At 48.0% G+C, this 60,825-nt stretch overlaps 4 protein-coding genes and 4 non-coding genes across 8 annotated transcripts; 5 read left to right on the forward strand and 3 right to left on the reverse strand.

Annotated features, from left to right (window-relative positions):
- Positions 1-4,342: 4,342 nt before the first annotated feature.
- Positions 4,343-16,123, forward strand: CDR2L (cerebellar degeneration related protein 2 like). The gene is made up of 5 exons (XM_037810243.1): positions 4,343-4,666; positions 11,416-11,528; positions 11,854-12,002; positions 12,503-12,667; positions 13,520-16,123. The coding sequence occupies exons 1-5, from the start codon at positions 4,435-4,437 to the stop codon at positions 14,409-14,411; spliced, it is 1,551 nt and encodes a 516-aa protein (XP_037666171.1). The 5' UTR covers positions 4,343-4,434; the 3' UTR covers positions 14,412-16,123.
- Positions 16,124-21,782: 5,659 nt separating this feature from the next.
- MRPL58 (mitochondrial ribosomal protein L58) lies at positions 21,783-27,935 on the forward strand. The gene is made up of 6 exons (XM_037810110.1): positions 21,783-22,003; positions 24,680-24,716; positions 26,536-26,595; positions 27,145-27,227; positions 27,317-27,486; positions 27,709-27,935. The coding sequence occupies exons 1-6, from the start codon at positions 21,818-21,820 to the stop codon at positions 27,791-27,793; spliced, it is 621 nt and encodes a 206-aa protein (XP_037666038.1). The 5' UTR covers positions 21,783-21,817; the 3' UTR covers positions 27,794-27,935.
- Positions 27,936-28,326: 391 nt separating this feature from the next.
- On the forward strand, positions 28,327-28,399 carry TRNAR-CCU. The gene has a single exon. It is a non-coding gene; the product is annotated as a tRNA-Arg (tRNA).
- Positions 28,400-28,853: 454 nt separating this feature from the next.
- TRNAR-CCU lies at positions 28,854-28,926 on the reverse strand. Its single transcript has one exon. It is a non-coding gene; the product is annotated as a tRNA-Arg (tRNA).
- Positions 28,927-29,289: 363 nt separating this feature from the next.
- TRNAR-UCG lies at positions 29,290-29,362 on the reverse strand. The gene has a single exon. It is a non-coding gene; the product is annotated as a tRNA-Arg (tRNA).
- A 315-nt stretch (positions 29,363-29,677) lies between these two features.
- On the forward strand, positions 29,678-29,750 carry TRNAR-CCU. Its single transcript has one exon. It is a non-coding gene; the product is annotated as a tRNA-Arg (tRNA).
- Positions 29,751-35,750: 6,000 nt separating this feature from the next.
- Positions 35,751-40,853, reverse strand: ATP5PD (ATP synthase peripheral stalk subunit d). The gene is made up of 6 exons (XM_037809308.1): positions 40,751-40,853; positions 39,116-39,246; positions 38,740-38,836; positions 37,651-37,722; positions 36,776-36,838; positions 35,751-35,952 (listed from the first exon to the last, which is right to left on the reverse strand). The coding sequence occupies exons 2-6, from the start codon at positions 39,235-39,237 to the stop codon at positions 35,821-35,823; spliced, it is 486 nt and encodes a 161-aa protein (XP_037665236.1). The 5' UTR covers positions 39,238-39,246; positions 40,751-40,853; the 3' UTR covers positions 35,751-35,820.
- Positions 40,854-40,946: 93 nt separating this feature from the next.
- KCTD2 (potassium channel tetramerization domain containing 2) lies at positions 40,947-55,442 on the forward strand. Its single transcript, XM_037809307.1, has 6 exons — positions 40,947-41,407; positions 43,023-43,131; positions 44,929-45,020; positions 48,424-48,519; positions 51,576-51,701; positions 52,436-55,442. The coding sequence occupies exons 1-6, from the start codon at positions 41,069-41,071 to the stop codon at positions 52,463-52,465; spliced, it is 792 nt and encodes a 263-aa protein (XP_037665235.1). The 5' UTR covers positions 40,947-41,068; the 3' UTR covers positions 52,466-55,442.
- Positions 55,443-60,825: the final 5,383 nt, after the last annotated feature.

The following is a 60,825-nucleotide window of genomic DNA, read 5'->3' on the forward strand; positions in this document are numbered from 1 at the left end:
AAAACCTAATGGATACAGAGGGGTAACCCTCATCATATATATACCTGGTTATTTTACCATTTATATGGCTTTACAAAAATCAGATGGATGCTACAGGGTGACAGTGGACTACTGAAAGTGTTACCAAGAAATAGTAGCTCCAATTGGAGCAGACTAACACGGTCTCAGGTATGTGATATGTGCTGTTGATCCAGTAAATACATTCTTTTCCATCCTTTTCAGAATTAGTCCATATTAACCTGGTGTGTTAGTTTCCTAGGCCTGACATAGCAAATTACCACAAACTAGGTGGCTTAAAACAACAGAAATTTATTCTCTTACGGTTCTGGGGGCTAGAAGTCTGAAATCACGGCATTGGCGGGGTTGGTTCCTTCTGAAGGCTCTGAGGGAGAATCTGTTTCAAGCTCGTCTCCTAGCTTTTGGTGGTTGCTACCAACCCTTGGTGTTCCTTGGCTTGTAGCTGTATCACTCCAATCTCTGCTTCCGTCATCACATGGCCTTCTTGCCTGGGTGTGTGTCTCTCTCTGTGTTGTCTCTGCTTCTTATAAGAACACTTCCCATTGGATTCAGAGCCCACTCTAATCCAATATGACCTTATCTTGATTACAATCACAAAGACCCTTTTTCCAAATAAGATCACATTCACAGGTATTGCAAGCTAGGACTTGAACATATCTTTTTCAGGGATACAATTCAACCCAATGTGCTTTGTTGGGATGGACAACATTATGCAATTACAGTTTTAACCCTACAATATATAAAGAATTCCTACAGCTTAACAACAAAAAGACAAACAACCTGGTTAACAAATGGGCCGAGGATTTGAATAGACATTTCCCCAAAGATGATATTCAAATGAAGAGATGCTCAGCATCATTAATCATTAGAGAAATGCAAATTAAAATTACAATGAGTTACCACTTCACACCCACTAGGATGGCTATTATTTAAAAAACTGAAAATAACAAATGTTGGCAAGGATGCAGAGAAATAGGAACCTTCTGATATTTGTACACCAATATACACTGCAGCATTATTCACAATAGCCAAAAGGTGGAAGCAACTCAAGTGTCCACCAATAGATGAGAGGATACACAAAACATGGTATAACTATACAATTGAATATTATTCAGCCATAAAAAGAAGTGAAGTGCTGGTAAATGCTACAACATGGGTGAACCCTGAAAATATCATGTTGAAAGAAATAAGCCAGACACAAAAAGACAAAGATTGTATGATTTCTCATATATGAAATACTTAGAATAAGCAAATTCATAGAGACAGAAAGCAGAATAGTTGTTACCAGGGGTGGGGGGAGGGGGGGAATGGGGAGTTATTGGTTTGGGTTGATAAGAATAATCTGGAAATAGTGGTGAGAGTTACACAGTATTGTCAATGTACTTAATGTCAAGAAATTGCCCACTTAAAACAGTTAAAATGATTTATATGTTGTGTGTATTTTACTACCATTAAAAATGAATTAATTAATACAAAGATTAAAAGTCTGTAATTGCTTCTTTGTCCACTTAGGAAAATAATCCAAACTCCTTTACCACAGCCCCAGCTCCAATCTCATCCTTCCCCTGCTCACTGCACTCCAGGCACACTGACTTTTCTTCTGATCCCAATATACGTCACACGCTTTCCTGCCTCGGGGCCTTTGATTTGCTGTCTCCTCTGCCTGAAACACTCTCCCCCCAGAGCTTGGCGTGGCTGGCACCGTCTCATCCTTTGGGTATCAGCTGAAATGTCACCTTCTGAGGGAGGGATCTCCTGGACGCAGAATCTAAAGCATCCACACACTACCTCAGTGCCCTGTTAACTTCCTTCTGTAGCACATATTGCAGGTTGTAATCATTTATTTATTGTCTCTCTCCCCATTAGAATGAAAGATACACAGGGCAGAGACTGCCTGTGTCTCAGACATAGGGTGTTATTGAAGTATAATTCATATTCAGAAAATGCACATATCATAAGTGCACGGGTCAATGAATTCATGCAAAGCTAACATGCCTGTGTAGCCACAACCCAGATCAAGAAATAAAACAACCAAGCACCATTATGATTAGATTAGTTCTGCCAGTTTAAAACTTAATGGAATCAATACAGTATTGTGATAAACAGAATAACGATCCCCCAAAGATGTCCACCTTCTAGTCTCCAAAATCTCTGAATATGTTACTTTGAGTGGCAAAGGGACTTTGCAGATGTGATTAAGTTAAGGACCTCGAGATGGGGAGCTTACCCTGGATTAGCCTAGTGGGTCCCATGTAATCACAACGGTCCTTAAAGGTGGAAGAGGAAGTCAGAGTGATGTGAGAAAAAAGTCTACCTGCCATGTGCTGACTTTGAAGATGGAGGAAAGGGCCGTAAGCCATGGAATATAAGCGGCCTCTAGAATCTGGAAAAGGCAAGGAAACACACTCTCCCATGGAGCCTCAGTCCTGCTGACATCTTGATTTTAGCTGATGAAACTCATCTTGGACTCCTCATTTACAGAACTGTAAGGTAATTAATTTGCATTGTTTCAAGCTGCTAAATTTGGGGTATTGTTCCAGCAGCTGTAGGAAACTAATACAAGTATGTAATCTTTGTGTTTACCTTCTTTCATTCAACACTTTAACTGTGCAATATAATATCCCATTGCTTGACTAGACCACATTTTATTCATCTTCTGTCAATGGACATTTGAGTTGTTTCCAGTTTGGGCTTTTATGGATGGTGCTGCATTGAGCATTCTTGCATGAGCATGATTTTTGGTGAACATGTGTACATATCACTGTTGCATACATATGGGAATGGGATAGCAGGGTTCTAAGGTTTGCATATATGGTGATGGGGTGATGCAGCCCCAGACTTCCCTTCAGGACTGAAGGACCTCTTCCCCCAGCTGCTGGCTACAGTATTTAGCTGACAGCACTTTCTGAGAACTGTCCTGAAAGAACTCCCTCACCCAATGTCATGCTTTTTTCCCACGGGCAGCCTACATCCATCCAATGACTGACTGATGGGAGTAGGTGGGCAGGCAGGGGATACAAAGTCCCCCCCCCCCCCACTACCACTTGGGATAGCTATGATCGGTCATCCCAGATTCAGAGCTCCCCAGCAGCTCCCTGCCCAATCCTGCTTCTTTTTCTTTGCCCTGAGCCCTAATCAACTACCTGCAAGCTTATCTCCATCCTACAGTCGACTGTCTTCAGCCTTCGTGGATCCTGGCAAGCAGTTTTCTAAGGTGTTGCCCCCAGGTATATTCCCACCAGCAGTGGGTGAGTGTGAGTGTGTGAGTTGCTCAACATTCTTGTCTACACTAGCTATTTTCTGTCTTTTTTCTTCTTCTTCTTTTTGCCATTATGGTGGGTGGGTGGTGGGACCTCGTTGTGGTTTTAATTTGCATTTCCCTGAGGACTAAAGGAGTTGAGCAACTTGAGGCATGTCTTTTGGGTCATTTGGGCATTCTTTTTATGAGAGGTCAGGTTTTTTACCCACTTTTCTCCTGGGTTGTCTGCCTCTTTCTTACCAATTTGCAGGTATTGTTTCTATATTCTGGATAGAAGTCCTTAGTTGGATCCTACTGCAACACATGTACAGAGCTGGATGTACCCAGAGTGCCTCCACGAGGTACCGGCCCACAGTGTCTCAATAAAAGTGAGTGACATGGATGTGGAGTCTGAAAATTCCTTTAAGCAAAGAATGCTTGGGTGGATGCGGGTATAACTGGGTATAGAACATAGGTCCCCGGGAGACGGACACAGGACCTGAAAGGAAAAATCCGGAAGGCAGACAACACACTTCAAACTTCGCCCCTCCGGGCCCGCGGTTTCCAGCCACAGGCATCTGAACATTGTTTCTTAAAGGAAATCAACATTCATTCCTTCAGGTCTCAATGGGCCCAGGCTGTTCTAGGCGCTGAGGAACTAGCCGTGAACAAGAGAAATAAGATCCAGAGGGACGAAGAGACAACAGATAAAATAATTCCAGGCATGAATTGGAGACGTGCACTGGAGTCCGGCGTGGAGCAGAGAACGATGGGCGGGACCCGGGCACCAGGAGATCCCGCCCTCGGCCCCGCCCCTAACTTTACATACGCCTCCCGATTGGCCACCGGCGGGAGGCCCCGCCCCGCGGAGCGGGCGGCTGGTGGAGCGGCGGGCGGCCCTGGTCAGGATGCAGCGGCGGCTCGAGACGGCGCGGGGCGGGCGCGGGGCAGCGCGGGGCCGGAGCCGGGCAGGGGGAGCCCGCTGCGGCGCCCGCGAGCTCCTAACGCCCCGGACCCCGCCGGCGCGCCCGGCCCTGTCTGCCGCCGTCCCGCCCGCCGATTCCCCCCTCCAGCCTTTGTGCCGCCGCCGCCCGGCGGCCCCCGGCTCCGCGGGACCCCGGCCCGGCCCGACCGCCGCTGCGCTCCCCGGCCCCGCGTGGGCGCCCGGCCCGCGGCCGATGGCGAGGGGGCGCGGCGCGGGCGGGGACGCTGCGAGCCCGAGACGGCGACGCGGGAGGCCCGGCCCGCCTCTGCCGCATTGTCCCGGGCCCCGCGCCCGGGCCCTGAGCCGCGCCGCCGCAGCGCCCCTCCCGCCCGCCGCGCGCGGGGCCATGAGGAGAGCCGCCGGGATGGAGGAGTTCGCGGCGGAGGACGAGGAGCCCTGGTACGACCAGCAGGACCTGGAGCAGGGTGAGCGCCGCGCGGAGGGCAAGCGGGCTGCGCCCCGCCGCCCCTGCCCGCTTCTCCATTGTTGGGCCGTCTCACCCCGGGCAGGGCTGGGCTGGACGGGACGCGCGGGATCCAAGGGGTGACGCGTCCGGAGAGTGGGGACGTGGACAGAGCGAGCTCCGCCCGGAAGACCCGGACCGGACGGGCGGGGACCTGCAGAAGTGTGTGTGTGTGTCTAGGGGCGAGGCGGGGGCATCCATCACCGCCACCACCCCCATCTCAGAGGCAGTAACTGCCCCGGTGCTCCCCAGTATTGTCAGGGAGCTGGATACCGGCTGGGGGTCTTAGGAAGCTGGGAATTGGCTTTTCCTTACCCTCTGCCAGGAGGGTGGAATGTGTGTGGGTGGGGGGGTATCCTTTCTCAATTCCAGCAGCACCTTTCCCTGCCAGGGTAAGACTCTCGGAAAGTTTCCTAACTCCCTCTCCCTCCATCCAAGGTGGGGTGTGGGGGGGATGCCGGAGGAGAAGCAGAATTGGAGTCTCCTGTCTGCCTCCTTCAGGGTGGAGTTGCCCGGCCCTTCTCCTCCTGGGGCCCCTCCCCATCTCACCCATGTTTGGAAAGGGTCAGGGGCTTAGGGATGCCAGCAGTGTGCCACATCAGAGCCTGGGAGAAGAGAGGGTGACTGGAAGGGGGTTAGAAGCTGGCGATGAGGTGGCTAAAGTGACATCACTCCAAGCTGGGGGCGGGGCGGTTGGGACAGAAAGGAGGATTGAGAGGGGTCAGAGCTAAGGCCTGCTGGGGTGAAGTCACATAAACTCTCTTCCCCCAGAGAGCCTTGTTCTTGGATGGTCAGGGCTGGAGGGGGCAAGGAAACTGATGTCCAGGGAGAAGTGACTTTCCCACAGCCACCTAGAAAGCTGGGAGGGTGTGGGTACAGGTCATGCACGGTTTGTGCCACCACGCCAAGCCCAGGGTCTCCATGGGACCCCAATGCCTGGCTTTGCCCCTGACAGGAGGCCTCTACCCAGATCCTGGATCCTTTGTTTCCTGGCCCTGACCCACTTCCCCACGCAGCCGGATTCGCTGGCAAATGAGGCTCTGCCCTTGTGCTCATTCGGTGGGTTAAGCCTCCAGGAGACCAGGGTGGGATTAGGGGTGCTAGGCTGGACCCCGTCATGCTCTGTGCCCTGGACACCACTGCCCGGCACTGAGGTGCCCAACACAGGCTGTGACGGCCCCTCCCCCATCTGGACACTACCCCCCAAACTTTTCATTTCACACACACCTATCAAGACCCACATAAGTGCCAGGCACTATCCTAGGAGCCAGTAGTAGTCACAGCCGTGGCACCTGTAGGTGCATCTGGGCTGGTGGAGAAGGTGGGCTTGTAATTTACTGTGGGTGGTGCTGCATTATGGGTATAGGATGCAGTGGGGAGGGCTTCATGGAAGAGGCGGCCTGGAAAGAAAGATTGGAAGCTGAGCTCCGGGGAAGATGGTCTCCTAGGGAGAAGCAGATGCTTTCCTTGCTGCTGTCTCATTTAGTTCCTGTCCCGCTAAGGAGGCCTCTGGCTCCAGGCCTGGCCCAGATGTGGGAGGGAGGAGCCAGGGAGTAGGGGCTGGAGATGTGCTGAGCACCGTGGCTCTCCTGGCTGGATGGCCGTGCTCGGGGGGTGGGGGGTGGGCCCAACAGACCCTTGGCTCCCGGGCCCTGCTGGCCTGCAGCAGCCTGGCCTGGCCGTCCCAGGAGCAGCATTGCCCAGGAACCAGGAGGGAAACAAGAAATGAGATCATCTCAGAAGAAACTGGAGCTTTCAACCACCAAACACATGGCTGCCTGCCATGGGCCAGGTGCGGGGCAGAGCCTGGGGACATAGTCCCTGCCCTGGTGGACTCCACATTCCAGCAGGGGAAACAGAAATGGGAACAAACCAACAGCTGTGACCGATCGTGGGGGCTCCCGCAGCAGCCCTGGGCCCAGCAGACAGTACGAGCCAAGATGGGGAGGGTTTTATGTGAATTCCCCTTTGAGCTGAAGGGTGACTAGGGGTTCCCCAGGAAGAGGAGGAAGGAAGGGCATTCTAAGTGGAAGCGACTCTTGTACCAAGGACTGTGGCAACATGAAGATAATATATACGCAGATCTGGAAAGTAGGGGTCCTCCAGAGGGCCTGGGGTGGGGGTCACAGGAAGTCCCAGGCACAGCCACCGAGGTGTAGCCCCCACGGGCCCCTGGGACCCGACATGGATGGCTGAATGATGGGGCGAGGGGCCAAAGGTCAAGCACATTGGGGGTACGATGCCAGTTGTGTTCCCTTCCTTATACGCAGTCCCCAAATTCTCTGCTGCCCCAAGGGCAGGCCCTGACTTCACTGTCCCCAAGCTGGGCCACAGGGATCCCATTTGACTTTGAGGCCGTTCTGTCCCAGGGCAGGTGGCTGGCTGGGACAAGCGTGGTCCTAGGTTCTCACTGTCCCCTCTGCCCACTGCCACCAACACCTGTAAAAATAGAAAAAGCCTTGAATTATTAAGCAGGGAACTCTCTCTACCGGCTCCCTCCCCCGCCAGGGACTGGGGGTGGAGGGCCCTGTGGGTGCCTCTTTCCAGGCTGAGAGATGGCTGCTGAGTCACAGACTTGACATCCTGGGTCCCATCCTCTCCCCTGCCTGACCTTGAGCCCTCCCTGCTTTCCCCAAAGGTGATGTGATCCTGAGTCTGTGGTCCCAGAGGGCCTGACCTTCGTTCCCTGGGGGTTGGGGGCAGGATCTCTAGTGGCCCTGCTGGGGTAGCTCACCTCTGCCTCAGCCTCCCCCCTGAGCCTCTGGCTCTACCTCCTATCTCTTCCCTGTGCCTTCCCCACCTTCCTGCTCTGGAGTCTGTGGTGCCCCATCCTGACCCCAAGGAGGGGCAGTGGGATTTTGGGGTCTCTCTTCAAAGATGTCCCCTTGGCTTCCCAGCCATTCCCTCACAGGCCTCTGGGGCTTTGCTCGTGGGGCGATGCTGCAGCAGACATTCAGAGGGCAGAACAGCTGAAAGGGGACCCCAGGAATCCCCCAGGTCCAGGCAGGGGGGGCTGCCAACCCAAACTCAGCCCCTTCCCCAGCATTACCATGACGGGCTGGTTTTCCATTACTCTGGCTTTTACTTCCTGTTTAGCCAGCTCCTCCATTCTCCCCCCCTGCCAGGTCTCCCTCCCACTCAGGGCCAGGAGAAAACTGTCCCTGCACCCTCCAGGGAGCCTGGAGCCATCCCCAGCCCCAGCGAGCTGGTGTCCTCTCCCCTGCAGTCATCTGCTCTGCAGCTTCTGGACTTCTCTTGCAACCTCTCCTGGCAGCTTTGACCAGCTCAGCTTGCACTGAGATCCAGTTTCTCTGAAACCAGCTCCAAGATTCTCTCCTGCCCCAAAGGGCTCTGTTGTGCTTGTCTTCCTCCCCATCCCTGTAGCACCTGCAGGCCCAGGTCACATTCCCTGCGTTTGCTTTAGAGCATGACTGCAGCTGCCCCAGCCGGGATTCCAGGTACTCACCTGCAGGAAAAAGCACAGCGGTGCAGCTTTCCTTGGCCTTTCCTCACGCCGCCACTGACCCTGTGGCCTGGGACTCTGGGTTGAGCTGAAGGGCTCATGCAAGACACCCATGTGGAGTCTGTCCCCTGTTGCCACCACAGAAGACCACATCAGTGGCAACGGCCTCTGGGGCAGACCACCTAACAGTTTCCAGTGGGGGAAACCTTGATGAGTGTGGCCGTCTGTTCTTTTTTCGTGTATTATTTGATCCTCTCTGGGGGTGAGCCGAATGCTTGCCATCCCAATTCAGAGAACAGGAAGATGGCATGGCTCTGTCGTCACAGACTTGGGGTGGTCTTGCCGGGTTCCTGAGTGACCACCAACCACACAACATAACACAGAGCTGGAGCTTGGTGATTTTAAAATCAAAGTTCTCACTTTGCAGACATGACTAGGCTTTTGCCCAATTTACAGTTAATAAATTCACGTAGCAAGTGTCCACATTCTCTTACTAGGTTTAGGTTAGGTAACTGGTTCCTTGGCATCTTTTACCAGCTGGTTACGTTTTTTAGTGGCTGGAGGAGGTGTTTGGGAAAGCTGCTTAAGTTTCTCCAGGCCAAGTTACGGCAGCCGTGTTCTGGGATAGCAGCTTTGCCCTCTTTCTCAGCCAGGAACCTCCTTCTCAGGGTAATGTCTGGGCTCAGGGCCCACACCCGGCTTGGGTCTCAGCCCTGCAGGCTCCATTTCGGCTGTTTCAAAACACGCCTCTGCGCAGGGAGCAGAGGGCAGGTTTGTTCCTGAGGGCGTCCCCTGGCCCTTTGTCCAGGTCCCCTGGCTGGCCAGGCCCCTCTGGCTTTCACGAGGCAATATTAGTCCGAGCTCTAGCTCAGCTGGAAGAAAACCGAAGGCTCTGCCCTCAGCTCTGCTCTGCGGGGCTCATCTAGGGCATCAACCTTCACCCCAGGCCCGCTTGAGGCCTGGCAAAGGCTCAGCCCAAACAGCCCTATTCATGCAACCGGCTGAAGGGAGTACAGAGACCAGCTCTCCTCCAGGACCCTAAGACCGCTGTGCCTGGAAGGGAGAAAGCATCAAAGAGCAGAATCTCTGGACCACGTTGCCTGAGCCTCAACGCATCTCAATCTGGATTGACACCATCCGCCCGGATGGAGGCCCCTGTCAGAAATGGCCTCATGCTATGAAAAAGACCAGAGCCTTCTCGGATGGCATTTTGACAAAATGAATCAAATAGGCCTCCCCATTGTCCCAGTAATTCTGTTTCTAGGAGAGTGTGTCGTAAGGAAATAGGCAGTGATTTGCACAAAGATTTCTGTACAACCAAGTTAATGGCAGTTTCATTAAGAGAAAAATGGTAAACACCCTACCAATCCAACAATAAGAACTATTTAGGAACAGCTATTTAGGGACCTGTATACAATAGAAAGCTATCCGAGCCATATTGATGAATGAAAACAGAAAAGCAGAATTCTGTTCACACAGACGTGCATCTATGACTGTTTTAAGCACAGAGTGTTGTTTGGAAGTGTAATCACAGATGTTAGCAGCACCTTTCTCTAGGGGGTGTGGCTTCTTTTCTTTCTTCCTCCTCCATACCCCTTGCCCCCCGGCACACACACACGTGCTCGCACACACACACACACAGTGTAACTTATAAATGGCATTATCCTTTCACAACCATTTCAGGCCAAGTTCATCTGTTTACAGAATTCCCAGTGGTAGATCTAAGATTATTATATGGGGTATATTTTCAAGTAATTGTTAATCACCTTTTTACACCCTTCTGTACTGTTTGATTTTTTTACATAAAGTGAACCTATTTTAACCAAAACATTAAATTTATTTTTAAAAAAAGACCTTGCTTCAAGGACCTCACTGAGGATCTTTCTTCCTACAGTCCGACTCTATCTCTGGATTAATCCGCCTAAACCTTTTTTTTTTTTTAATAAAAACAACTTTATTGGAATATAATTCACTTGCTCGACAATTCACCCATTAAAGTATACAATTTGGTGGTTTTTAGTGTATTCACAATCAATTTTAGAACACTTTCCTCACCCTGTCTAAATCTTTTTAGAAATAAAGGAAGTAATAACTACACTAAATATATGTGTTTGGAGGGGGGGAGAAGCAGCCACCCGAAATGTACCCTCACACAACTCCAGAACCACTAGAGAGAAATTTTAGGGATTCCACCATCTGCTCCTTCCCTCTAAACCCTTCCCCCTGCCCACCATACAGGGCAGGTCCCCTCCCAGCCCTCTGGTGGGGGGTGGGCAGAAGGGCCCAATCCTACTGGGTACAGTAACCAGGGCTGCTGCGGGAAGAGGGTGGTTTGGGGGATACAGAAAGCCCTGCAGAAGCTAGGCCAGGAAAGCTAAAGGTTTGGGAAGGGACTTTAGCACTAGACCAAATGGCACCAAAACAGGTGGGGAGATGGAAATTCTACTCCCAGTGCAGTCATAAACAGCTGGTGGCCTTGAGCACTCTTACCTCCCCCTCTCTGCCCTACCCCCATCAAATGGGGAAGCTGGTTCAAAGAGCCCTGAAGCCTCATCCACTTTGAAGTTTCAACAAGCCCTTCTCTCTGCCCAGCTTCTCAGAGAACTCCTACTCACCCTTCTAAGCCCAATTCAAAGGCTGCCCACCACTCGCAGGAGGAAGAGTTAAGCTCTCCCTTCTGTGTTCTCCCAGAACACTGCCCGAATGTCTGCAGATGCTCTTATCACATTCCATCTGTCCAGTCTTTCAAAAAAGGATTTATTAGTGTCTACACTGTGCCAGGTGATGTGCTGGCCTTTGGGATATCAGCGAAGAACACAAACAAAAGATCCTTGCCCCATAAGCTGGCAATTAGTTGACAAACCAAATAAACGAGTAACTTGTTTTGTAAGTTAGACAGTGATGAGTGCTAAGAACAACAAATCAGTGCTGGGAGTGCAGGGAGGGGGAAGGTGCAATTTTAAATCACCTGGTTGGGGAAGGCCTCCCTGAGGTGGCCTGTAAGCCCAGACTTGGAGAAGGAGAGGGAGCGAGCCATGGGAGCGTCCGGGGAAAGAGCATTCCAGGCAGAGGCCGACAGCCAGCTCAGGCCCTAGGTCTGGCTTATCTGCCCCCGGGCCTGGGGGGCCCCTGACAGCAGCACCTGTGTCCTGGCTGTGTTGGGGTCCCCGGGGTCCAGCTCAGTCGGAACACTGACTTTTGTTCTCATGCTGCTCCTGTTTCTCCTGCCACCTGCCCCCTCCCCCCAGACTTGCACCTGGCTGCAGAGCTGGGGAAGACGCTGCTGGAGAGGAACAAGGAGCTGGAGGAGTCTCTGCAGCAGATGTATTCCACCAACGAGGAGCAAGTGCAGGAGATCGAGGTCAGGCTGCCTCCCCGGACCCTTCACGTGCCCCTCTTTCCCCACCACGGCCCCCTTGGCCTGTGCAGGTCTTTGTGTGACTTAGGAAAAGGCGCCCTCTGAGCAGACACAGCCTCGGCCCAACAGCCTTGTGCAGTTCACAACCTGCACAACTATGCCAGGCAGCCCTATTGTACCATTGCCTTTACCCCCCACTCAGCCGTAGACGAGTACTCCAAAGCAAACCTGTCCCTAGAAGTGGGAGGCGGGTGGTTCAGGCGGAGACATTTGCCCCCATCCTGTTCTAAAAGGCTACTCTACCCCCACCCCACCCCTGTCTCCCTAGTACCTGACCAAGCAGCTGGACACGCTGCGGCATGTGAACGAGCAGCACGCCAAAGTGTACGAGCAGCTGGACCTGACGGCCCGAGACCTGGAGCTGACCAACCAGAAGCTGGTGCTGGAGAGCAAGGCTGCCCAGCAGAAGATCCACGGGTGAGGGCCGGGCCGAGGGCTGGGCGGGTGGGCAGGGAGGAGGCCCAGGGCTGGGCACGTCTGTGCGTGTGTGGACTGGTGGACTGACTCACGCTTCTTCTCCCAGAAGCCCAGGCTAGGAGCCCAGGAGGGTTGGGAGTTTGCCCTTGAGGTTGCAGGTGTTACATTCAGGCCACCCCCCTTCTTTAAGCACCGACCACGTCCCAGGCTGTGTTTGAGGCACAGGGGATACAGTGCCGAACCAGACACTGTCCTGTCCTCTGGGAACCCCAGTGTGGGAGAGAAGGCAGGTGGGCAAATACCTGCTTGCACTGCAGGGTGCTGAGATGGGAGCATGCACAGAGGCCTGTGGTGGCATGTGGAGAGAGGTGGCAGCACAGCTGAAGGTGCCTGTCCCCAGGGCTGAGGACACTAGAGGGAGGAGACTGGGGACACACGGTGCAGAGGGCCAGCCCCATCCCCTGAAAGCCTCACCTATGAGTGACCCCCCCTCTCCCCAGGCTGACGGAGACCATTGAGCGCCTGCAGGCCCAGGTGGAGCAGCTGCAGGCCCAGGTGGAGCAGCTGCGGGGCCTGGAGCAGCTGCGGGTGCACAGGGAGAAGCGGGAGCGCAGGCGCACCATCCACACCTTTCCCTGCCTCAAGGAGCTGTGCACCAGCCCCCGGTAGGCGAGGGGCCGCGGGGCTGCGGGAATCATGGGCCATTTGTGGGTGGAGCCGCTGGGACTATGGTGTCTCGAAGACCCCTGGGCTGCAGTAGGTGGGCCCCCAGGCAGCAGGGGGGAACGAGCCTGGGTGCATCATCCAGGCCACTGGAGAGACTCTGATCCAGCTGCAGCTGGCGTTGGCTGAGCACGGCCGATGTGCTGCCACCGTGTAAGCGGTTTAATTCTCAGGGCTGTGCTGCAAGGTATGTTGTATTACCCCAGTACTCAGATGAGAAAATAGAGGCTCAGAGGTCAGGTGTCTTTTCCAAGGTCACCTGCTTAGCAAGATGCATGGTCAGGATTCTAACACAGGAGGTTCCCATGAAGTCTAAGACCACAGATGATTTACTGTAAACACTCATATTGTGGATTTAGTGAGTGTTGCAATAAGGGTCCTGGCAAGAAAGAGCACCCCAAGCAGACTAATTAAGAGGTCAATAAAGAGGTATGGGTGGGCAGTAGGGAACCAGGGGTACGCCCGCGTTAGCAACAGCGAGATTACCAGAACCCGGGAGATATGGAGAGGGCTGCCTGACCCGGCGCTACCCAGGGAAAGAGCCTGGGGGACCCACACCCACGACCTCTCCCTGCTCCCACCTCCCAAGGCGCCTCCATTGTCTGAGCTCAGCAGGGAGCAAGGGTGCCTGGTTGAAGCAGAGCATAGAAGTCAGCTCCCCTGGGGCAGAGAGCAGGGGGAAGGGGTAGGATGGCGGGAGAGTGGGTGTACAGGGGGATATAAGTGTCCCAGGCTGGGCTTGGGGCTCTTGGCCATGGCTGCCGCCCTGTACCCACCTGCCCCCGCTCCCCCAGGTGCGAGGATGCCTTCCGCCTGCACAGCTCCTCCCTGGAGCTGGGCCCGCGGCCCCTGGAGCAGGAGAACGAGCGGCTGCAGACCTTAGTGGGTGCGCTGCGCTCCCAGGTGGGCCGGGAGCGGCAGCGCAAGGAGCGGGCGGAGCGCGAGTACACGGCGGTACTGCAGGAGTTCTCGGAGCTGGAGCAGCGGCTGGGCGAGATGGAGGGCTGCCGCCTGCGCGTGCAGGAGCTGGAGGCCGAGCTGCTGGAGCTGCAGCAGATGAAGCAGGCCAAGACCTACCTGCTGGGCCGCGAGGACCACCTGGCCGAGGCCCTGCTCGAGCCCCTAACCCATGCCCCCGAGGCCGACGACCCCCAGCCGGGCAGCGGGGGCGACTTGGACGCCCAGGACGGTGCCTCCTCGCCGGCCACCTCCCCGGGCCACGCAGTACGCAAGAGCTGCAGCGACACGGCGCTCAACGCCATCGTGGCCAAAGACCCGGCCAGCCGGCACGCGGGCAACCTCACGCTGCACGCCAACAGCGTGCGCAAGCGCGGCATGTCCATCCTGCGGGAGGTGGACGAGCAGTACCACGCTCTGCTCGAGAAGTACGAGGAGCTGCTGAGCAAGTGCCGGCAGCACGGGGCCGGGGTGCGCCACGCCGGCGTGCAGACCTCGCGGCCCATCTCCAGGGACAGCTCGTGGAGGGACCTGCGGGGCGGCGAGGAGGGCTCCAGCGAGGCCAGGGCCGGCGAGAAGAGTCTCAGCCAGCACGTGGAGGCCGTGGACAAGCGGCTGGAGCAGAGCCAGCCCGAGTACAAGGCACTCTTCAAGGAGATCTTCTCCAGGATCCAGAAGACCAAGGCCGACATCAATGCCACCAAAGTCAAGACACCCAGCAGCAAGTGACTCTTCTTCAGCCTGCAGCCTCCCCCTGGGGCCTGGCCACCAAATCCCTGGCACCTGCTTCCTGCAGCCTCTGGTGAGCGAGCGAGAGCCCTTTAGCAGCAATGCATCAAATCAGGTGCCCCCCCCCCCACCAAGTGGTATGGAGGAGGAGGCCCCTCTCTTTCCCCAGGGGTGCGGATATTGTTGCATGTTTCTTGCTAATGGGGGGGCGGCCCCTACCTGTCCTGTTTCCCAGGAGCCCCCGACCATCCTGCATCTGCCCAAAGGCGCAGCTCAGAGTTTAAAAGCCAAACGTCCTCCCCACTCTCCTGGGGGGTGAGGGGGGAGGTTTCCAGCTTCTCCAACTCCCTTGCTTCCTGACCCTGTGCCCCACCCTCAGATCTGTGGCCAGGCTACTGGACTATTGGCCTTTTTTCAAGGTTCTGTGTTTTTTTTTCTTTTGAGAGATTTGCAATGCAAGGTCCCCTGACCCCCTGCCACAACTGGAAACACTTGAAGAGGGACCCTAGAGCCAGCTGTTGCGGGCTCCAGGGGTTTCCTGGACCACTCACTGCATCTCCCCAGCCATGATGTGCTGTCATTTTCTTAGCACCAGCTGTCCCCCCAACCCAGGATCCTGACCAGGTCAGAGACGGCCCCCACCACACAGAGCAGGAGGCCTCCGTTCCAGCCCTGGTGAGGTCGGGCTTCTGGGGTCCCCGGCCCACTGCAGATATGTAGCCAATCAGAGGAGGGGTAGAGGGAGCCCATCTGCAGCCATACAAGAGCATCGCACCCTGTTTCCCTTGAGGCCAGCCTCCTTGGTTTCCAGCCCAGAAATGCCTTCTGGACATTAAGCTGTCTAGGGGCCAGGGGCAGTGGGGAGCCCCACTCCATACACCACCTCTGACTCACCAAGCTCACTCTCTGCCCCGCTTCCCTGCACCTGCCCCCATCTCAGGGACCACGATGTCTCATCCCCTCTCATGCTCCCTGCAGGCCAACCCCAGCAGAGTTCACATCTGCCAACCCCAGAATGCCCTGGGCAACGGCCACCAGCCAGAGGTCCCAGCTTCCATCGCTGTCCCCCTCCCCTCACTGGGGACCACCTGAGATTCTCACCCCACACTGAACAGTATTGAATTGGGATGGGAGGGGGAGGACATGTGTTTTCTCTCCCATAAAATGCCTCCTTTTAACCTCCCACTTTTTGGGGGGCTTTTGAGGACCCAGCTGGGTCAGGGGGTTAATCTTTTGGTTTAAGGCTCCAGAAAATCAAGCTTTGGCTAAGAGATGCTGGGAGCCCCCACTTGCCCTGAGCAGTTCTTCAGGGGTTCCAGTTTCTTCTGCTGCCCCTCCCATGACTCTAGAAATATAAGGAGCCATACAGCCCAGTGGAAGGCGGTGGCGGTGGCCTCTGCGGGAGCCCAGTGGGAACCTTCTTGCCTTATTCGTTTCTAGTGGGTAAAGGGGTTTCTTAACAAGCAAGCCCCGACCTCCCTGGAGGCACTGTGACAACAGCTGGCGGCTGGGTCCTTCCGTTCCCACAACTTGGAATCTTTTGTCCTCTGGGGCTGGGCAGCTCCTGGCCCTTCATGTGTCACTGTCATCTAGGGTGGAGGAGACGGGGTGGATGGGGTGGAGGGAAGGATCTCCGTCCTGTTCACAAACCTCAGCTCTGTAGTAGCCAACCAGCGTCACCTTTGAAGTATACATGAGAGAAATATATTTACAAATGCTTTATTCTCTTCTTTAATAAAAAAAAAAAGAAAAAGAAAAAAAGCATCAGTATTCTGAAAGCAGAAATGGCTCTGGAGCCACAGGTCCTGTGTCCACAGGTCTCACACACCTGCCCACCATTACATGCAACCCCAGGACAGGGAGGGTCCTGGGTGCCACTCCCTGGGGCCCTCTGCATTCCTCTGAGGCTGCTGGAGCCTGAGTTCCCAGCCTCTCATCCTGTGCTTCACCCCGATGGGGTAGCCAAACGGCCCTAACTAGTGGGCTCAGAAGCTTCTAGGGCGTTAAAGTGTCTCGGTAAGAATTCATTCACCTAATCGGTCAACCATATTTATGAAGTGCCAGCTAAGCCTGTCACGCAGGGGACACAGTGGTGAACCAGCCAGGGCCCCTTGTCCTGGAGTTTACATCCCGGTGTGGGGACAGCCACCCAAAGTAAATAAACCCACAACAGTAGCGTGACAGGGAAATTGGGGGAGGAGGGTGGTCTCCCCCAGCTCTAGGACATGAAGTACCCAACGGGGCTTGGCAAATACTGGTTCCTGGGGGACATGGAAAGCATACTTTTTTATGTATAAAGCACTAACATATACCTGGTACATAGACAGCTATATAGTATCAACATTTTTAAATTAAAAATAATTTTAACTTATAATTAATAATTAAATTACAATTAGCAAAAAAAAAAAAAATTACAATTAGCATTAAGATTTTATGGGGGAGCAATGAGAGTCTCCTTTGGGGAGGTGATCATGCAAAAAGGTTTGAGAAAGTCTGAGCCAGGGTGGAGGGCACCCTCCGAAAGCTCGGACGAGTTAGCTGGGACCTGAGGCCAGGGACAGGGTGGAGGCCAGGGCCGGAGGCTATGGGCACCGAGAAGGCTGCAGCCTCTTCAAGGGCACTGGACACCCTTGCAGGGTTTCAAGTATGTCTTAACCATGTTGGTTGTGCTCTTGAAAGCTTTCTCGGTGCCCTGTGGAGGTTGACTTCTAAAAGGGAGAGTGCCTCGGGAAGGTGAGTGTCCATCGACGTGCCAGGTGTTCTGGGGACCAGGAAGGTTGGAAACAGGTTGCCTGTTGGGGACACGGGACGGTGACAGGAATGAAGAGAGGGCCATCTCCTGATGTTCTTCAAGCTTATGACCTCACGCCCACAGACATAAAAGTCTCAGGACTCCCAGCCCTTCCCCAGGGATCTCAGGGGATCCTGTGTCCTCCCCGGAAGATGGAAGAGAAATGGGTTCACTGTCCAGATTTTGACCAGCTTCACTCTTGGGCCCTAGTTGTATTAAATACGGTTGGGTTTTCTGTTTTCCCTCAAACAAAATAATAGTGTGTGCTTTTGCAAACTCCCTAAGCTCCACACACCCTCAAAGGTCTGATAACGTCCGTCCAGATCTAGAGAATTGCTGTCTGAGCTTGGACATCAGAGGCACAGGCAGCTGGGAGTGGCCTGAGAGCTGCCTCTCCTTGCACTGCCCATCTTGCCCAGTCCTCCTTGCACGCTCGCCTTCTTGCATGCTCAGGCACCCCTGTGCTGGGTGGGCCACTCCCTGCTGTGCTGATTTCTGCCAATCCTGCCCCCCAACCCACACCCGCCAACAGCACAGGTAACTCCGGAAGTTGGAGGAGAAAATGCTCCTGAATCTTTGGGAGGAAATTTCTGGCCACCTTCTCTGCTCTCCTGCTTCCAGACAGAAGATGCGCTCTGCAGATTGCAATCCCACCAGCTCACACGACCTGTGTATGTTGAGAAGCTTCCAAATTCTTCCCTGGGAGGCAGACTCAGGGGCAGGTTGGGGTTGTGTGGGTTGGGGGGGGGCAGGCTCCCCAGCAACACCCTCCCCCCATGTTCCTGAAGGAGCTAGGAGTGACCTCATGTAGTCCTTGAAATCGCCGGTTTCTATTCTTTTACATCAACTGAAAAGGTGGGGGGCTGGGAGTACATGTGCAGCATGCAAGGGGCTGCGGGACTTTTCCATCCTTTTGTCCCCGGACCCCGCCCTCTGCTCTCTGCGATGGGATGGAGCCCCGGTGATGTGCTCCACGGGGCAGCCACACCCGAGAAGCTAAGGGATCGGCCTGTGCCAGCATCCAACCTCCCTCCCCGCCTCGGCCCCCACACTGCCCTCGGGGTATAGTTTTTCCTGTCCCTTCTTCTTTCCTGATCACCACTTCATCCTTTTTCAATTGGCATCACAACCATGGCCTTTATGTTTTCTTTGAGCAAAGGCTTTTCCCAGGCCCTCCCTGCTGCCTGGCTCCATCAATTTCCCCCACTCCCAAGGTGAGGGGAATCAGTTGCCCCAGAGTAAACAGACCTGCCTCCGCCCTCCCTGAAAATCCTGAGCTGAAAGCCTTGGGGCAGCTCCACGTTCGGGTGCACTCGGCAAATAAGAGGTTGAGGATGAGAAAGTAGTTTCCCAGGAGGAAGGGGCAGCTTTGCCCACTTATTCATGCCACAAAGCACACTGTGCCGCCCAGGCCCTCAGGGAAGGAGAGAGGGCCTAAAATAGAGCTAGTCAGACTGGATTTCCCACCCCAATACCGCAGAGAAGGAAAAAAAGTCAGATCTTGGGGTGGCGGTGGGGAGGCAGGAAGGAAGTAAAGAAAAAGAAAGTTAGTTCCAGCAAGGAACCTATATGCATTTAGTAGCAGCTAAACTGTGTTGCATGCTGACTGTGCCAGGTACTGTGTTAAGTGCTTAACTTGTGTAAAGTTAAGAAGGAAGGCAAATCCTATTCCACACTAACTGTGCAAGGCGCTGTACTCACATTTGGACCCACTAATGGGAATGGTTCCTGTTTGTTGTGGGTTGAAGTGTGTCCCCACAAAAGACATGTTCGAGTCTTAACCCCTTATTTGGAAAAAGGGTCTTTGCAGGTGTAATCAAGTGAAGGTGAGGTCAGACTGGATTAGCTGGTGTCATTATAAAAAGGACAGGACACCAGCCAACATGGAGGCAGAGACTGTGATGCAGCCACAAGCCAAGGAATGCCGGCAGCCACCAGAAGCCAGAAGGGGCAAGGAACAGACCCTCCCCTAGAGCCGGAGCCTCTGGAGGGAGTGTGGCTCTGTTGACACCTGGATTTTAGACTGCTGGCCTCCAGAACAGTGAGAGGATACACTTCTGTTGTCTTAAGCCCCCCCAGTTTGTGGTATTTGTCACAGCAGTCACAGGAAGCTCACACTGTACCCCAACTCACAGGCCACAGTGAGGAGCTGGTGTCCGAGCTCCTCAGTTGTCAACAATGGGTTGGTGATTCTTTATCTTTTCTTCCCCTCCTTCCCTTCTCCCAACAAATGTCTCCTTCCTTAAGTACCGACTCAGCCTGAGGAGGACCAAGGAGAAGAAGGAAGTAAAATCCTTTCAGGGGATCAGGCGGCCCCTCCCAGGCATACTTCTCCTGGAAGGGACCGGTTCTGGATGGTTCACAGCAGCAGCCGGTGAGAGGCCTTACCAGCTGCTCTTTTCTTCACTCCAGGGCAGTTTATCTCATTCTCTTCTCATTCTACCACCTCCTCTCCCAGGATCCAGGCCACCAGATGGCCCGAGCAGGCTGTGTTTATTTGGGGCCATGGAAACCTGCAGCTTCCATTTCCTCTCACTCGGGTCAGGCGCAGAGCTGGAGCCCAGCCTCAGAGAAATGACGCCATGGAATGAGTCTGGCTTTTAAATTCGTAATCCCTGAGCCCTCGGCCTGAGTGAGTCCCTGGCTTTGCTCCCCTGTGCAGCTTATTCCTGTCACCATGGAGATACCTCTGTTCCCTCTGATGTCTTGGGACTAAGTTAGACAGGGAAGAGGCCCAGGGGACTCTCCTTCCAGCCTAGAGCCCAAAAGAAGCGTGTCAGTGGCCATCTACCTCGTAGATTTCTGCTCAGGAAAGCAGTGCTGAGAAATGGTTTATTTCCCCCTAAAGATAGCCTGTAACATCTACACTGAGACATAAAGCCTTGATTTGATTATAAACTCCTGTTTCAAACAGCCAGCATCCCCGGGGGCATATTTTTCCAGGCAATTATGCTTTTTCCTAAAAATAGAACTCTCCATTGAGAGACAACCAGTAGTATTACTAAGAATTACTAACGTTTATTGAGCACTGTTTTAATTTACCACGCTACCTCTCGATGAAGTGCCTTACAAACATTTAGCTGTGTTCAAACACTGCTTGCTCCACCTTGAACCTTTCTTGAAATCAAAACTTCTCAGTTGTGGAGTTATACCTCAACACCCCTCCCTATAAAAGGGTTCTGCTTTAGCCTGTGGGTCTCGGAATTCTCTACCTATCTCCCGGCTAAAAGAAACGGCCATCAGGTTCCACAAGGCTGCTATTCCCCCACAAAGCTGGAAGGGAAGCGGTTTCCACTTTATAAAAACATTTCTTTCTGGACCTGCCTCCCACTCCTCCCATCTGGTATTTGTCCTGCAGTGTCTGGGTGTAAACCTTCACACGCATGCTCAGAGGGATTTGGTTATCCGCTGCCTGTGAAAAGAGCCTGAAGTTACTAAAATTCAGCTTTACCAGAACTCAACCTGCAACAACACATTCCTACCAAATTCATTTTATCAATATCTTTTGAGATATTGATTGCCTGGTGGATGCTGAGGATACAGCAGGTGGGGAGAGCCCTCGTGGAGCTCACATTCGAGCTGCAGAATGGGCAACAGATGTTAGAAAAGCGATGGAGTGCTTTCTCCTCCCTGGCTGCCTGAGAACCACCCGCCATCACCAACAACAGGGTTACTATGCCGACCAGGAAGTTCACGACCAATGACGGCAGAAACAAATGGCCATGGAGATCTTCACCCTGGGAAGGCAACAGTACCTAAGACAGAAATTCGGGAAAAACTAGCCAAAATGTACAACACTACACCAGATGCCACTTTGTATTTGGATTTAGAACCCATTTTGGTGGTGGCAAAATAACTGGCTTTGGCATGATTAAAACAAACATACAAACAAAACAAACAACAACAACAAAACAGACTTGCAAGACATGATCTGTACGAGAAGAAAAAGATCACAAGATAACAGCGGAAAGGGACGCAAGAACAGAATGAAGGAAAGTCAGGCAAACTGAAAAGGCCAATGCTGGTGCTGGCAAAAAGTGAGCTAGAGATCCGGTAATATAAGGAGTAAAGATTCTTCAGTGACTTGACTGGTGATTCTGCAGATTTATCACCAAAGGATTAATAAACTATAAATACTTTGAAAAAAAATGATTGCGTGATATTAAAAAAAAAAAAAAAATAGAGCAGGGTAAGGGTAAAGGGGATGAGGAGTGCGGGGCAGGGGGTTGCAGATGAGCCAGGCCGGCCTCAGTGAGGTGAGATGTGGGCGACAGCGGCCCAGGAGGAGGGACCGGGCTCTGAAAAAAAGACAAGAAGTGGCGTTTATGGGGCACACGAGACCCGAGGGTTTCTTCTCTCCAGGAAGAGCGTCTGTAGGCAGCTCGCTGTCTGGCCAATGTCAATCCCCGGTTGGAGCGGCCGTCAGAGCTCGGACCAGGCCTCCTGCCGGCGGTCAACCTGAGGGGCTTCCTACGGTCGTCGCCTGAGAGCACCTAGCTCGCCTCGGGTACTCGTCCGGCGCTAAAAGCCGCGCGGAACCAAAGTCCCGGGGGAAGTGCGAGCTTGCGGACCGCGGGTAGGAAGCTTCAGCCGGAAGTGGGTGAGAGACCCGAACATGTCGGCCGCCTGGTTCCTTCGCTGGGGCCTGAGCCGAACCGGATCCTGGCTGCTCCCGCCGCCTGCGCGCTTCCCCCGCCGGGCTCTGCACAAGCAGGTAGACGGCACCGAATTCCAAAGCATCTACAGCCTGGACAAGCTCTATCCCGAGTCCAAAGGGCCGGACACAGCCTGGAGGGTACCGGTGAGCCGGAAAGCGGGTGGGCCGGAAAGCGGGTTGGCCGGAAGGGGCCTCTGGGTGACGTCAGGAAGCCGGGTCCCCATTGGCCGAGCCTGGAGTACGTAAAAGGCTCGTCTGGTGTACGCCTATGAGGTCGCCGCGGAGCGGGACTGGTTGCCTGAGCAACCGGTGCTGGAGCCTCAGAGTGTGTCCTGGCGCTTCAGAGTGTGTCCTGGCGTCTGGTGTGGGGAGAGCCTGCGGGATATGCTTTTTTCGAGGCTACCAGTTCTTCCGCGTTAATTTTCTGGTCCACTGGCCTAAATTCCTGTCCCAAGGCACAGGCGGAGGAGCTGCGTTCTCCAAATGGACAAGAAAGGCCAGAGGCAGCCAAGTTGTTTGCTGAAAGAAAGGTTACACCATCTCTAGCCCCTGGCAACCCTAGCACACCTGCGGAAACAGGGCCTCTCGTTTTTGTTTCAGCACACCTTTATTGACAGCCTTCTGTGTGCAGGTGATGTATTAGGTCTCGGAGCGGGAGAGATAGGACCCTCCCCTTTCCCAATTCCACTGAGCTTCTATTAGTATGACTGGGAGAGAATGTTCATTCATTCACTCATTCACTCAACAAACTCGTTTTGAGAGTATGCTGGGTGCGCATGTGGTAGGCCTGCAGATTGAGTAGTGAACAAAACACAAAAGTCCCAATGCTTATGGAGCTTATGTTCTAGTGGAGGGAGGCAAGCAGTAAATAAAATAAGTCACATAGAATAGGTGAGATGGTATTAAGTGCTTTGGAGAAAATAATTCCTGGAAGGAAGATGGGGTGGTGGGAGTGGTGTTGCACTTTTAAGTAGGGTGGCCTGGGAAAGCCTCGGTGAAGAGGTGAATTTTGAGTAAAGACCTAGAAGAAGCAAGGCAGTGAGCCCTGAAAACTGTGGGGAGAGAAGCACCCCAGGGAGAGAAAACAGCAGGTGCAACAAACTTAAAACAGTGGTATGCTTGACTTGTTGGAGGAAGAGCATGTAGACCAGTGTAGCTGAGCAGGGTGAGGGCAAAGGAGTCAGAGGAGATGAAGTTATAGAGGAGAGGGATGGGAGAAAAGGCCCATTTATAGGGCTTAAGGCCTTTAACCTTTACTTTGAATGCAGTGGAGAACTATCTGAGCTTATGAGGCAGAGAAGTGACATAATCTGACTTAGTTTTAAAAGGATCCCTTATATATGCCTTATAGAGAATAGACTAGAATGGCAGGAGCAAAAATATAATCGAGAGCTGAAGCACTAGAAGTGACAAACATGGGTCAGGTTCTAGGTATATTTTGAAGAGAAAGCCTGCAGGATTTGCCAGTGGACAGGATATGAGAATAAGAGAAACAAGGTTTGAGGTCTTGAGCAGTGGAAGCGTTTAGTTGCCACTGGTTGATATGAGAAACTGGCAGTAATATTCATTAGTTTGTTCATTCGTTCATCCAGCGAAAAGTTTATTGTGCACCTTCTGTGTAAGGCACTGTTTCATGCATTGCAGACGCAGCTTGAAGAAAACAGACAGGGTCCCTGCTTCATGGGCCTTACATCCTAGTGAAGGAGACAGTCCAATAAACAAAGGGGGGAAACATCAGGTAGTGAGAAGTCCTGTAATGAAATGTGCTGTGTTAGAGAGTGCCAGTGGTTGACTTTAGCTTGTTAGGAAGGGAAGCCTTTTCTGAGGAGGCTTGAGGTTTGAGGTGTCTGTTAGACATCCAAGGGGAAACTTTGAGTAGCAGCTGAGTATATGGGTGTGGAGTTCAGGAAAGAAGTTTGAGTTTGAGCCCTAAGGTTGGGAGTCATCAGCATAGATGATATTTTCATTAGCCTAGATGGATGAAATATTTGAAGGAAAGAGGAGAGAGAGAGAGATGTCAGGGGCATGCCAGTGTTGAAAGGTTGTAAAGAGCTAGCAAAGGACAGTGAGAAAGAGTCATGAGGGAGGTAAGGGGAAAACCTGGAGAGGCTACCTCAGAAGCAAGAGGAAGAGTGTGCTTCCAGAAGGAGGGCGTGGTCCAGGGTTTTCAGTGCTGCAGAGAGGTGGAGGAGGTTGGCAATTTCACCCCTAAAGAATTTTAAGAGAAAAAGGTAGCCAGAAGGGTTGCAGGTGAGGGTACTTGGAGTTTGGAGAGCCAAGTCAGAGTAGGTAGCCCTGGCACTGGGCCTCAAGGTCATGAGGATTTAAGGTTGAAGGGCATCACCCACAGGGTGAACAGCACGGGAGAAACATGAAGGTGAGAAATCCTGGGGTGAGCAGTTCAGTTTGATATGGACCCGCAAGGCTAGTCACTCTTCAAGGCAGACTGCCCCACGTGCAAACCTCTGTGATGCCCAGGAAGTAACAGCATGGGCCACCAGGTTTGTGGCTGCAGATTGGCAGAGGGTGTTCCTTTTGGAGTCGCCCCACCCTATCAGGAGTCAGGCCTCTGAGGGCCACACTGGCTTAGGCTGGGTCAGGGGAGGCGAGAGGTCAGTTCACTTTCCCTGGAGGATTGTTTCTGAAGTGGTACCTCTGGAGTCGGGATGTTTTTTCTGTATTCTGATGTGATTTTGCTGGCGGCCTGGAAATAGTAATGCACTACATTTGCGTTGTAGCTCTACATAACTTCTTTTGATGCCCTAGACAGAAGTCACCCACAGGTAGTATTTGTTTGACATGGTGTACTTTATGTTACAGGATGACGCAAAGCAAGCCAGCAGTGACATTCCTATAGGTAAGTAATTCTGTTTTGTTAAGTCATTCATTTCCCCCACCCCTCACATGTTCCTTCCATGTCCTCCCCAGCACAAGGAAAGTCAAGAAATTGTCTTTGGGGAGTCCTAGCAGCATTGTTTAGCAAATAAGTAATAGCACAGCCATTCAGTGGGGTCCTAAGCAACATGAATGGAGGCTCCTTATGTTCTCATGACATTGAACAGTCTCTACAATCGACCATAGGGTCATTATTTGAAAAAAAGGTCCTGAAGAGTATATATAGTATGCTACCACTTGTATTATATACATATATTTAAAAATATGTACAGAGAGGAAAACACAAATTTGGTGGCTGGGGGTTAAGAGTAGGTGACTTCTCCATGTATCATTGCATGATCTGAGAATTTTGTCCTCATCAAGCATAAGGCAAGGCCTAACAGATTTGGCCTGTAAAGAACAACAAGCCTTTTTTAAGAATCATTTTATTACTTGCATAGACAGTGAAAGGAAGAGGATCCAAAGGGGCCAGCTCCCTGTTGCCCTTGCTCAGTTGACACTGAAACAAAGAGGCCAGATGTCTGCAACACAAGTGAGAGGACACCCTGTTACCCAAGAGCCGGTGCCATGCTGCAGCTAAGCAGTTCTGTGGCCTGCAGCTGTGCCCAGGAGGGGGTTGGGTGGGAAGCCTTGGATCTCGGCAGAACTGGAGGCAAGGAGAAACTGTCTCATGACAGCCTCCTGGGAGAGCTCGGGAGGCGATGGGACATGGCCTTGTAGCAGGACCTCACAAGCCCCCCATGCCTCCATGTTCTGGGAGGATCACAAGGCCGTCCTTCAAATACTTAAGACTCGGGCAGTCCCAGCAAGGCCTGGGCACTGTGGCAGAGCCGTTCCCCCACAGTACCATGAGAGTACATTACCTACTCAGAAAAAGAATTTAATTTGGTTTTTCAAAAGGAAGGAAGTCTGTCAGAAGCAGTTCCAAGGTGATCCCCGCTGCCTGCTGAGTCCAGCTCTCCACTGCCATTGGTGCCACACAGTTCTTTGCCATCCAGACCGCTTGCAGTTCATCGTCTAGTCTTCTGGGATTGTCCCATTACCATGCCTTCCCTGCTTTCCTCTCAGACACTATAAGGCTGCTTTTAATGCATTATAAAAGTGGAAGGAAGAAACCTCATTTTACAGGTTTAAAAAGAATAAAAAACGGAGACACAGTGGCACAGCGGGACTTTACCAGGACTACATAGTCAGTCAGTGACTGAGCCAGTGCTAGAAACGGGCTCCTGACTTCAAATTGAGTACTCATCAATGTGGAGCACTCAGTGTTTTTAAACACTGTGAGCTCGGCACTAGAAATACCCAATAAACACAATGAATTAGACACAGTCCCTGTCCTCTTGGAGCTTCCAGTTTATTGGAATTCCACATGCACCACGTTTTGAAATAAAACCTTAAGCTAAGTTTGTTATTTAGTTTGAGCTTTTGAAAGAGTCCTTGCTTTAAAACAAACATCAAAAAGCTAACATGGAAAAAAAAAAAGCTAACATGGGAGCAGCAGATCTCATAGAATGTACTGGATCAGAAGCAGGCAACCTGGATTCTAATTTTACTTCCTTTGCTGTCCATGTGACCTTGAGAAAGTCACTTACTCCTCGATTTGTTTTAGTTTTGACATCTTTAGAAAATCTCCAACTTTACTGATTAAATGTTCATTTATATTTGTAAAAGTCATTGACAGCAATTATGTATAATAGGGATAATTATGTTGAGAGTAAACTTGTACTATTTGCAAGTTTTGCCATGGGGTAATGCTGTTTTTGTGTTGTTCTGTTTTACAGATCGCTTGACAATATCATATTGTCGGAGTAGTGGTCCTGGGGGGCAGAATGTTAATAAAGGTACAAGGCACCCTGTTGTGTTCTTTTGCTTTAAAACTTAGCTGGGAGGTGGGCTTGCAGAGCTGTGCACTCATGTTCATGTGGAATAAAGGGATTTTTCAGCAGAAGCTTAAATGCCACCAGCTTATAATAATCCTCTTTATTCTTTTGAATGTGGTCTGATTCTCAGGCTTTCAGCTGCAGGTTTCTAGGACTAGGATTGGCTTGTGAGTCTGAACAAAGGGAAATCACATGTGGGTTGGCAGCAGGCTCCCCAGAGCAAATTTCCTTCATTCTCAGGGAACTCATTCTCCCCATTCTTTTCTGAACCCAGCACAACAGTAAGAGAACTATTGAAAACTCCGTTGCTAGAAGTTAATTTTTGTCCCAAAGTGCCTATTTTGCAGGCTCATTTCACGGCCAACTTTGTCTCCCCGCGTTGACATGGAATGGAAACGTATGTGGTTGGATGTGTCACCTCTCCTTGACTCAGGAAGGTCACTGACCCTCCCGGGTGCTGAGCCCACAGGGTCTCAGTGACCCGTGTTCCTGCCTCCCTTCCATCCACAGTGAATTCCAAGGCTGAAGTCAGGTTCCATTTGGCAACTGCTGACTGGATCGCAGAACCCGTGCGCCAGAAGATGGCCATCATGGTAACCAAGGTCCCTGCCTTTCCCTCTAGTCAATCCCTCGGTGGCTTTGAGACTCTGTGGGACTCTGGTTTTTCCTTTGTTTTCTGCAGCATAAAAATAAGATCAACAGGTCAGGAGAGTTGATTCTCACCTCTGAAAGTAGCCGCTATCAGTTCCGGAATCTGGCAGATTGCCTACAGAAAATTAGAGACATGATTGCCGAGGCCAGCCAGACACCCAAGGAACCATCCAGAAAAGATGCTGTACTCCGGAGAATCAGGTACTGGGAGGTGCTCTGAGTCCCTATAAACTGATTCCTGTGGGCAAGAGCCTGCACAGGTGACATAGGGGAAGGGGAGAGGACTCTGACCCGGAAGGAGGTTCCGGAGCTCATGCCTGCTGATTTGGTTGCTCTGCTTCCCGCTGAGCTTCTGGCTCCTGTGGCCCCTTTGAAAAGGACCGATTGGGCATCTGAGCCTAATTTCAGTCTTTTTGTTTTCAGGGTAGAAAACATGAATCGGGAAAGGCTGAGACAAAAGAGAATCAATTCTGTCATAAAGAGAAGCAGGCGGGTAGATATGGACTGAATCACCCTCTGTGGCCACCAAGACCACTCTTCAGGACATTTTGGCAGCGGAGACCTGAACGCTGGAAAGAGCTTCCCTTCCTCCCTCCCTCCCTCCCTGCCTCCCTTCGTTCCTTCCTGTTTGCTCATGCTCACCATCTTCATTTCGAATGAAGCTTTGCAGGCTTGGTTGTGAAGGTCTTTATAACAGCCATCATAGTGTTGTCTGACCTTGCCATGTAATGTATTAGCTGCAATAAAATTTTATACTCAGATAGGCTTCCCTTCACATTCAGAATGCTTCTGAACAGAATCCCTGCTTTTTCTCCCACTTGAAATTTACCTTACAATCATTCACTTGGTACTGACTCGGTCAGAGATTGGGGTTGGAGAGCTGGGGTTTTGGGAAAAGAAGAATGAGTTCTGGTGTCTGCCCTCGAGGAACACAGTTGGATAAAAAAGACTCATCTCTCTAGGGTCTCGTTGGACCTTCGCGAGGCCGGGCCGGCGACTAGGACCTATTACAGAAGGGGACGTGCCGAACCTAAGCCGCAGGCCCCAGTGGCCTAATGGATAAGGCACTGGCCTCCTAAGCCAGGGATTGTGGGTTCGAGTCCCACCTGGGGTAGGGTCGCGTGATTGTGTTTGTGTTTTATTATTTTCGCCGCCACTGCCAATCTTCGGTGTTTATACCATAATTGTAGGATGGGCCTCTGGTTCCCAGTTTGTCGCCTCTCGGAGGAAGCATGGGTCTCTGCTACCTCCAGATTAGTAACGCTGCATGCATCGCGGAAAATTCCCTCAGGCAGATGATCTCTAGACCTCTAACTAGGCGCCAGCGCACGGCGCGGGAAAGGCGCGGAGTCAGTTGGACGGTCAGGGAGTCAGTTGGACGGTCAGCTCTGACCGCAGAAAGGTCCCCGTCTTTTCCGGGGTGTGGAGGGGAAGGACCTGTATTGAAGACTTAAGGAGGCGTCGAGTTCCTGGACAGCTTGGAGCCCGAAGGGCCGGAGGCAAAATACCTGCGGGCTGGGAGCGTGCTGAGAGCTTCGGACCCTCGGTGTAAATGACCGTCCTGAAGCCACCCCAGGTGGGACTCGAACCCACAATCCCTGGCTTAGGAGGCCAGTGCCTTATCCATTAGGCCACTGGGGCGCCATAAGGAGAATACCCCACGTGGTCCAGGATAGCGCGCGCACGAACAGCCATTTGCGCCCAAAGCCGACCCGTGACGCTGGTCGCACGCACCTCGGACCGCGAAACCGCCCCGACTCCCGGAAAGCCAGCTCGACAAGCGGAAGCCGAGCCTGTCCGGCCGCGTGTCCACCCGGCCTACGCGAAAAGCTGGCACTCATGGAGAGCGTACTGGACAGTTACCGAAGGGCGCTCAGTTGCGGGTCGGCGGCAGCGCAGGAGAAGGCTGCTGAGCAGCTCGTTGGAGCAAAACTATTGGACGTAGCAGAACGAATCCCCAACGAATGCAGAGAAGGACAGCAGCGATACCCGCCTAAAACAATCCGACCACGAAGGGACTCGAACCCTCAATCTTCTGATCCGAAGTCAGACGCCTTATCCGTTAGGCCACGCGGTCGCCGTGGTCCGGCGTTCGGAAGCCCACGCCTCGGAGTTGGCGGTGCCGAACTTTTTATCCGATGGAGGCGGAAGCACAATGGAAATGCAACTGCATTTCGGACCCTTCCCTTGTTTTCTTCATGGCGAGGTCTCTGGACGCACTCCAAACCGCTGCTCGGCTCCCGGAGCTGCAGAGTCAGGCCTCGAGCGTAGTCTGCTTTTGCATTTGTGCGGAGTGGACGCCCGCCTAGCGATGCACAGTGCTGTGACGTCATGTGGCGGCCCCGCCGCCGCACAGTACAAGAGGCTTCAGTTCGGTCGCCGCTTACCTGAAGCCCCAGTGGCCTAATGGATAAGGCACTGGCCTCCTAAGCCAGGGATTGTGGGTTCGAGTCCCATCTGGGGTGAACGGTAGTGTAGCTGCAGAATTGTTTTATACTATAAGCGAGGGCGCTGGCGTGTTTTTTCCTTTCGTGTCATAGCTTTAGCTACATTTTGTGGATGTCGCGTTGTCAATTTATTTGCCTTTTCTTCTTAATGAAATCAACAACACTTTGAAAGGGCTATCGACGCCAAGGCAGCTGGGGCCCCATTTCTTGCCGCTCTCAGCGTTGGTACCCAGAACCAGCTCAACATCGAAACGCTCCCGTCGGGAAACTGTCTGGAAGCTGTGCACCCGCATGCAATTGAAATGAGCGCGTTCTGAGTCCCTCATTATAAAGTTAAAAAGCAGGCGAAACTAATCTCTTAGCAGTTAAGATGTTGTTCCCTGCAGGTGGGGGAAGCCACGGGAAGAGGGGTTTCCCGGGAGCTGACGATGCTCTGTGACGCTCTGTGACAATTCAGAGAAATGTACTTTTATGATTTGTGCGCTTTCCTGTATACATATATACAGCCAGGGACTTTTTTTTTTTCCCTAAACTTGAAGCTCCTAGCTTCTCGGTGGCTGTGGATGGGGGCTTGCTGAGTTGAATGCTTCACGATACGTGCAACATTTTGGGGATGCTATGCATTGTTCATCAAAGCCCTTGGCTCAAAAGAGTTTCAAGACCACTGGTTCCTTGTACCTTTGAAAAAGAAGCAACAAACAAAACAAAGAAACCAACCAGAATAGTGGGGTCCTCCTTCCTTCTCTCCAGAGTTGCCCTGGAGTCTTCTGCAAGTTTCATGCATGCTACTTTTACCAGATCTCTGGTGTCCGAGCCCTGCCACTGGCTTGGACCCCTAGAGCCACTGCTCCTTTCCGGGGCTGCAGTTCTTCCAGAAACCATCCTCCAGGCCCTTCTCCCCAGATCTCACCCTGTATTGAGAGAGGACAACCAATAAGTAAACTAAACGAACAAGTTCATTTCGAAATAAAGAGGGCGATGGGGAGCTGGTAACTGAGTAGTCAGAGAAGGCCACTCTGTGGAGGGGACGTTTGTTCCAGACCTGAATTGTGGAAAGGAGCTGATTACATAAAAAGATCACGTTAAAAAAAAAGAAAAAAAAAAAAAAAAAGATGCTTCTGAGCAGAGATGATCACGGACAATCGGGCAGCCTCCAGAGGACTTCTTTAATGCTCGGTGTTCTAGTTTGCTAATACTGCGGAATGCAAAACACCAGAGATGGACTGGCTTTTATAAAAAGGGGGTTTATCTGGCTACACAGTTACAGTCTTAAGGCCATAAAGTGTCCAAGATAACACATCAGTAATCGGGTACCTTCACTGGAGGATGGCAAATAGCGTCCGGAAAACCTCTGTTAGCTGGGAAGGCATGTGGCTGGCATCCGCTCCAAAGTTCTGGTTTCAAAATGGCTTTCTCCCAGGACGTTCCTCTCTAGCAAGCTTGCTCCTCTTCAAAATGTCACTCACAACTGCTCTCTGTTCGGTCTCTTTGAGTCAGCATGTTTTATATGGCTCCACTGATCAAGGCCCACCTGGGTGGGGTCACACGTCCATGGGAGTATCCCACCAAAGTCACCACCCACAGCTGGGTGGGGCACATTCCAAGCAAATCTAACCAGCACCAAAACGTCTGTCCCACAAGACCACAAAGATAATGGCATTTGGGGGACACAATACATTCAAACCGGCACACTCGGGTTACACACTGTCGACCTCACAGGGTGGTTGTGGGAGTCAATGAGTTAATATGCATGTGAAGTGCTTAGAACAATGCCTGGAACAGGGTGTGTTCTCTCCAAGGGTAAGGTTCATTTACTAATATTCTAGTTTTTCCCATTATTCAAGATTAAGGTGTGATCCATACTCTCTCCACCAGAAGTGAGCCCCGGAAGGCTTGCATTTCATGTTACAGTTCTTCTCATTCATTCATAATGAATTCCTATTAAACTCCTTCTAAATGGCAGGCACAGGGTTAGACCCTGGGAAGTATAAATATGAGCAAAGTAAGGTGCCTGCCCTCAAGAAAGACTCTAGAATTATGTGGATCTTTCTTATCTTCGAGTAGGAGCAGGAATAGCAAATGCCTGATGGAGTGAGTGGGGTGGCAGGTGCTGTTAGCAATTAGTTCTGGCTCTCGTGGAGGAGAGAACCCGAGAGCTTCCCGGATGGGGTAAGGAGATGGCGTTTGATCTTGTGGGCAGTGGAAAGGCAAATTAAAGTAAAGTAAAATGATCATATTTGCATTTTGAAAAGATCTCCTTAGCAATGAAGAATGGATTGAAGGTGGGTGAGAGTAGAGTCAGGGAGTCCTTTTAGGGAGCCGGTAATAGTTCAGGCAGGAAATTACCAAGGTCTGAATACAGGCAGCAGCGGTGGTGCTGGAGAGGAGGAAAGTAAAAACAGGAGATGTTCGGGAAGCGGAACCTTCAGGACCAGGATTCCGGGATGGTGGTGCCACACCCCGAGTCAGACAGGGAGGGGGAGGAGATTTGGATTCAACCAATGTATATATATATTTATACACACCCGTATATATATACATGTATGTACATATATACACATTTATATACACATATACACATGCATATGTTTATATATGTAATATGTGTATATATATATGGTTCCTGCTTTTTTTAAAATTTGAGGCTTTACAGTCTCTTATATTGTAATTTCCATAGTTTTTCTGTTTGTATATTATAAAGTTTAGTATATAAGGGATTAAATGAGACTTTTTATTCCAGTCTGCTATAGTCTCACTTGTTCTGCATGCTTAATATGACGAAGACAAAAAGGTGTTATGTTTCTAGCAATTACTCCTTAATTTTAAATTTTTTGGCTTTATATACTTTTATGCTATTTTTTTAGTACATAAAGGTTCTACTCGTTATTCCTTTAATATGAATGGTTCCTTTTAAGAATTACATTTGATCCATTTCATGTTTTTTATTTTGAATTCTACTTTACTAGTGATACCGTAACTCCATATTTTTGCCCATACTTTAAAAATTATGAAAACTGTCAAACATAAACAGAGAATAGTAAATAAACCTTCCCATAGCCCTCACCTAGATTCACTAATTATTAGGATTTTGTCACACTTGCTCCAGCAACTCTGTATCTTTTTTCCTTCTGAAGTGTTTTAAAGCAAATCCCAGACATCACGTAATCTCATTCCTACATATACCACAATGCCAAATGCATCTCACAAAATTCACAGTAATTCTTTGGGATGCTGTAATCTGGTTCATATTCAAATACCCCCAATTGTCTCTAAGACATCCTTTTACAGTTGACTGGTGCAAATCAGGATCCAACAAGGTCCACACACAGCATTTGGATGTTTTTGAGCCTCTTTTGATCCAGACCTATCCACCCTTCCTGGTTTTCCCACACACCACTGCCTTATTGGAACACAAGATCAGTTTTCCTGTAAAATGTCCCACATTTTGGACTTATCTTCTTTACTTCTTTACAGTGTTGTGTAACTTGTTCTTCTTTCCCAGTTATTTCCTCTAACCTAAAGCCTTGATGAAGTTCGGGTTCAAATTTTGGGCAAAAATACTTCCATGGGTGCTATGTATTTAATCAGAAAGCACATAATGCCTGCTTGGCCCCATTCTGTGGCTTCAAGAGGTGACAGCCTGATCCACCCATTGCCAACTTTTCCATCAACTTTTATCCATTGCCATCCTTTTCCTGAATAAACTATTTCACTAGGGATTACAAAATAGTGATTTTTCTAATGTTATTTTTCTTTCCACATTTACCAGCTGAAATACTTTATAAAGAACTTTCCCTCATCAACTAGTACTGTTTATCCTGAAATTCAGTTAAGAAAGGAAAAATGCTTGAAATTTTTTTTCCTTCAATTGCCAGTTTTTAAGAGTAAGGAGTTGGTGCCCTCAATACAGCCAACCAATCCTTTACTTGTATCCTTTTTTGAGTATTTTTTTAAAGGTTGGAATTTTAAAGGTTGAGTTGACTCAATTTGAAATTTTGCTCTAATAGGGGTGTTGACCAATTCATAATTATAATTATGATCAGTTCTGTATTTACGCTATTTTCATTTTTTGCTTATGTCTATCTTTTGCTACATAGAATGTTTTTTCCCTCCCTCTAGTGATTTACAAAGCATAATCCTATTTTACTAGTGATTAGCTTTTCTTTCAGGTAAAATTAACACGTGTTCAATGCGAAAATTTCAAACAACCCAGGAGATGGGATAAAATAAGTGCCCCCAACCCCATTCAAATGCCTTTGAATCTGCTGTTTATTACAGCAAATCTTCCAAAGGTTCCCCCTCAAATGCTCGGGACACCTCCCTTCATGTTATAAAATTTTCACAGGACTCAGATTGGTTCCTTCCTGGCAGAGCATGAGTTCTAACCATGCACCCAAAGCAAAGTAAATGGATTTTTCTCAAATTCTCCACATTTTTGCACGGATGTCATCTGAATCCTCTGGACTTTCCAGCTGGCTGGCTGGGCGCCAGCTCAGTGATTCAGCAGTCTGGAGGGGAGGTGGGGAGGGAAGAGAGTGGTACTTATTTCTGTTTTGTGCATTAAATGCCTTCTGGCACAGCTCCCATTAATATCTTGGATTACGTTATGACCAAAATATCTCTAAGTGGAACACAACTTGCCCCTACCACACCCACCTTCAACCTAAACTCTGTCCCTACAAATCAGGGGTTATGGTGCCCAGGTTCTCCTCTGCTTACATCCTTTAAGACTACACTGCTTGCTTGCTTTTTTTTTTTTTTCACTAGAGAAGTAGGACTACTGAAAAAACATACATAAAGTACGGTTCCCATTACCACCCTATTATTAACACCTCACATTAGTGTGGCACGTGACAATTCATGAAAGAACATTTTTATAATTGTACTATTAACTATAGTCCATTATTTACTATAAGGTTGTTTTTAATTTTTATTCTAGTAACATATAAACCTAAAATTTCCCCTTTTAACCACATTCAAATATACACTTTGCTGCTAATTACATTCACGATGTTAGTGCTACCACTGCCACCATCCATTACCAAAACTTTTCCACTAACCCAAATAGAAACTGTGTACAACTTACACACTGCTTTCTTGAGAGCTGGCAGCCATAGTTGCTTTTGCAACATTTTGCAGAAAAGTTTCAGTTTTTGGCCCATGCTTGCCTATACAGGGCTTAAGCCATATCAAGTCAGATGCAACGCTTAGATCATTTTCTCACCTAGAAATCTCCCAGGTTATTTCATTTAATTCTCATTAGAATCCTGATGTTTTGTAAATGAGAAAATTAACGTTCCAAGATAGTAAACAACTAGTCGAAATCAGTAATTGTCAAGGGATTAGATGGTAAGAACCTCAGGTTCAGGTCCTTCGACTTCAAGGGTAATAGAATTCTTTTCACCACCTCACCTTCCTTTAAACCATCTGTACTTCCTGGCATTGCTCTAGTAACCATAGTAGTTTAATAGGAATTTTTTAAATGCAGCAATGGAGTTAAATTAATTTCCTACATTGAAATACAAAGCTGTCATAAATTTTAACTTTGTAACAAAGTTTCCTCTTATACCACTTTTACGTTCAAAGCCAGAGCACAGTAAAAGCAAATCCCTGCTGCTACTCACCTGCTCCTTACCCGCTATGACACTTGCAATTTGGACCATCTGTTCTTGTGGTTTACTAACAGACAAGAAGGCAGCACTCCCTAGGCAACAGCCCTTTGAAAGCAAAGAAGTTCAAGGGCATCAGTAAATGATTCCTCTGTACTGTATTCCAAAGTGATACACTATTGGGATGGTGTACCCCAAGAGTATCCTACCATTAATTGTTAAGATTTCAGCAGTTCTGGGGGCTCAGCAATTGGCTCCTACATATTCTGATCATTGGATAACTAGATCAGCACCTGCTTCCAGGCTCACCTTTCCATTTGAACAAAAAAGACTACTTCCAGGGACATCATCCTGGAAGAGAGGTGTAAGCATGCCAAATGCAGTGAAAAAGCAGACACATACAACACCATATAATCATTCTTATTTTTAATGTCCACAGTTTGTAATGCGAGGGCCAGAGCCTCCTCCCAGACTCAATTTTATAAATTTTCGATTGGCTGATGAGGCCAATAGGGATACTTTTTCTTGTCTAATTTGGTTTCAGGGAAGGCTTCATTCAAGTCCTCAATGGTCATCAGTTCAAACGGAATTATGTTCCTCAACTTCTCCAGCTGGAAAGAGGGAGAACATATTTAGTTAAGGTAAAAGGGCCACAGAGATATAAAACAAGAACCCAAGGCAGGCCTATTTCGCCCAATAGGTGTGTGCCGGTTTGAATGAATTATGTCCCCCAAACACCATTATCTTTGATGTAATCTTGTGTGGGCAGACCTATCAGTGTTAATTAGATTGTAATTCTTTGAGTGTTTCCACAGAATGTGCCCCACCCAACTGTGGGTGATAACTCTGGATAATTTCCATAGAGGTGTGGGCCGGACCACTGGGTGGGTCTGAGTTAAATTACTGGAGCACTATATAAGATCAGACAGAAGGAGCGAGCTTGCTACAGCCAAGAGGGACACTTTGAAGAACACACAGAAGCTGAGAGAGTAGCTGCAGATAAGAGAGTTGGAAGACGGCTGCTGAAAGCAGACTCTTGCTCCGGAGAAGCCAAGGGAGGACAAATACCCCAAGTGCAACTAAGAGTGACATTTTTGAGGAACTGCAGCCTAGAGAGGAACGTCCCGGGAGAAAGCCATTTTGAAACCAGAACCAGATGCCAGCCACGTGCCTTCCCAGCTAACCGAGGTTTTCCAGACACCACTGGCCATCCTCCAGTGAAGGTACCCGATTGCTGATGTGTGACCTTGGACGCTTTATGGCCTTAAGACTGTAACTGTGTAACCAAATAAACCACGTTTTATAAAAGCCAATCCATCTCTGGTGTTTTGCATTCCGGCAGCATTAGCAAACTAGAACAAGGTGAAAGCTCTGTGGCCAGAAGAAAAACAAAGACAAAACATCTTAGAGGGAAAGGCCACTGCTCACACCTACCTGTTTCTCATAATCCTCAATCCTGGTCTTTGAGAGATTCAAAAACTCAGCACAACTTTTCACCTTTAAGAAAATGGAGAAACTGTCTGAAACACAGTTGTGGTGTCCTGACCCCAGGGTCCCATCTTCTTTTCCCATGGCTGCCCCAACCACAGCTTCTCCTAACAACCTGCACAGAAGCCCATGCAGGAGAACCAGCGTAAAATGGCAGGAGCAGTCTTCTCCAAAAAAAATGACTTGTCCAAGCAACCAACAAAACACCTGTTTCATGGAGGCCAGTCACTCTGGGACCAGACCTCCCTTAGGATCTGAACGAGCCCCTCGACCTCTTAGCCAGATTTCTCTTTGCTGTGGCTAGTTTGGCCTTCAGTACTTTCAAGCAAATAGTACTTGGATACTATCTTGAATAACTTTTCTACACAATTCCAACTCAATTGCTTTTAAGTTTGGTTGAAGTATAATTGATACACATTAAAACGCACATATTTAAAGATACCATTTGGAAAATTTTGATGATGTATACACCTGTGAAACCATCATCACAATCAAGACAGTGAAGATATCTACCCTCCCATCCATAGGCAACCACTGATTTACTTTCTGTCACTGAAAATGAGTTATATTTTCTAGCGATTTATAGAAATGGCATCAGACATTTATGTTTTTTGTTTGTTTTTTTTTTTGCTGGTTCTTTCACTCAGCATAATTATTTTGAGATTCAGCCATGTTACTGGGCTTATTAATAGTTCATTCCTCTTTACTGCTGTCAACTCCTTAGTTTGCAATTTAATTCACTCTAAACTAACCTAGCTGCTTAAGAAATACAGGGCTGCCAGAATTACAAGAATTTTGAAATAAGAGTCTAAACTACTTACATCTTCTTTCTCTTCAGCATCCACCAGGGCAGTGTATTTATCCTCTGGCACAGGGACCTTCAGGGCATTAAACTACAAACACAGGGACAGTGAGTGGTCGCCAATATACCAGGACCCCAAAGACAAGACTCATAGCCACTAATCCTTACAGATAACATAAAATCACATTCTCCATCCCAAGAAGAAACCAGTTTGCAGCTAGGGTGTTGTAGTGGAAATATCAGACTGGGAATGGAGCTAATATGGGAGCCCTGTCACGAGCAAGCTGTAGACCCTGGACAGTTTTTATGACAATGAGCTTCAGTTTCTTCATCTGAAAATGATGATGGGACATGACCTTGAAAGTGACCTCCTAGAACCTACCAGTCTAATTTCTCTCTTTCTCTCTTTTTTTTTTTTTTTCAGGCAAGAAAGTTTTATTCAAGCAGCAGGGTAGGGGTTGGGAAAAAAAGTGCCATCAGCATGGTGGGGGTCTGAAGTAACGTTTCAGCCCCCTAATTTCTCTTTTAAGTGAAACCCCAAAGGATTAATTGGTGGAAGTAATGTCTGCATAAAGAAAACGGAGATGGCCTCCTTAGAAAACTGCTTTGAGCCCCAGCACTTAGCACTGTGCCCAGCACAAGGGAGGCCCTCGATAAGCATCTGTCCAATGAATAAACAAATGAACACTGGATACTGAGGTTTAAAATGTAAGTATCGGAGGAAGACAGGTAGAGGAGTAATTATGGCTGTAAGAGACAGTGAAAAAGACAAAGCAGAGAAAGGTGAAAAATAAAAGGCAAAGAAGGAACTCAGGAAAAGCCAGGCAGAAACACTTAACTTGGCAGTCCTCTGGCTCTCTGCTGAAGGCTATGCTGTTTCATTTCTTCAGATAAGAAACCTGATGAATGATCAAACCCTGAAATCTCTGCAGTTATTTACCATTTACACCTGCCACCCCAAGGCCTTTGGCCACACCCATCTTTCCTGAGCTGCCTTTGGGCTCTCAGTGATAAGACCATGCAGTCATCCTGTGTATGTAACTGTCTACCTTCCTGCTCTACTCATGGCCCACTACAGGATCACTGCCTTAGTTGTCTGAAGTCTCACCTTCTTCTCAAAGTCATCCACCAGCCCAGCCTTGGCCACGCTGGCCTTGTAGTAAGCCCAGTCGATAGCTGGGGGCTTCTCAGGTAGAGCAGCCAACCTGCTCACATGGAAAAGCAAAAGTTAGGATTGTTCCACGAGCAACAGAAGATTCACACAGCAATTTCTTTTTCTAATTCCTATGGCCTGGAGCTGTCATCACACTTTTCTCTAGGAGGGAGAGCACAGAAACGCAAAATAATCCTTTTATTTGCAAAATGCATAGATTTCTTTTACACTTTGTCAGAAGAACATGAGAAATCTGAATGTAATTCCAAAACACTGTTTTATTTCCAGATTCACTGCCAAGTGAGAAGTTCCCTCTCAGTAAGATACTGACCTGGAGGTGAGGATCTCATTCCAGGATTTCAGCAAGTTAGCAATGGTCTTTTGGTTTCGGGGTATGATTTCCCCAAAAGCTACCCAGTCAATGGCTTTTAGAGTAAGTTTTCGCCCAGCCATCTTGGGATCCTGGAAAATAAAAATAGGTCAGAGCAAAAAAGAGGGCTCTTGGAGAGAATTCTCTAAAGAGCATGTTAGAAACATGTGAGTCTTTAAGAAATAGATCAGTTTCCTCTGAATTTGGGTTATTAAATCAGAAAAGAAAGACAGTTTAGCTTTTCAAATTCAAGGTGTGCCACCTGGCATATAAATACATTCTCTTGAAATGCATCTTCTCTCTGTTCCCCAACTCCTATTTATCCTTAAAAGCCCAGCTCTCTGTTGTTTGTTTGTTTGTTTTCTCTCCATGTATCTGGAAATACTGCTAAAATAACACTCATGCATTGCACGAAAGTTAACAATTTAAATACATATCTAACCAGATTGTGTTTTATTTGCTGATTCTCCAGCGTACAAAACCTGACAACAAGGCTTAGTTAAATAGAACAGACTCTGGGCCGGAATTTCTTCATCTGTAAAATGGGGACACCATCAACCCAGCTTACCTCAGAAGGCTGTTAAAAGTAGCCAATGACATTGTGCTCATCAACTTGCTCTATGGACTCATACAAACTTAAGGGGCTCTCTACCTCTCCCTATCAGACTGATAATCCACCTGCACTTTCTTATTCATGGTTGTTACCCCTGCAGCATTAGCACATGCATTTCAAGAGTTATTCAATACATACGTGAAGATAATAGAGAAGAAGTGGCCACAGCCATTTTTTAGCTGAGACAATATGGGGACAGAGCCAACTAACACTAAATAAGATCAGGATCAGATACTAGGACAAAGACTACCATGTCAAATATCAAAGGTCTTTATTAGCTATGGAGTGACTGCAGGAAGTCTTCCTCAGGATCTTAAAGAGGAACTTGCCAAACACCTGCTCCTTCCTTTCTTCCCTTTTCAGGATATCTCAGGTTTCTTGTGGTGAAGGTGAGAGGTTAAGGGAGTTATACCGCTGTCTTGAAGAGGACAGAAATCAAGCGCTCTTACAGAGACTTCCCCAAGCACCATCGTTAAAAGGTAGCCTTCGTGAATAAAGGAGGTTTTGTCTGTTCTATTCTCTGCTGAGCTCCCAGCACCTAAAACAGGTCACGGCACTCCGGAAGTGCTCAAGGAATATCTGTTAAAGGACTAAATGAACCCGCATCTGAGAAGCCCTGAATGCTCCACGCGCTCGAATCCTGGAACCCTCGAGAGGGAGGGGAGGGCGCAGCCTTCCAACCTGCAAGCGTCCCTCAGCAAGTTAACTTCCATCTCCGTGTAATGTCAAAATCGAACTACAGATGCCTGCAGCGCCGTGGAGCGGCCTGAGAAAAGGTTGGTGCAAGCACCTACATCAGAGCCCGCCAGCCCACAGCCGGGCCCCTACGACCTAGCGCGCGGAAAAGGGGAAGGGAACGCGGAGCAAAGCGGTGACCGCTCCACCCGGGGCGCTCTGCTAGCGGAGTGCGACAAGAGCCTTGGACACGACAGAAGAGAAGTAACGCGCCGGGGCTGGGATTCAAGGTCCTAGACCCGACTCACCTTCGCCAACCCCGGCGGCCCACAGTCCGGGCAGCAAGTAACGGAAGCGGGTCACCGGAAAGCCTCCCCTCAGCCAATCGCAAAGCCGAGGGGGCGGGTATTGCCCAGAATAGCAGCCATTAAGAATCGGGGGCTCGTTCCGGAAGTCCCTCCTCCGAAGGCGGGCGCAGCACCTCCCCAGCTTGGGTCCCCCGGCTCTGGTTGGGGGCGCTCCCGTCCTTCTCCCTGCCCCACCCCCGCCGATGGGCCGGCCCGGCTCTCCCTGCCGAGAAATGGGCCGGCCCGGCGGCGCGCGGGCAGCGGCGGCGGCGGCTCAAGATGGCGGAGCTGCAGCTGGACCCGGCTATGGCGGGGCTGGGAGGGAGTGGCGGGAGCGGGCTGGGCGATGCGGGAGGCGCGGGCCGCGGACCCCCCAGTCCTCGCCCCGCCGGCCCCACGCCCCGCGGGCACGGCCGTCCGCCCGCAGCAGCCGCGCAGCCGCTGGAGCCCGGTCCCGGACCGCCCGAGCGGGCAGGGGGCGGCGGCGCGGCCCGCTGGGTCCGGCTGAATGTGGGCGGCACCTACTTCGTGACCACCAGACAGACCCTGGGCCGGGAGCCCAAGTCTTTCCTCTGCCGCCTCTGCTGCCAGGAGGATCCGGAGCTGGACTCGGACAAGGTGCGCCCCGCCCTCGGGCGCGCCCCCGGGCCTTTGGACCCCCTTGTTCCTCCTGGGGTGCGCTCCCGACGGGCGAGCCTCTCAGGCCGGGTCTCCCTCCCCTCCGCCCCGCTCAGGCTAGCCCCGGGGACCTCCCAAGGACCTTCCCCATTCTCTCCCATCCTCCGGCGCACCCAGGCTCTCTCTCTGGCCCCGCCCTTGGTTCTCAGCGTCTCCTTTCCCTACCCGGTTCCCACCCGCACCCATGAGATTCCACTCCACACCCCTTCTCCATATTCTTTACACCCCTCATCCCAGCCCTTCAGATCTGCATGAGTTTTCCCTGGCTCTTCAGCCCCTCACTGCCTATGCCAGATGCATCCAGAACTGGGTCAGGGCGAGCGAAGGCATCTCTGTAGCTTTCTCAGACTTGTTCTTGGCCCCCTCTGCCAAGTTGGGTTAAAGGCTGGGACTGACGATGGGTTTGAGAGCCCCCAGGAAGTGCTTGTAGTATTACACTTTTGCCTGTGATCCCAGTGGCAGAGTTTGAACCTGGTAACAGCCATTGTTTTAGGTTAGTATTTGAGGTAAAAAACGATCCCTTGGAAAGAGATTATTTTTGCCAGTGCAAACCCAGGTTGACCAGTTAAGACCAAGGGAAAATGAAGACCAGAGAATGCTGTTGGGCAAGATGCATGGCTGCTAACCAAAGAGTTGAGGGGTGACAAGATGCTTAAACCATTTCCTGTTTGAAGTGTTGTTTGAATTTTTTTTTTAAATAACATATTCATCTTTGGTTCCCAACTTCAAGGCACTATGGCTTTCACCCTCTTACAGCCGATACAGCACCTAGCTGGTTACCTTGCAGTAGAGTTGGGATTCCATAAACATTTGTTGACTTCATTGATTCATCTCCTCTCTTCTCTAATGAATCTCCGATTGATAGAAACCTTTTCTGCCCTAACTGAAGTACAGAGAATCCAAAACCCTTGCTTATAAAGAAATTATTTTAATCTACCCTTGTTGAAGTATAAGCCAGTTTCCTCTTGCTCCTTTTACTGTAAAGATGAGTAGGATTAAAGCTGCTCAGAGCCAAAGGCCTGGCAGTGCCAAGCTTCCTCTGGGCACAGAGCTGGGGTGTGTGAGATTACAGCTGGCAATGCATACTCCCACTGTGGTTGGCCTTGAGCTCAGGAACGCTGCCAATTAAACCGAGGTTTTCTTAGAATTAGGAATGTGATTCGGGGGTAATGAAGACGCCGGAATGTCCACCTCAAGCAAAGATTTAAATCTACCAGCTCTGACATTTTCTTCTTCCATTTATAACAAAAACCCTACAGAAGAATGTTGGTAGTAGTCCAATAAAGATTTTAGAGGTTCACACCAGTAAGTAAACGCATGGATGATGAATGTGACTGCGTCTGTAACACCCTACCTGAAATGATCTTAAAGGATAAGATATGTAAATCTAACCCTCATCAGTAGTTGGTGAAAACAGAGAGCAAAAACCTAGCAAAACTTGCCCTCTCACTAAAATATTTTTAGCTGATGGAATGAATTGTCTTATTGGGTATTGACAAAGAGGTTGAAACCCTGCTCTTGACTAGTTGAAAAAGCCCCTGTGTTTGGTTGGCAGGATGAAACAGGAGCCTATCTGATTGACAGAGATCCCACCTACTTTGGTCCTATCCTAAACTACCTCCGACACGGGAAACTCATCATCAATAAGGAGTTGGCAGAAGAAGGTAAGAACAATGTTTGAACTGGGCAATTTAAAAATTCAGGTAGAATCTAAAGCTGTTTCACAGCAGTATATTTTCCTTGAGATTTTCATTGAGCTGATGTACAGGTACAGTGCAAGTTTATGAATGTGAGCAGGAAGCCTCCAGTTTCCAAGCTTTGTCTAAGGGAACCCCATTGGCCTCTAATCAGCCTCCTGAACGAGAAGGGCAATAGGTAGCTCAGTTTTGCAGGTAGTCTTAGGAGTTCTTGCCTAAACCTGCAGAATTGTCACGATCCCTTTTTACAATTGTTTATGTGCTAGTGGCAAATGTCCATAGCCTGAAGCAACACATCTCTGACATTCAGTTATTTATATTTTCAACTTTAGTTTGAGCTTGCAGTTTAAAAAAAAAAAGAAGGCTTGGCCTCATTTCTTTTAAGGCTCTGGTCTCATGCTTCCCTGTGAATTTTTGCAGCTGACCTAATTCATTCCAGTTCATTGTCAAGTGTATCATCAGTTGCTTCATCTTTTTGTTTCTGTGGAGCATTTGGACTGTAAGTGGGTCTGACATCTTTCTAAAAGGCTTGGCCTAGTCTCACTGAAGGCTTTCAGTTGAAGATCAGGGCCTGTCCCTAAATCCAGGAACACTCTGCTCTGGGAGGGTTGGCTCTGAATAAGAAAGTCCTAATGGCTGTGCTTAGTTAGTGAAGTGACTGGAAAATAACTTTGTTTCTATCCTTAAAGAGAGGAATCTTTCTTTTAAAATCCTTTTTAAAAATATTTCATTATGGAAATTTCAAACACATACAAAAGTAGAGGGAATAGAACAATAAATTCTATGCACCCACCCTCCAGCTTCGACAATTACCACTCCATGAACAATCTTGTTTCTTGAAAGAGGAATCTTAAGCATGTTAGAGAAAAGGGCAAGAGAAGTACAAAGAACTCCATTTACCCAGATTCAGTAATTTTTAACACTTTTTGGCCACATTTGCTTTTTCAATCATTCATTCTCTCTCTCCCTCCTCTTCCTCCCCAACAACCTGGTTTTTATTTCTGAGCTATTTGAGAATAGATTGTAGCTACCTTGCCTATTTACCCTTAATACTTAGTGTGTATTTCCCAAAACAAGGATATTTTACATAGCCACAGTACAGTTATCAAATTTAGGAAACATAATGCTAAATGTAAAACTTCAATGTACAGTTTATGCTCCAATTTTATCAATTGTCCTGCTGGCCTATCTAGCAAAAATTTTTCAGCTTTAGGATAACACATCACATTTAGTTGTCCTGTCCAAGGCCTTTGATTCTGTTTAGAATGGGATTCTTTCAATGATCGCCTTTTATATTGTTCATATAATAAGCATCCTTTTAAATTTGGCCCCCATGCTATTATATTTACACCTTCACCTTCCCCAGTTCTTTTTAGAGCAAACGTTAGATAAAAAAGGCAAGCTCAGGATATGTCCAATGTGACTAGCTCCAGGAACCAAGTGACATATGGGAAAGGTGTCCTGCAGCTACTAGGCAGGTGCAGGGAAAGTCAGGGGCAGGCAGGAAACAGTAGGGATGAAAAGAGCCAGGCAGGAAACAGTAGGGGTGAAGCAGAGTGAATGGAGCAGGCCCTTGTGCTTGACTCACTGATGTTGGGCAAAGGTAAGGGGTACACCCCAAATAATGAAGAAATTCATCCTTCTAGGCTAAAGGAGAGATACTAGACATGCTTCTGAAAACTGCGTTTGTCAGCAAGTGTAAATGCTAGGCTCTTCTTAATGTAAGTTAGTGCTTGTTTTTCTACAGTTTGGTCCTTGTTCTAGGTGTCCTGGAAGAAGCAGAATTTTACAACATCGCATCTCTTGTGCGGCTGGTTAAGGAAAGGATACGGGACAATGAGAACAGAACTTCACAAGTAATGTGTTTTGAACTTTTGAGGGGAAAATGTCTCCAGGGGCTCTTATTGTCCATGTCGGTGTGATTTGAGAATGCTGGGCAAGAGCCTTGCTTCTCATGTAGAGATGGAGATCTGTGTACAAAACTGTCTGTCTTGCCATGCGGACAGCACACACTCAGCTGGACACAGCAGACCTAATCCTGAGAATTGTCCAGAATGAGGAAATAGAGGAGAAGAAGTAACAGAATAAAAACCCCATGTCCTGTTAGAAGTGTGGAGAGATTGTCACTGTTCACCATATGGCAGTGGGAGGAACCCAAGGTACTTTAGGTCCATAGCCTATTCACCCTGGCAGAGTGTCTGTCTCCCTTGACATAAATACCAAGCAAGATTTTGCTTCAGCCAGTTGGCTGCACTTCATTTGGACGAGCCTTTAGTGTGTGACTGCATCAAAGCCAGCTCCTGCAAGTCAGCTGAAAGTCAGTCTCATGAATAGATGTTAGAGCTGCTTGTAAATGATGCTTCTGGGAAAATAATATCAAGCTTCTCTTTTGATTATAAAGTCTCAATTTTTATATTAACTCAGAAATAGTAACAAAAATGAAACAGAATGTTGAAACCTGGTTTGAGAAAGATAGACAATGCATTCTTAGCTCACTTGATGTCACCTCATTCATTTTGTGTCTGAGTGCCCACAATAAGGTTCTCTTAGACCCTTGGTATTCTCTAACACCTTGCCTTCAAGAAGATTGAAGTCTAGCAGGAAAAACAGACCCTCCCTTTTGTGCATTTAGGCTGTTTTAAGAAGATATGACTGCAGAGTTGCAGAAACAAAGGGCAGAGTCTACACCACCATACATTCTGTTTTGGAGCTTAATTTGCCTCGTAATCCCATTAGATTCTGGTGGCGGATGCTTTCTTTAGGTCTAATCTATACCAATGTAGAATTTCCCTGTAATTAATAAGAAGGCAATATGTTTCTTTTTTAAAGTAAAAAATAGCTCCTTGTTCTTTCTCTTTGACTTCATTTATCAAAGTTTTCTGGCTCCAGATGGAATCAACTTGATGAATAACTGACACCTATGGTAACAAATGAACTCTTTTATCTTCCTTTTCTCCAACAATGTGCAAAGGTAGAAAGAAGGCTTATTAATTTAGTTCTCTTCCATCTGGCTGGCGGCTGAAAGGCTCCTTTTTAATGTTTGAAGATGAATTTGTAGTTGGTTTGCAGATTACCATGTGAAATATGACCTAGTGTTGCCAGTCTCTTTCTCATCTTATATTTAGATAGAATCTTGCACTGTTAGATATTTGATGGCTTTGACATTGTAAAAATCTAGTCTTATCTTCAGTTTTCCACATTCCAAAATAATTTGTAATGGTGCCATGAATTAGCTAATTTGAAACCATTCAAATCATAGTACCTGAACAGTCTCTGTTTTTTACCATTAGCTAATTCCTAGAGAGCATTGTAAGGTTTCTTTTTGATGACAGCAGTTAATTAGTCCTCTAAATTTTAAAGGCTTGTTGGATTTATACCCAGTTGGAAGCTTTTTTGTGCAAGGAATGTCACGACCTTTTTGAGGTTAATTGATCTTTTCATCTGTCCTTTTTATTTCGTGAAACTCTTGAGAAGGGGATTTGATGCTTTTCAAAGATGTCTTTCTTTTTCACTTCTCACACATGCCCCTAAAATGAAGGCAGCCACATGTGGGTTTCGGTGGCTGTCCCTTCTGACACGTTACCTCCTTCATTTGTCTGCAGTCCCTTACTCAACAGGCATTCAGACCAAGACCTGACCTCTCTCCTCTCTTTTAGTAGCTGCCACCATTCTAACCCCTTTGCTGCCTCGGATAATATTTTTTGCTAGGTGATTAATCTCAGTGCATCTGAGAACGAACTCCAGTGTTGTATTTTGGAAAAGACGGAAGTAAAACGGGCAATATAGGCATCTTAAATACCTGGGACTTTGATAGCTGTGGCCAATATCATAGCTCTTTTGTGATGCTCTAAATTTTGTAATATAAACATCTGGTCATTTCCATAATGTGTGGTAAATGCCAAATGAAACTTTTTGGGGATATGTCCTGTATTTCATATGGAAGGAAAGTTTTTTACCATGGTGCTTTGGTTAATGAATGTAATACGTCGTTTAGAAGGAGAAAGCAAAGAAGAAAGAAGGAGAAAGTATTGTTGGGCGGACCTGCGTTCAAGCCCACTTAATAACTACAACTTGGGCAAGAGACTTCACTCTCTGAACATCAGTGTCCTCATGTGTAGACGGGAGCTAATACCTACCTTCCAGGACTGCAGTGAAGACTAGAGAAGGTGTAATGTGGGCAGGACTGCAGTGAAGACTGGGAAGGGTGTAAAGTTGGGCTTGTAGCACTCATAATCAGTTGCTGCTTTTGCTTACCCAGGATTTTCCAAGTAGTGAGTTGGTCCACATCTAATTTTCCAGGTAACTGAAGCGCATTCATCCTTTTGGAAAAGTGCCAAACTAAGTTTTGGTCATTTTTACGTGAACATAAGTGCCCCTCTCTCCATGCCTGAGTATGAGCTGTGACACCTGCCTTCCAGGCCAGGTGTTAGATGGACCTGACCCTGATTGGTCCCAGATTTCTGAGCCCTTGCAGTCCTCACATGTGCCTCTAATTGTCCTTCCGTGAGTGGTAACAGCCATGTGGTGAGCATGCCTCCGTGTAGCAACCCTTGCCCCTGTCTGATTTTGTCTTCTAATCCCCCCTGGCCAAATCACAAGCTTTAGGGGTTCTTGGGAGCTTTGGTGCTGTAGCCTTGGGGCAGCCATTTTGGTGCCCAGCCTTTTGGCTTCCAGTTCTAACATGTTCTAGAAACTTGAGTCTGGCCAGCAGCAAATGACTTCTATAAAAGGGATGTTACTATTGGACACTTTAAGAAAAACTTCTTCAGTCAGATAGCATCGGCAGAGGGTCAAAATAGCTTGAATGTTTGAAGATTATAGAACTCCTATTTATTATTCCTGTAATAAGGTATCACTTTGACTAAACCAAAATATGGTTTACATTTTCAGCATACATATCAGAAGTGAATGACTGAATCTGACTTTCTGTGCAAAGTAATTTCACTTTATTTTCTCTTTAGGGGGATACATGAAATCTGAGTTTGTCAGCATGGTTGCTCGCATAATTCATCCCTCTGAAGTGCAGGATGTTTTTACCCACTGAGTCATATTCTTAGACCCTTTTTTCTTTATTTCCTTGGATAAGACTTTATTGAAAAACTACAGGGCTCCTTGGAAGGGGGGATGGTGGGTGGCTGCCAAGAAAAAAATTCCAAGCAAACTCTTTCTCAGTGTTTATTCCTGTGAGGAGCCTTACTGAGCTAGTTGCAAACTGTTGTGTCCTTGATATGGTTCTTACAAGCCTGTTGGTGGTTGCAGGGTCCCGTGAAGCACGTATACAGAGTCCTGCAGTGTCAAGAAGAAGAGCTTACACAGATGGTCTCCACTATGTCTGATGGTTGGAAATTCGAACAGGTAACTTTGTTAACATAGTAGCAACCCAGTATTTTAGTTTCCTGGCTACTAAAACAAATGCCATGCAATGGGTTGGCTTAAATAATAGGAATTTATTGGCTCACAGTTTTGAAGCTAGGAGAAACCGAAAATCAAGGCCTTAACAAGGTGATGGTAAAGCGTTGCTTTTTCCCAGAAGACTGGCATCCGTAAGCCTTGGCTTTTCTGTCACAGGCCATTGCACATGGCGATGTCTCCTGGCTTCTCGGTTCCATTGATTCCCAACTTCTGGCTGCTCCTTTTGGCTTTCTCGCTGTGGCCTTCCCTATAAGGCCTTCAGTAATAGGATTGAGACCCACCCTGATTGAGTTGGGCCCCACCTTAACAGAAGTAAACTCATCAAAAGGTCTAAATAATGGGTTCATACCCACAGGAATGGATTAAGTTGAAGAACGTGTTTTTCTCAGGTACGTAGCTCCAAGCTACCACACCTGGTATCTCAACCTAGGAATCCACAAGTCTCCAAACAATCACCCTCCTTTGTTGCTGGTTAATCCTGTGAGATCTGGAGGGCCAGGTGCCCATCTGTTCAAGAATAAGGGAAAAGAGAGCCACTGGGTGTGAATGATTTGCTTGGTGGCACATGATGACTTGGAGAGAACTGGATACTATGTCCCCCAGCTTCATATCCAAAGTTTTCAACCTGATTTGTGCCCAAAGCCAGCCAGTTTAGGCTTGAAAGTGCAAGCCTGCGTTTTGTTCTTCCCTCAGAAGGAGGCCTTTCAAAAGTGCAAAGCTCACGGTATAGATACAGTCTAGATTAAGTTCCTAAAGAAGACTGGGATCCAGGAGCCCTTCCTTTCCTCCTTGTAGGCCCAGAACTTTATAATTAGTGCTACTGAAAAAGCATAGTGAGCAGGTGTGATGTGAAAGGAATCAAACATAGGGAGAGGTGTAGCATTTCTCTTTATTCTATCAATTTCTGTTCTTTGAGCTTTGTGCTTATGATTAAGATTTTAAAACATAGCACCTGCGAGTCAGACTTTTACTCTTTTCTTCCACTAGATGGCAGAGTTGTTCAATTCATCTATTGCCTTCAAAAAATGGGGCTAAGTGTAAGCAGAATGAATATAATATTTTATATGAATCATGCCTGTTTTTAGAGTTTAAGAGGTCAACTGAACGTTCACCAAAGATCTGCCTTTTACTATAAAAGTTACTGTTTGCATTAACAGTGTCTTTTAGATTAAATATAAAACTGTTTAGTGCTCTGTCTTCAGAGTTCACATTGGATTATTCCTTAACCCTGTCTCTCCATTACATAATCAGTTCTGCCTTGTGTATGGTGGCCTAGTTCCTGTTCTTCAGGTGTGGGTTGCAAAGTGTTGCCAAGACTCATGAAAAGATGCTCAACATCATCAGTCATTAGGGAAATGCAAATCAGAACCGCAGTGAGCTGCCACTTCACACCTACTAGGGATGGCTAGTATCAAAAATATGAAAAGTAGCAAGTGTTACTTTTAATGGAGGCATTAAACCCCTCATGCATTGCTAGTAGGAATGTAAAATGGTGAGGCTACTCTGGAAAATGGTTTGGAGGTGCCTCAAAAAGTTAAAAATAGAATTACTAGATGACCGAGCAATTCCACTCCTAGGTATATCCCCCAAAGAATTGAAAACAGACTCAGGTACTTGTACACCAGTGTTCATAGCAGCACTATTCACAATAGCCAAAAGGTAGAAACCACCCAAGTGTCCATCAACAGATGAATGGATAAACAAAATGTATTCTGTATATATGATGGAATATTATTGAGCCATAAAAAAGAATGAAATTCTGATCCATGCTACAATGTGGATTAGCCCTGAAAACACTATGCTGAGTGAAATATTCCAGAAATAAAAGGACAAATATTGTATGATTCCACTTTTATAAAATATCTAGAACAGGCAAATTCCTAGAGACCAAAAGTAGCTGCAAGGTTACCAGAGGCTGGGGGAAGGGGGAAACAGGGAGTTATTGCTTAATGGGTATAGAATGTATGTTTGAGGTGATGAAAAGGTTTTGGAAATAGATAATGGTGATGGTTACCCAGCACTGTGAATGTAATTAATGTTATTGAATTGTACACTTAAAAATGGTAAAATGGACAATTTTATATTATATATATTTTGCCACAAGAAAATTTAAGAAAAAGAAATAAGAATTTTAAAAAATGTGTTCAAGAGTTATCAGCCTGTACTCCAGATGTATTTTCCATGATATAAAATCTTAAACAAAGGGATATTATAAAAAAAAGTATTCTTTGCAGACCTAATGAATGATTTCTCACCTTACTTTTCTTGCCTTATTAATATCCTATGGGAGGACAAATTATGCTGTCATTGACTCCCTCATATGGACGAGGAAGCTGAGAGGCTGCGGGGCCCTGCCCCAGTTGGAGAGCTGGTCAGTGGTGGGTTCCTGACTTAGGCCTGGTGTGCTTGTCAGAATGACCTCGCCCTTGGGCTCAGCTTCTCCCTCTGCAAACATACTTCCTGTTCAGAATCAAATACTGCTTTCGAGTCTCCAAAAGAATTAAGAGCACTAGCAGAATATAGCTTTTGGTAGCTGTTCAGTGATTCACTTGGTGCTTTCCAGATCCTTCTGAGTGCTAGTCTCCTTTCCAGGACTTTGGCTTAAAGTTGAGCCAGCTCTGTGCAGATGTTTTTGCTGAAGCAGGTGTCCATTTTCACTCACAGAAACGTTCTCTTGCACCCCAGTGTTTGACATAGGAGGTGTAATAGTGTGAATCCTAGAGGCTGGCTGCCTTTGGTATTGTTTTAAGTGCTGGAGTAAGCAGGAGAGGGGCAGAACTCATTCTTCTCTTCTCTGGGGAAGCTTCCTTGGTTGTGCCCTGATGAATGCCTGAGATCCAGTTTTCCCTTGAGGTCTTGGAACGCTAGAGAATTCAAAGTAAAACTACAAAGTTCAGTTCAGTCCAGGGGAGGGTTTGCTTAAAAATACTCTGGTATACTGAATACTTGACTATTTTAAGATCACCGTTGGTATGCTTGTGATATTCTTGTTTTATCAGCTAATCAGCATTGGATCTTCCTATAACTATGGAAATGAGGATCAGGCAGAATTCCTCTGTGTTGTCTCCAGAGAACTAAATAATTCTACCAATGGCATCGTCATAGAGCCTAGTGAGAAGGCAAAGGTAAGAAATGGTTTCACCAGAATTTCATCTCTGCCATGTTTGTCCCCAGCCTCTCCACCGTATTTGCCTGAACTGTTGCTTTTAATTTCTTCCCTTCCCTTCTAAAGCCAGCTTTGCATTTTCCCCTTCATGTTGATCTTTTAACTTGTAATTAAAACCAATAACAGGTTTTGGAGCAGTAACAGAGGTTTTGATACAGGAAATGTGAACTTAAAAAGCATGGGCTTTCTCCAGCCTCTGTCAAATCAATGAAAAAAAAAGACTGGAAGTATTTAGCCTTTTTTCTTTGGAATTGTTGTTTGATTTTATTGTTGTCTCAAGAGCATTTTGTTACTTTGTGATTTCCCCCCCTTAAATGACCAGAAAATTGTTTTACACTGTTACTTCCTTTTTCTTCCACTGTGCCCCTACCCCACTCCAAACACACACACACACAGACATTTCTCAGTCACTGATACGTGGTGAGCTTGGGCCATTTCCTTTAGCTTGGCAAAACTTGGGTCAAACAGCACAGGGCCTTTAGGCCCACCGACTGTGTCGAGCAAGAGTCTTCCACAACCAGAGCGTGTCAGGTGAAATCGAGGCCCCGCTCCTGCCGTACTTCCTGGGCTGGTCATCGAGGGGAGAGCAGCCAGGGGCCTCCTCCCATAGCAGTCTACTGAGCGCCCTCAGTCTAAGAGCAGTGAGTATGCAGAGTCCACGCTTCAGCCTTCTCCCCCATCTTCCACTTTCAGATTCTTCAGGAGAGAGGATCTCGGATGTAAACTAAGAATTGGAAACTCCCGAATCCTAAACGTCCAGAGAGCAATCTGGCAGAGCACCTCTCTGAAGTTCAGTCTTGCTCCTGTACAGTAACCGAGCTACTGCAAAGCCAAGCCGAGCCTGGTCCCCGTGGAGAAGTGTCCTGGTCAAAACCAAAGGCCCCACCCCACCCCCATCCTCAGGAATCCGAAGACAGATGTGAATTCTGGCTGCAGAGTACCTTTTCAGAAACCTGCTTTTGTTTTCTTAGCCAGCATTATAACAAATCTTTTCATAGCAGCTGGGCCGGATTCCCAGTTGGAGCCTTTATGGGGATCTGGGGGAAGGGGAAGAGGAAGGCCCAGCTCCTTAAAAATGGCTCATACTTCAAGGAAGCTGGAGCAAATGAAAGAGGATTTATCCCTGAGCTGTGCCATGTTTTCACCCCCAGGTGTGCCAAGTCGGACATTTGCAGCTGCTTTGTAACACTCTCTTTCCCCTCCTCTGTGGCTCCCTAAAAATAATGCAGCAGATGCAAAGATTCTAGCTTCAGTTTGTCTAATTGAATTGAGGTTTTGGATCAAGGATAGAGTTGCCCGGAGTACCCCATATTCCTCTGAACAGAAGCCTCTTTGAGGTGGGGGGGATGGGGTGTTCTCTGTCTCTAGGTCTTCGTTGTGGTTGGAGGTTGGCGGTTGCTGCTCTTGAACTGGGGCACTCAGCCCCTACCATGTTCAGCTTTGCCTCCTTTGTCTCCGCAGCCTGACCCTCCACAGAGCTTGCTTTCTCTCCAAGAAGACGTCCCAGGCAGGCTCCATCCTGCTCTGAGTCAGATGCACGGGAGTTTTAGTTAGTTGGCGTAACTGCTTCTGCAGCCTTTCCTCGTCTCCCATTTACCCAGTCTTTCTTCCCTCTCCTTTTAATCTGGAACAAGGAAAAGGGGACTTTTTAGAGCCTCTGATGGCTGGTGGTGGGGAAGGCTGTTTCTTGGAAAGTTGCCAAATGTGTTATGTTGTATCCAAAAGTATTATTTCTGTGATTGTCTCTTGGAAATGCCTTGACTGAGTGTGCGATATTTTGTTCCTCTTCTTGGTTTTCTAACCTTGGCAAACCTGATCCACAGTGATATCAACAACTTTGTATCGTCCCCAGTAGTGCGTGTGCATTTGCTAGGCAGTCCAAGGGCTCGCTGCACCTCCAGCCCCACTCCTTCATTATCTTACGACTTTCTGTGGAGTGCCACGTTGTCGAGGATTGAGTGCTTGTTTGACCAAAGCTGAACGATTACTTTGGTGCGGCTGAAACGGGAAACGCTTCTTTGTGCTGTGACCACAGAGCTTGGATCTGGACTTTCTTTTTGAGCTTTTGAGTTTCGATGAGCAGCCAGGAAATGCAAAAGGGCCAGAAATCCTTGTTGTCTGGACAATTCTCAATAGTGTGGCACATTGGACAGAGGTGTAGACGGTGCCTCTGGCGGATGCTCCATCTGTAAGAGGCCACGACTTCAGGCCGGCCACTTGTGGTAGCTGCAGGGCTGAGGTTCTCTGCGCTGCACAGCTCCACCACTTCCTAGGAGGCTCTAGGGTGGTAATGTTTACAGATGGCTGTGGACTGCGCCAAGTGTCTTTTGAGCTTGTATCCTGGCCATGCCTAAATGGCTTGACTCTTCCCCAACATTCTCGCTTTTTTCCTTATTTTCTATATCTAGATAGTAGGATAGAAATGGGAGTACCTAAGGTACAGGGTGTCAGCTGACACTGTATGTCCACACACCCATGTGAGAATACATGCCAATGCCTCCAGAGTCTGGCCCGGGGCCCAGTTTTGTCACAGCCGTAAATGATCGATGAGCTTTTACCCTTAGTAACAGCAAAAAGGTTACAGGCATCCATCCTGTCATATCTTTCAGGGAAAAAAAAAAAGATTGGGATATAGTCAAGGAAAAGTAAAGAAAATGGGAAGAACTTCGGTGACCAGAGAGGACAGGACTTCGGAAGAGGTGCTCTTTGGCCAATTGGGCTAATAGGGAACACACGACTGCCCAAAGAAAGAGCAGCTTCATTTGGGGCCTGTGGCCGTCACCCTAGTTGCTTTAGGCCCCTTGTCCTTCTGCCTAGACTCAGCCTGGGCCAGGGCCCAGGGCTGGGACAGACACCTCTGGACCCAACCCCGGCCTTTTTACCAAATTCGGCAGGAAGGAGAGAGGGGGGCTGGAGGACTGACATCGGGCAAGTGCCTCATGAACACATCTGTCTTTTCATTTATCTTTTCAGAATTCCACAGTTGATCCTGTAAAAAGACTGCTGTTGTGCCCCAAACTAAGTGCTCTGTGAATCAATTAAATGTTATTTCTACTCTCTTAGAGGGCTGGTTTCACCAAATTTCTCTCCTCACTGCAACCCAATGACAATTTAAATTGTTCCAATGTTCCAGGAATCTGAGACTGACTCATTTCTTGAGGTTTCTGGGAAAGCATTTTACCCAAGCTTACAAGCCTTCTCCCCAGCAAAGTCTGGCTGATAACCTCAGAGAGAGTTCTTCCCATCAGTTTGGAGGTGTCACATGGCCAGTGGCCCAGTCTCTCCAGCTGCCCAGTACTGCCAAGTGGGGAGCAGCTTCCTGCCTTTTTCTCTGCCCTGGGTCCAAGGCCCAGGAGCAGCCTGGCATCTCCAGAGGGACGACAAGTAGCTCCGCTTCTCTTTTCCTCAGAGCCCAGTCTTTTTCCTTGGTAGTGAGGTGGGGCCCAGCTTCCTCTAAAGTGACTTCGTTCCTGCACAGTTTTAACTGACCTCAGGGGTGTCAGTGAGGTATGGAGAGGAAGGGCTAGAGATGCCAGGGGAGGGGGCCAAGAGGACACACATGCTCTCCAGCATGGCCCTCGACCCAGAGGCCCGGGGCCAAGCCTCTCACTTGTTGGTGCCCTTTGCTGTCGTCTCCATGTTTGAATAAAGTCTGAAATGCTGTAACTTTCTTTTTTGTCAATAAAGACAATGAAACAAATTTGTGAATCTTGAAGCCTTTTCCGTATGCCTTCTGTATTAATTAGGGTTCTCTAGGGAAACTGAATCAATGAGACTATGACTATAAAATTTATAAAAGTGACTCACGCAACTGTGGGTATGCACGAGTCCAAATTCTGTAGAGCAGTCAGCAAACTGTCACCTCCGAGGAAGATGTTCGATGAACTCCTCAGGAAACAAACCAGCAACTTCGACGAACTCCTCAGGAAACGAATCAGCAACTTCGATGAACTCCTCAGGAAATACTTCACTGGGCAGCTGAAGAAGAAGTGAAGGTCTTCGATCTTTCTCGCTTATAAGTCTTCAACTGATTAATTGGATTAAATCCAGCCAATTGCATTCTCTCATAGTGGAAGACCTGCCCCTTGGTGAGTCATCAGTCAGCTGCAGTCAATTGACTGATGATTTAATAAACCAGCCTGTTGGTTTACTAACCAGCCACAAACGTCTTCACAGCAATTGTTAGGCCAGTGTTTGCTTGACCAGACAGCTGGGTACTATCACCTGGCCAAGCTGACACATGAACCTAACAATCACACCTTCCATCACTGCAAATTCCCTGGTTTCCACAACCACCTCCTGTCAGTGACTCTCAGACCGTTCTCAGGAGATGGATGTCACTACACCTTTTCCAGCAGGCCATCCTACAAAGTCCTCATTTCTCCTGGTACTGGGCCACCTTCCTCCTCCTGCAGAGTCCTGAGCAGCAGAAGGTGGGGACAGATGGGCTGCCCCCCAGAGAGCTGGAGAGGGATGAGGGGAGGAGCAGGACATGGTTTTCAAGGTAAAAAATCTTCCTGGAAGAGACTAAGTGACCAGATGCCCATTTTCTGTGGTCAGAATCAAGTAAACAACAAAATATTTTCTTGATCATTTAGTAAGTGTCAGACAGTGAAGGATTCTATAGTCCCTTCCCATTTGGTTCTTCCATTTGGGGAGATGAGGTGTACCCTCACAGAAACGAGCAGAAAAGGTATATAGTATCAGTCAGGGTCCAGTCAAGGGATGGAGACCAAGCAGTTACTTTAACAGGGAATGTAAAGTATTAGCTGGGTATTGGAGAAAGGAAAGGGCCAAGGAGGTCCACTCAGGTGTCACCACGTGGTATGGCAGGATGCAGTTATGACCCCTGCAACATGGGAGTGAAGGGAAGAGGGCCCTGTGGGGAGCGAGGTGCTGGCAGGTTGGTGCTGGGGTCCCTGGGGGCCTCCACGAGGCTGCATCTAGGCCTGTGGGAAGCTGCAAGGAGAAGCTGCTGCTACTCCTGGAGTCAACTTTTCTTGCCAGCGTGAAGCAGTGTTGCTGTGGTTTCATGATGACAGCAAAGAGTGTAAGTGTCCCTTCTTTTCCTCTCGTGTTCCCTGTCGTCAGAGAGCCAGCTGGTAAAGGGGAAGTGTGTTTCCAGCATCCCAGTCCCAGAGCAGAGCAGAGGGTGGGTTTGAGGCTGAGGCACAGTGACACGATGACCTGCTCAGCCCACCTCTTTGGTTACTAAGCATCTATATACGTGCTTTTACACCTAGTTTTTCTTTTATCGTGGCAACATATATACGACATTTCCCATTTAACCACTTTCATATAATTCAGTGGTATTAATTACATTCCCAAGGTTGTGCTATCATCTACAACCATGCATTATCAAAACTTCCACCACCTCAGACAGAAACTGCACTTGTTACGCATTAACTCCCCATTCTCCTTCCTCCCCACCCATTACCCTGTAATCTACTGTCTCTCTGAATTTGCATTTTCTTGCTATTTCATATCTGTCTCATAATTTCATTCAATATGATGTCTCCGAGGTTCATCCAGGTTGTAGCATGGATCAGAACTTCATTTCTTTTTAAGGCTGAATGATATCCCAACGTATGGATACACCACGTTGTGTTTATCCACTCTTCTATTCGTGGACACTTGTGTTGCCCCCACCTTTTGGCTATTGGAAATAATACTGCTATGAACATTTGTGTGCCATTATGTTAGAGGTCCTGTTTTCAATTCTTTGCGGTATATATCCAGAAGTGGAGTTGCTGGGTCATATGGTGATTCTGTGTTTAACTTTTTGAGGAATCGCCAAGTTGTTTTCCACAGCAGCTGCACCATTTTACATTCCCACCAAGAATGTTTGAGGGTTCCTATTTCTCCACATCCTCACCAGTACTTATTTTCCATTTCCTTTCTGGTGGATGTGAATTGTTACTTCATTGTGGTTTTGATTTGCATTTCCCTAATGGCTAATGACATTAAGCATCTTTTTCTATGCCTATTTGAACTTCCATATCATGGTAAAAAACAAAACAAAACAACTTCATGCCTCCACGTGACAAGACGCAGCTGCCCTTTATAAAAAGATGAACTCACCCTCTCTCCAAAATGAGACATAAGCTGCCAGCAGTCACTGTGCCCATGACTGAGAGATGGTCACTTTTCCTGGACCATGTTAATTAATCATCAAATGGGGCTGGAGGGTCAGACAACACCCAGTTCATGATGGGCCACTCAGGCCATGTGGTCACTTGATGTCCCATGGCCAAGCATTCATTATCCACCAGGGCCCTTCAGCAAGGTAGGAGCTGTTTCTCAAATGGAGAATAGCCACTGCAAAAGAGGGCATGGGTCTGTTCCAAAACCCTAAAGTTCTGTGAGATTGGGGTTTCTCCATTTGGGGTTTGCTGGGGGATCCATGCAGCATCAGTCTTTGCCATGGATAATTCAGATCACTGGATCGGTTCTCGTAAAGCCCAGGCAGCAGTGCAGTGGTAAATTTTTAATAAGAATTGTACCAGATGGAAAACTTCATTAATATTCTCCCCTGGAGAGAACCCTAATATTCCATTAAGCCAGTTTAATTCCTTGATCGGTCTTCTATACAGTGCAGCTAATTGTTTCTAAGTTTTTCTGTTTCCATTTTAATTTTTGCTTAAAAATATTTTCATTAGGATTATTGTTTTCCATGACTTTAATTCAATTTACCATTTCTAGTTCTGCCTTCCTGTGTTTTCTTTTGTGGCTACTATTTCCTCCAGGTTTACTTTCCCCAAGTCAAATTTTGCAAATCAAAATCTGACTCTTATATATTTAAATTTGTGTATTTTAAACTGATGTAAGATTATTTTAAATGTTACAAAATGGATAGAAGATTAATAGTGTGTAAGTATTTCTTAGCTTTTCTGTCCAAAGTTGGGCTAGTGCTTCTACGCACGTTTCATTCTGATAACTTGGCATACTCTGATAACTGTGTACTCTCTACACAGTTGGCAGATCAAAGAACAAAACATATCCTTAGGGTCAAAGTAGCCTCAGATGTCCTGATTTGCTCAATTGTGATGTTCAGCCAGTAAACACATATTGGGAAAAGGAGGGTTTAGAAGATCCATAGAGTTCTTGAACCAGACCCGAAAGGTGGAGAAAGATGTGGTTGGCGGGTGGGGGAAAGCATGGAGAGCCTGCTCCCACGTCCAGTGTTGCTCAAGTCTGGGACTTCTGTCACAGAGAAAGAACAAACATCCACTTACCTGTTGCCCTCGACTCAGCCACTGCATGCCAGCAACTGCCTGCACCAGGCACTGGTGCCCCATGATTAAGTCACCAAGGCCCAAGAAAAAACGAGTGGGAGAAGGGAATGCTGGAGGCAGGGAGGCAGCCAAGAAGCGCTCTACTGGCAGGTGAGACTCGGTGGGATCTGTGCAGGGGCAGAGGGAGTGGAGTGGCATGTGGAGCCAGAATCAAACCCTGATTTGAAAAAAGTAGAAGGCAGGCTCAGGGTGATATTAAAAGGGATGAGGTTAGAGAATAGGGGAAGTCTGCAATGGCAGCCAGAATTGGACTGGGAAACTGGAAGGATAACATTCTGTTAACTGAGATGGGGTACAGGGGGAGGAGCTGATTGGATGTAAGGAAATGAGTTCAGTTCTGGACAGGTGGAGTTGGAGGGGCCAGTGGTGAAAGTGTCCAGAAGACAAATTGGATTATAAGTCTGGGACTCAGAAGAATGGTCCAGTCATGACCAACGTTTAGGAGTGTGGAAAGGCCCTGCTAGTTATTTCCACTAATGTCTTCATTTAATTCCCATGGCAGCCTGGGTTACATAAAAAAGCACTAGCCAGAATAAAAAGAATAAAATGGGCCCTGCCCCAGTCAAGATGGCGGAGAGAGATGCTTCAGGGATCCATCCTGCCAACACAAACTTTTAACATCATTAGCCATTAGGGAAATGCAAATCAAAACCACAATGAAGTAACAATTCACATCCACCAGAAAGGAAATGGAAAATAAGTACTGGTGAGGATGTGGAGAAATAGGAACCCTCAAACATTCTTGGTGGGAATGTAAAATGGTGCAGCTGCTGTGGAAAACAACTTGGCGATTCCTCAAAAAGTTAAACACAGAATCACCATATGACCCAGCAACTCCACTTCTGGATATATACCGCAAAGAATTGAAAACAGGACCTCTAACATAATAGCACACAAATGTTCATAGCAGTATTATTTCCAGTAGCCAAAAGGTGGGGGCAACACAAGTGTCCATGAACAGAAGAGTAGATAAACACAATGTGGTGTATCCATACATTGGGATATCATTCAGCCTTAAAAAGAAATGAAGTTCTGATCCATGCTACAACCTGAACCTTGGAGACATCATATTGAATGAAATTATGAGACAGATATGAAATAGCAAGAAAATGCAAATTCAGAGACAGAATAGATTATAGGGTAATAGGTGAGGAAGACAGAGAATGGGGAGTAATGCTTAATGAGTGCAGAGTTTCTGTTTGAGGTGAAAGAGATAATGACAATTAAATGCAATACATTATACTGGATGAGATCTAAGAATGGAGGAGAAAAGGCTCAAAAGGACATTATTGGGACGTAAGAAAAACTTGGAATATAGAATATAAGCTTTATGTCAATTTAAATTACTGAACTTGAGAATTACACGTAAGATGATTACATAAGTGAATATCCTTGTTCATAGGGAATGTACATGGAAGTATTCTGTGTTTAGGAGTATGATGTATGCAACCTCTTAAATGCAGGGAGAGAGAGAGGAAGAAAATTATATGGCAAAGATGGCAACATGTTAAAATTGGTGGATCTGGGTATCTGGGTGGAGGATGTGGTGAGGGTATGTTGGAGTTCTCTATATGGGGTTTGTATTATCTCTGCAACTGTCTGTCAGTTTGATATTATTTCAAACTTAAAAGTTAAAATAAAAAGAATAAAATACTTAGGAATAAATGAATAAATTTAACCAAGGAGGCACAAGACTTGCACACATTACAAAGCATTGCTGAATTAAAGATGATGTAAATAAATGGAAAGACATCCTGTGTTCATGGATTGGAAAACTTAATATGGTTA

This window comes from Choloepus didactylus, chromosome 18 (assembly GCF_015220235.1).
Source record: "Choloepus didactylus isolate mChoDid1 chromosome 18, mChoDid1.pri, whole genome shotgun sequence".
Lineage (NCBI taxonomy): Eukaryota > Metazoa > Chordata > Mammalia > Pilosa > Megalonychidae > Choloepus > Choloepus didactylus.

What these genes read in the sequence shown, in the direction of transcription:
- ATP5PD (XM_037809308.1), bottom strand. Translation starts at nt 39,237, where the DNA reads ATGGCTGGGCGAAAACTTACTCTAAAAGCCATTGACTGGGTAGCTTTT. An exon ending in ATGCTGAAGAGAAAGAAGAT is followed by an intron (nt 36,839 to 37,650) that starts GTAAGTAGTTTA and finishes ATTTTCTTAAAG; the next exon opens with GTGAAAAGTTGTGCTGAGTT. An exon ending in TTGAGGATTATGAGAAACAG is followed by an intron (nt 35,953 to 36,775) that starts GTAGGTGTGAGC and finishes CCCTCTTTCCAG; the next exon opens with CTGGAGAAGTTGAGGAACAT.
- CDR2L (XM_037810243.1), top strand. Translation starts at nt 4,435, where the DNA reads ATGGCGAGGGGGCGCGGCGCGGGCGGGGACGCTGCGAGCCCGAGACGG. An exon ending in CCAGCAGGACCTGGAGCAGG is followed by an intron (nt 4,667 to 11,415) that starts GTGAGCGCCGCG and finishes CCCTCCCCCCAG; the next exon opens with ACTTGCACCTGGCTGCAGAG. An exon ending in GCCCAGCAGAAGATCCACGG is followed by an intron (nt 12,003 to 12,502) that starts GTGAGGGCCGGG and finishes CCCTCTCCCCAG; the next exon opens with GCTGACGGAGACCATTGAGC.
- KCTD2 (XM_037809307.1), top strand. Translation starts at nt 41,069, where the DNA reads ATGGCGGAGCTGCAGCTGGACCCGGCTATGGCGGGGCTGGGAGGGAGT. An exon ending in CGGAGCTGGACTCGGACAAG is followed by an intron (nt 41,408 to 43,022) that starts GTGCGCCCCGCC and finishes TTTGGTTGGCAG; the next exon opens with GATGAAACAGGAGCCTATCT. An exon ending in ATGGTTGGAAATTCGAACAG is followed by an intron (nt 48,520 to 51,575) that starts GTAACTTTGTTA and finishes TTGTTTTATCAG; the next exon opens with CTAATCAGCATTGGATCTTC.
- MRPL58 (XM_037810110.1), top strand. Translation starts at nt 21,818, where the DNA reads ATGTCGGCCGCCTGGTTCCTTCGCTGGGGCCTGAGCCGAACCGGATCC. An exon ending in CAGCAGTGACATTCCTATAG is followed by an intron (nt 24,717 to 26,535) that starts GTAAGTAATTCT and finishes TCTGTTTTACAG; the next exon opens with ATCGCTTGACAATATCATAT. An exon ending in GGGGCAGAATGTTAATAAAG is followed by an intron (nt 26,596 to 27,144) that starts GTACAAGGCACC and finishes TTCCATCCACAG; the next exon opens with TGAATTCCAAGGCTGAAGTC.